This window comes from Nicotiana tabacum, chromosome 9, assembly GCF_000715075.1.
Source record: "Nicotiana tabacum cultivar K326 chromosome 9, ASM71507v2, whole genome shotgun sequence".
Taxonomy (NCBI): domain Eukaryota; kingdom Viridiplantae; phylum Streptophyta; class Magnoliopsida; order Solanales; family Solanaceae; genus Nicotiana; species Nicotiana tabacum.
In genome coordinates this window covers 82,227,962-82,300,050 of record NC_134088.1, presented here as the reverse complement: position 1 = coordinate 82,300,050, position 72,089 = coordinate 82,227,962, and the positions used below count along the sequence as shown (strand labels likewise).

At 38.1% G+C, this 72,089-nt stretch overlaps 1 protein-coding gene across 1 annotated transcript; it reads left to right on the top strand.

Moving 5' to 3' along the window:
- The first annotated feature begins 24,023 nt into the window (after window positions 1-24,023).
- On the top strand, window positions 24,024-28,549 carry LOC107790577 (transcription factor bHLH111-like). Its single transcript, XM_016612522.2, has 7 exons — window positions 24,024-24,475; window positions 25,183-25,684; window positions 26,156-26,314; window positions 26,688-26,759; window positions 27,503-27,568; window positions 28,011-28,049; window positions 28,306-28,549. The coding sequence occupies exons 2-7, from the start codon at window positions 25,265-25,267 to the stop codon at window positions 28,456-28,458; spliced, it is 909 nt and encodes a 302-aa protein (XP_016468008.2). The 5' UTR covers window positions 24,024-24,475; window positions 25,183-25,264; the 3' UTR covers window positions 28,459-28,549.
- Window positions 28,550-72,089: the final 43,540 nt, after the last annotated feature.

Below are 72,089 nucleotides of genomic sequence, written 5' to 3'. Positions count from 1 at the left end.
AAAACTCGAAGGGTGAGGAGGAAGGCAATCGCTCTTTCGATGGACTCGGTCCAACGACTAAGAGAAGAAAAAGATGCTTTGGCTTTGGTGGTCCGATCCGCGAAAGCTACCGAGGTCGCCAGACCTTCTGAGCCGATGACGGCTACACCGGTCGGGGCCGGTTCCGACACCCCGAGTCTCGATCAGAGAATCACGAGCGATTCGCTCGAGACCATGATAGTGGGTCATTTGCCTTCTCTTCCGACCTTTTCTGAGGAGGCATTAAAGGAAGCTTAAGAATTAAAGACCCCCGATATGGGCGGAGGCTCTAGTGTAGGGGATCCTTTTCGGGATTGCTTTACTGGAGTCAGTGATGCCTCCGATATTAGTGACGCTTCTCTTCTCCTAGAAGAGGCCCAACGTTTCATTTCTCGGGTAATGATTTTACTGCGCTTGGTTTCTTCGTTCTTTTCTAGACCTGACTTGTGTTTTTTCCCTTCTGTCTAGGCCATTAGCAAGTTTCTAGCCAACCTCAGCCAGTGTGAGGTCGAGCTTCAGAAGGTCTCGGGGGAGAGAGATGCTCTACGGCTTCTTTGCGTCCAAAAGGACGAGGTTATAAGGGACCTCCAAGCAGATTTGGCTAAGGCTCGTGAAGAAGAGGTTGAACTATATAAGCAGGTGAGCCTCGTTCTGTTAGAGTATGGGTTTGACCCAACTGTGGAAGCTAACCCTTCGTTATCTCAGCTGCAGCAAAAGGTTGAAAAGATCGGGTTGCTTCGGGAAAAAGTCGATCAAATCAAGGCCGAATGTGATCGGTGGAAGGAGACTATCGACCACCTGGCTGCTGAAAAAGAAACTATCTTGGCCAAATTATCATCGGCCGACGTTCAGCTTCGAAGCGTTAAGCAAAAAGATTCGGCTCAGGCAAAGAGGATCGAGGAGCTTGAAACAAGGCTTGCTGAGGCCAAGGCGGAGATTGAGTCAGCAAAAGTCATGGCGGACAAGTCTATTGCTGTGTATCGAACCGATGCCGAGGCTGCTCAAATGGAGGTAAGAGAGGCACCGGATACTGCCGACACTCGAGTACATTGGGATGTCGAACTTGCTAAGTGTCGATCTCGGAGGGAGACCCTCGAGGAGATACACGCTCGAGGTTTCGATCTTGCTGAAGAGATAAAAAGGGCCAAAGAACTAGAAGCTAATGCTGAAGCCTTGGCTTCTGATGGCGACGACGACGATGATGATGATGATGATGATGGTATCAAGAGCGGTTAACGGGGGGGATCCCGGTGAAGAAGAGACCGCTCTCGATGATAACCCAAAAGCTTAGACCTTAGCTTCTATGTTGCATTTATTCATGTAAACAATCTTTGTATATTTATACTAATATCTTTTTCTTTTACTGACTTGCTTCTGCTTTCTTGCCTTATGAAGATTTCATTCATGCCTTGCGAATGTTTTCATAAGGATTTAGGCGATTTCATCGAATTCAGCCTTCGTAGCCTTTATGGCCGAGTGAGTGTTTGCTTGAACTCGAAATAAAAGTAGCCCATAGGCTTAGTAGTCGAGTGAACGTTTCGAACTTGAAGTAAAGCAGCCCGTAGGCGTAATGGTCGAATGGGTGCTTGCTCGAACTCGAAATAAAAGTGGCCCGTAGGCTTAGCAGTCGAGTGAATGATTCGAACTGGAACATAAAGTATTGTAGCCCGTAGGCTTTTTATATCGAGTGAGTGATTGCTCAGACTCGAAGTAAGATAGCCCTTAGGCTTTAATAATTGAGTGAGTGATTGCTTCGAACTCGAACTCGAAGTATCGTAGCCCGTAGGCCTTTTATGATCGAGCGAGTGATTGCTCGAACTCGAAGTAAGATAGCCCTTAGGCTTCAATAATTGAGTGAGTGATTGTTTTGAACTCGAACTCAAAGTATCTCAGACCATAGGCTTTTTATGACCGAGTGAGCGATTGCTCGAACTCGAAGTAAGATAGCCCTTAGGCTTTAATAATTGAGTGAGTGATTGTTTAGAAATCAAACTCAAAGTATCTTAGCCCGTAGGCTTTTTATGATCGAGTGAGTGATTGCTCGAACTCGAAATAAGATAGCCCTTAGGCTTTAATAATTGAGTGAGTGATTGTTTCGAACTCGAATTTAGAGTATCGTAGCCCGTAGGTCTTTTATGATCGAGTGAGTGATTGCTCGAACTCGAAGTAAGATAGCCCTTAGGCTTTAATAATTGAGTGAGTGATTGTTTCGAACTCGAACTCAAAGTATCTTAGCCCGTAGGCTTTTTATGACCGCTTGTATCAAAAATCCTTTTGATGGTGGTTGGCCTTTAAGCCTGTTTGAATCATGAAGCAGGAAGATCTTTTCAAAGTGTGAGATATCTGAAAAAAGAAGTTCTCCTTTATAAGTCATTATACATGTGTTTGTTTCTTGTGCCAGAGTTCGAGCAAAACTACGTGGGCATGGTTCGTTTTGACCATTTGGCCCTTACACTTTTTTCTATCGAGACCCTGTTCGACATGAATTTGATATGAAATAACTATCTTGTGTCGAACTTGATTTATTAGATTGGTAGCCCCCCAGTATTCGAGGTTGATTACAAAGGAGCCTCGGATACTATTAATTTGTCCCCGGGTAGCACATAGTTGTTGCCTCGTTAAAAACCTTGCCGGAAAAACCCATTTGGTATAAAAAGCCGAACTTAAGGGAAAAAGAGTGCAACGCGTGCTTTGAAACCAGAGGTCTTGATGTTTTTTGTCGAATTCCTGCAATGAGTTAGTGTCGAATATGCGTATATTGACGATAGAGAATAAAAAATCATACCTTAATAGTAATATCGTTTGAGAAGCGATATGTTCCAATTATTTGGTAATGGTTTTCCATCCATTGCTCCAAGTTTATAAGACCCTTTCCCGACTATATCGAGGACTTGATAGGGTCCTTCCCTATTTGTGCCGAGCTTTCCTTCATTAGGATCTCGAGTGTTGACGGTGACCTTCTTTAGGTCTTGAAATGACGGAGGTTGGTTCTTTTGTTGTAGTACCTTTCGATTCATTGTTTTTGTGCAGCCATTCGAACCAATGTTGCTTCCCATTTTTCATCTAATAATTCGAGGCTAGTATTCATTGCCTCGTAGTTCGATTTTTCCGATGTATGTCGGAACCTTGCGCTTGGCTCCCCGACTTCGACCGGAATTAAAGCTTTGGAGCCATACACTAAGAAAAATGGAGTCGCTCCTGTACTGGATTTAGATGTTGTCCGATATGCCCAAAGGACTTCGGGAAAAATTTCTCTCCACTTTCCTTTAGCTTCGTTCAATCTTTTCTTTATGTTTTGGATGATAATCTTGTTCGTTGATTCGGCCTATCCGTTCCCACTAGGATGATATAGTGTTGACAGTATCCTTTTTATTTTATGATCTTTGAGAAATTTTGTCACTTTACCACCGATAAATTGCTTACCATTGTCACATGTTATTTCTACTGGTATACCAAATCTACACACGATGTGATCCCAGATGAAATCTATAACCTCTTTCTCTCTTAATTTTTCAAACGCCTGTGTTTCAACCCATTTAGAGAAATAGTCAGTCATAAACAAAATGAATTTAGCTTTACTTGGGGCCGATGGTAGAGGGCCGACGATATCCATTCCTCATTTCATGAATGGCCATGGAGAAATGACTGAATGAAGCTGCTCTCCGGGTTGGCGGATCATTGGTGCAAACCTTTGACATTTATCGCATTTTCGAACGAACTCCTTAGTGTCCTTTTCCATGCTATCCCAGTAGTATCCTGCTCTGATGATTTTGCGAATTAGTGGTTCGGCGTCGGAGTGGTTTCCACAGGTGCCTTCATGGACCTCTTGTAAAACATAATCGGTGTCCCCTGGTCCCAAGCATACTGCCAGTGGTCCGTTGAACGTCCTTCTGTACAATGTTCCATCTTCAACCAACGTGAATCGAGCAGCCTTGGTTCGTAGAACCCTCGATTCTTTAGAGTTCGATGGGAGTTTTCCGTTCTTTAAGTTTTGAATATACTTATTCCTCCAATCCCAGGTTAAGCTTGTGGAATTTATCTCGGCATTCCCTCCCTCGATTATAGATCTCGAATGTTGAACGACAGTCCCCGAGTCGATCTTATCTTCTTCAACCGACGACCCCAGATTTGCGAGTGCGTCGACCTCACTGTTTTGTTCTCGAGACACATGTTGTAGGGTCCATTCTTTGATACAGTGTAGAGTTACCTGTAGTTTGTCCAAATACCTCTGCATCATATCTTCTCGAACTTCGAAAGTTTTGTTCACTTGGTTCACCACTAGCAAAGAGTCACATTTGGCTTCAATGACTTCTGCTCCCAAGCTCTTAGCTAGTTCGAGACCTGCAATCATGGCCTCGTACTCGGCCTCATTGTTAGTTAATCTAGTAGTTTTGATGGATTGCCTAATAATGCCACATGTGGGAGGTTTTAATACGATGCCAAGCCTGGATCTATTCACATTTGAAGCACCATCTGTGTAGAGGGTCCAAACCCCCGACGATGTACCTGATTTTAACAAGAGTTCCTTTTTAACTTCGGGTGCGAGGGTTGGTGTGAAATCATCCACGAAGTCTGCAAAAGTTTGGGACTTGATAGCCGTTCGAGGCTGATATTCAATATTGTACCCACAGAGTTCGACGGCCCATTTGGCCAGTCAGCCCGATAGTTCGGGTTTGTGCAAAATGTTTCGAAGTGGGCAAGTTGTTAAAATGCATACGGGGAGACATTGAAAGTATGGTCTTAACTTTCTAGAGACGCTTATCAATGCAAGCGCCAATTTCTCTAAGTGTGGTATCTAGTCTCTGCCTCTCCTAAGCTCCGACTTACATAATAAACAGGAAACTGCGTGCCTTTATCTTCTCGAACTAGGACACCACTTACTGCGATTTTCGATACCGCTAAGTATAAGTAAAGCTTCTCATCTGTCTTCGGAGTGTGAAGTAATGGTGGGCTCGTTAGGTACCACTTTAGTTGTTTAAGTGCCTGTTGGCATTCTGGGGTCCAGGTGAAATCGTTCTTCTTTTTGAGCAGAGAGAAGAGTTTGTGGCTTCGATATGACGACCTTGAAATGAATCGGCCTAAGGCAGCTATCCGTCCGATTAGCCTTTGCACTGCTTTCATACTATCCGCGACGGTGATGTCTTCGATGGCTTTGATTTTGTCGGGGTTGATCTCGATCCCCTGATCCAACACCATGAACCCGAGGAACTTGCCCGATCCAACCCCGAAAGCACATTTCTCGGGGTTGAGCTTCATGTTATATTTCCTTAAAACTTTGAACGTTTCCTGCAAATGAGTCAAATGGTCCTCTGCGCGCAGGGACTTAACTAGCATGACATCAATGTAAACTTCCATCGAATTACCTATTTGTTCTTCGAACATTTTATTCACTAGGCATTGGTACGTAGCCCCTCCGTTGTTTTAGCCCGAATGACATTACATTATAGCAATAGGTTCCATACTTAGTGACAAATGAAGTTTTTTCTTGGTCCTTCGGGTTCATGCTAATTTGATTGTACCCGGAATAGGCGTCGAGAAAACTGAGGATCTCGTGGCCGGCTGTGGCATCGATCAAACGATCGATGCTAGGCAGTGGAAAAGAATCTTTGGGGCATGCTTTGGTTAGATCTTTATAATCTACACACATTCTAAGTTTGTTCCCTTTTTTGGTGACTACAACCATATTGGCTAACCATTCGGGATATTTTACTTCCCGAATTGACCCTATTTTGAGAAGTTTAGTTACCTCATCTCTTACAAATCCGTGTTTTACCTCGGATTGAGGTCTTCTTTTTTGCCTCACCGGTTTTAACCTAGGGTCCAAACTCAGCTGTGCGTTGCTATCGATGGTGGGATCCCTGTCATGTCTAAATGGGACCAAGCAAAACAATTTATGTTATCAATAAGAAATTGAATAAGTTTTATCCTGAGTTCAGGGGTCAACCCCGTTCTCAGGTATACCTTTCTCCCAGGCAGACGTTCGATTAATATAACCTGCTCCAGTTCTTCGATCGTCGACTTGGTGGCGTCGAAGTCGTCAGGGATGATGAGAGCTCGAGGTTTCGGAAACTCTTCCTCTTCATCTTCTATTTCCTGCTTCACCGATTCGGTCGAGACTGGTTGTTGTGATTGCTATTCGGTTTCTCGCCTATCTTTTGTCCTCGACCTTTCTGAGGTCGATAATGTTGGTATCAGTGTTATCTCATCTACCGCAAACATTTCCTTTGCAGCATGTTGCTCCCCGTATACTGTCTTCACACCGTCCGACGTAGGGAATTTCATCACTTGGTATAGATTCGAAGGCACTTCCCTCATATTGTGGATCCATGGTCTTCCGAGTAGGGCATTGTACCTCATATCGCATTCGATTACGTGGAACTTGGTGTTTTGGATGGTTTCAGACACATTTACGGGCAGAATAATTTCCCATTTAGTTGTTTCACTGGCCATATTGAAGCTGTTTAACACCCGAGCTGCGGGCACGACTTGATTCTGCAAACCGAGCTGCTCCACTACCCAAGATTGGATGATATTCGAGGAGCTACCTGGATCTACTAGAACACGCTTAACTTGAACTTTATTTAATAGGATAGAAATTACCAGAGCGTCGTTGTGAGGCTGAGAAATGACTTCCGCTTCTTCAATTTCGAATGATAAAGTGCCATCGGGTACATAGCTTCGAGTTTGTTTTTCCCCTGTGGCCGGTATCTTGCCGTATTTGAGCATAGGTCCCTGTAGAGTATCGACCCCACCGATGATCATATGAATGATATGCAGAGGTTCCTCTTGCTTATCCTTTTCGTTGGCGTCCCTTTCTCCGAAGTGATTCTTGGCTCAGTCATTGAGGAACACTCGAAGGTGGCCCTCATTGAATAGACGGGCTACCTCTTCTCTTAATTGTCTGCAATCCTCGGTTCTGTGGCCATGCGTACCATGATACTTGCACATCGAATTTGGGTTCCTTTGGGAAGTGTCGGTTTGCATAGGTCTGGGCCACCTAGTATCTTTGATTCCTCCGATCGTCGATATAATGCCCGATGCATCGACGCTGAAATTGTACTCCGATAGCCGAGGTGCCTCTATAGGAAAGGCATATTTATCAAAGCCACTCTTGCTCATAAGCCCCCGAGAATTTTGTCCTCGATCACTCCATCGATTGTTTCGAGCGGCATTGCGCGTTGAACCGTTGTTCATTCGATATGCGACGTACGGTTGATATCGGTCTCTATTCGGCCTTTGCTGTCTGTCGATGTCCCTCTGAGTTTTAATAGCTGTCTTGTTCTTATGCATGGATCCGGAAGGAGCTCCCAACTGGTCGTCTTCGACCCTAATTTTTGACTGATATCGGTTATGTACATCCGCCCAAGTTATTGCTAGATACTCGATCAAATTTTGCTTCAGCCGACGTGATGCTATTGAACTTTGCTCGTTCAACCCTTGGGTGAAAGCTTGGACGGCCCAGTCGTCTGTGACCGGTGGCAATTCCATGCGTTCCATTTGAAATCAGGACAGAACTCCCTCAGCATTTCATTACCCCTTTGTTTTACTTTGAAGAGGTCCGATTTCCTTGTTGCAACCTTTATGGCACCAGCATGTGCCTTTACAAACGAATCCGCTAACATGGAAAAAACATCGATGGAATTTGGTGGCAGATTATGATACCAAATCATCGCTCCCTTCGAGAGGGTCTCTCCGAATTTTTTCAATAACACGGATTCGATCTCATCATCTTCCAAATCGTTACCCTTGATGGCACACGTGTAAGAGGTGACGTGTTCGTTGGGATTGGTCGTACCGTTATATTTGCAAATTTCGGGCATACGGAATGTTTTGGGGATTGGATTTGGGGATGCGCTCGAGGGAAAAGGCTTTTGTATGATTTTTTTTCGAATCCAGCCCTTTTATCATTGGTGGAGCTCCCGGGATCTGATCGACCCTGAAATTATATGTTTCTACTTTTTTATTATTGGCTTTGACTCGTTTTGTGAGTTCCTCGAGCAATTTAGTAATTTCGGGAGTAGTCCCCGATTCGTGCTCGTTTGACTTCACTATGGCTGGCTCCGTTCTGTGGGTGATTTTTCGAAGCGAATTGGGCTCCGACCTGCTTTGTACCTGAGTTTGGCTCTGCAACTGAGCTATCGCTATTTGCTGGGCTTGTAACATCTCGAAGATCATCCGTAAGCTGACTCTGATCTCCTCCACATTATGGGTGTCTCGAGCTACGGATCGAGTACCGCCCTGAATGTTTTTTTTCGGTTCGGAATGTTGGTTCGCCTCAAGAGCCACTTGTGACTTGATATCTAGTGGTACTTCGACTCGGATTTCAGGTACTTCGACTCGAGCTTCAGTGACATCGTTAAGTGGCCTTCCGGCCCTGGGTATCTAGTTGTTGGTTTCATCTTGAAGGCCGGCATCGTGGTCGATAGATAAAGCCATCAATCGAGGGTTTGCCATTGCTGATTCGAAGTTGTAAACTGGTGTGTATTGCAGATTTATATCAAACAACCGCTATTATCCTTAGCCACATGATGGGCGCCAAACTGTTTACCCGAAAAGTCGGATATAGTTAAATTTATAAGTAGTTCTAAGAATATGTGATATAGCTTGATATAAATCGTAAGTAGAAGTGGAAATGTTTAGATTCTTGGCTATAAAACGAGATATAAATTATTGAACAAGAAGAGTGAGTATGCTGAGTAAAACAATCTCAAGAAATTTATTCTTCAATAAGAGAAGTAGTCTTTTCTTACAATGTGTCCACCTCCCTGTGCTTACAAGGATTCCCCCTTTTATAGTAGATGGATCTTACTTTATTTATAATAAAAAATATATAGTGGAAAACCCATGATGAATTGTCTCTTCCTCAATTCCCGCCAAGATTCTCTCCCCTAGTGCGGTTGCAACGGCTCTTGTCTGCGAGCTCGATACTGGCTCGAGCTAGGTATTGGGTCGAGCCCTCGGCCTTGGTTCGAGTTCGACATTCGGGGTGAGTGTCAATTGGTATGTGCGTCTCCGACAATCTTCACGTTGCCTTGCGGTTCGATTTGGTCATGAGCTCGATAATGATACCGAGCCGATTCCTCCATCGGTCTTGGAGCTCGAAGCTTGTTTATACTATCTTCGGAACTCGTCTCGAAGTCTCACTTCGGTCGCTTACCATTCGAACTCGATCAAACGTACGAAAGCCGAAATCTATTTCGACCGTATACAGAAACAAGGAAAATTGGCACTTTGTAGCCAAGTCCTCACCCATCTCATGCCCCATCCTTTCTTCTCTTCTTCTTCTTTGATGAAACCTGTTGTGTTTTACTCGTATGTGCTTAAATTTGCTATTTGGGTTCGAGAATCGAGCTTAGTAATATGAAGTACAGTTCGAAACCCATTGAGTTGCACTCTTAAATCTGAAATTTGAAATCTCCGAAATCTCTTTGAAACATTTAAATCGAGAATCTGGTAGTGTGATATTTTTGTTAATCTTGTGGAAATCCATTGAATTTGACAAATAAGGTGGATCAAAAAGTGAAAACAAATCTGAAAATTGCCATTGTTGCAAGCTTAAAAGAGTGGTTTCAATTTATATTCGAAATTTATTGTCTAAAGCAAGTGGATATTGTGGGAATAACTTGGAAACACCTTTAAGATTTATATTGGAAGTTGGAACAATCTAAAGGTGATTTGAAGTGGCATTAATAAAAGAAATTTGTGCAGAAAGTCGAAGAAGAAAGAGCTGCAGCTCGACTATGCAAACCTAGAAAAAAATCTACGCTGTGTGTATATCCTTGTGTTTTTGTATGTGTATATGTGTATACATAGATATACGGGGGATATATAAAATTTGCCATATAGTTTAGGAAACATTGCATGGTGTAACTAACTTATATGCTATATTTACCATAAATAAATACACATTAAATAATTACAATTTATAGTTTATCTTTGTATTTTGTAGCAAAATACAAAAACACGCGGGATACTACACTTAAACCGTAATATACATTTGTATCCATTTCCCTCAAGCCAACAGTTTCTCCCATTTTCCCTCGATCATTCCCCATTTATTCTCCACATTTTCAAATAGAGAAATTTTCGCAAAGCACGATTTTGTACTTAAACCGTGGTTTCTCGGAAATAGGTAAAGATTTTGGGGTAGTTTTAGGTAAGTTAGGCAGTATAAGTGTAATTTTCTCATTGAATCTTCTATTTCACAATTCTAAGCAAGTCAGATTCAGACATTGTTAGGATTTTGCAAAGAAGCTCCCATTTTTGAAATTATTGGGGGATGAAAGCAATCCGAGGAGGGTTACTCGAAGTATACCGTCTAATGCCCACAATTTTGATGATGAGCCATCTCTTGATATGTGCATCACTCAAGAAGAAGATATAATTGCAAGCTCGGCTGCTGCCCTGGCAGCCAAGAGGCGCACGACGCAATGATCCCATAAGAATGTGTATACGGTCAAATTCGAGTTTGCCCTTCATGTAATTAGTCGAGATTGGAACGTGATGAACAGAGGGTCGTCATTGTAATATCGAGATAAGAAGTAAAGCCAAGTTATCGAGCTCAAGATTCAGGGATCGATCAATATCGAGCTCGAGTCAATATCGAGCTATGATATGAAGTAGTGTTATCGAGCTCAAGATCCAGAGACCAATCAATACCGAGCTCGATTCAATATCGAGCTCGAGATCCGGAGATCGACCAATACTAAGACCGACTAAGATCGAGCTAAGAGACAAAGAGCCGTTGCAGCCGCACTTAGGGAGAGAATCTCGGCAGGAATTAAGAAAAAGCTAATTAACTAATCTATCATGGAATCCCCACTATGTATTTTTTATTATATCCAAAGTAGGATTTTTTTCACTATATTAAGAGTGGTATCATTTTTGTAAGGGAGAATTGAACATCCAGAGAAGCATACATTGATACACTCTCATATTCAGAAATTATTGAGATTTACACACATATAGTAAAGATTATCCTTTTTTGGATTTTGAATATTGATTCATCTTGCTTGTTTATAAATCATTCTCTACTCTTTGGATATTGATTTATCTTGTTCATTTACGAATCTTTCTTTACTCAAATTGGGTTTGTATTCATTCCTTTTTACAGTCAATATTCAATATATCTCTACTTATTTTTCCGATTTGTACCAAGTTATACCACGTGTCCTTAGAACTACGTATAAATTCAAGTCTATCTATTTTTTCGGACAAACAGTTTGGCGCCCGCCGTGGGGCTAAGGATAACCGTGGTTATTTGGTATGAATCTCTGCAAAACACACTATTTTACTCTTGCTCTTGGAAGTATCTTTGATTACAGGTTTAAAATGACGAACTCTCAATTAATGGCCCTACCTATCGACAACGAAGCTGGCCTTTAAGATGAGAACAACAACCTGACGACCGGGGATGAAAGGTCACCAGTCGATCCCATTAGAGCTCGGGCCATAGATCCAATTGACGATAATTCGCATGTGGCCATCGAGGCGAACCAGCGTTCCGACCCCGAAAACTGCATTTATGGTGGAACTCGATCTGCAGTTCGAAATACCCAAAATGTTGGAGAAGACGGGATCAGCCTGCATATGATTTTCGAAATGTTGCAAGCTCAGCAGGTAGCAATAACTCAGTTGCAAAGTCAAACCCAGGCACCGAGCAAGGCCGAGCGCGGTCCACCCCGAGAAGTCACCCACGAAACGCGGCCAATTGTAGTAATATCAAATAAGCAAGAATCGGGGACTAATCCCGAAATTATTAAGGTGTTAGAGGAACTGACAAAACGAATTGAGTCAGGAGACAAGAGGATTGAAACAAACGACAAGAAAGTAGAAACTTATAAATCCAGGGTGGATCAGATCCTGAGGGCACCACCGATATTGAAGGGCTTGGATTGCGAAACATTTGCACAAAAGACTTTTCCCCCGAGCGCGGCTCCTAAACCGATCCCAAATAAGTTTTGCATGCCCGAAATTCCTAAATATAATGGAACGACCGACCCCAACGAACATGTCACCTCTTAAACATGTGCCATAAAAGGGAACGATCTAGAAGACGACGAGATCGAATCCGTACTACTGAAGAAGTTCGGGGAAACCCTATCAAAGGGGGCAATGATATGGTATCATAATTTAACGTCTAACTCTATCGATTCTTTTGCTATGCTTGCATATTCTTTCGTAAAAGCACACTCCGGAGCCATAAAGGTTGAGACTAGGAAGTCTGACCTTTTCAAGGTAAGGCAAAAGGACAACGAGATGCTAAGAGAGTTCGTATCTCGATTCCAAACGGAACGAATGGATCTACCACCGGTCATTGACGATTGGGTTGTACACGCTTTCACTCAAGGATTGAACGAGCGGAGCTCGATGGCTTCACGATAGTTGAAGCAGAATTTGATCGAGTACCCGGCTATTACTTGGGCCGATGTACACAATCGATATTAATCGAAGATTTGAGTTGAAGACGACCAGTTGGGGTCTAGGTCCGTTATTAAAAGGGATATCGACCGAGAACCAAGGTCAAACAAGGATCTATATCGGCCGTATAACGAAGATCGTAGGGGTAGCAAACCTACACGCAACTCCGTACGAGATGAAAGGAGAAGTGGTCGAGGCCAAGCGTCTCGGGGGATGATGAACAGAAATGGTTTTGACAGGCATACCAGACCTAAGGAAGCACAACATTTATCAAAATATAACTTCAACATCGATGCATCTGCCATCGTGTCGGCTATCAGACGCATCAAAGATACTAAGTGGCCTCGACCTCTACAGTCTGATCCATCCCAGAGAAATCCCAATAAAATGTGAAAGTATCATGGCACCTATGGCCACAAAACCGAAGAATGCAAGCAATTGAGAGAGGAGGTAGCCCGGTTATTCAATGAAGGGAACCTTCGAGAATTTTTCAGTGACCGGGCCAAAAACCATTTCAAAAATAGAGATTTCAATAGACAGAACAAACAACAAGAGCCATAACACATCATTCATATGATCATTGGAGGAATCGATGTCCCCCAAGGGCCGATGCTTAAACGCACTAAGATGTCTATTGTAAGTGAGAAGCGATCTCGAACTCAGGATTACACACCTAAAGGAACCATGTCCTTTAGTGACGAAGACGCGGAAGGAATCATGCAACCCCATAATGATGCACTGGTAATATCTTTACTTATGAATAAAACTCAAGTTAAGCGTGTGTTAATTGATCCAGATAGTTTGGACAACATCATTCGATCAAGGGTCGTAGAGCAACTCGGTCTACAGGACCAGGTCGTGCCCGCTACCCTGGTACTGAACGGATTCAATATGGCGTGTGAAACTACTAAGGGCGGGATAACTTCGCCAGTAAATGTGGCTGGGACCATCCAAGAAATAACGTGTGAACGGATTCCATGTGATCGAGGGAGATATGAGATATAACGCCCTGTTCGGGAGGCCATGGATCCACAACATGAGAGCAGTACCCTCGACCCTTCACCAGGTTATGAAATTCCCTACATTAGAGGGAATCAAAACGGTTTACGGGGAGCAACCGACCGCAAAAGAAATGTTTGTCGTCGATGAAGTGATTCTGATATCTTCACTATCATCAACAAAATGATCAGATTCGAAGGGGGAGTGGGATACCAAATAGCAATCACAAACGTCAGCCTCGACCCAACTAGAGAATCAGAAGACTGACAAGGATGATGATTATGGGGTCCCTCGATCCTTCGTGGTCCCTGATGACTCCGGCGCTGCCCAATCGATAGTCGAAGAACTGGAGCAAATCACACTAATCGAATATCTGCCCGAGCGAAAGGTATACCTGGGCACGGGTTTAAATCCCCAGCTCAGGGAAAAGCTTATTCAATTTCTTATAACTAACATGAACTGCTTCGCTTGGTCCCATCTTGACATGACAGGGATCCCACCAGAAATAACTACTCATAGATTGAGCTTGGATCCTAAATTCCATCCGGTAAAGCAAAATAAAAGGCCCCGGTCCGAGGTCAAACATACCTTCATCAAGGACGAGGTAACCAAACTTCTTAAAATAGGATCCATTCGAGAAGTAAAATACCCTGAATTGCTAGCAAATGTAGTGGTAGTCCCTAAGAAGGGAAACAAACTTAGAATGTGTATAGATTATAAAGACCTGAACATAGCATGCCCTAAGGATTCCTTTCCTTTGCCTAGCATCGATCATATAATCGATGCCATGGCCGGCCACGAGACTCTCAATTTTCTCAATGCTTACTCCGGGTACAACCAGATACAGATGAACCCAAAGGATCAGGAAAAGCCCTCGTTTATCACTAAGTACGGTACTTACTATTATAACGTAATGCCATTCGGTCTAAAAAATGCTGGTGCAACTTATTAACACCTAGTAAATCGAATGTTCAAAAAATAAATAGGAAAATCAATGGAAGTTTATATTGATGGCATGTTAGTTAAGTCCCTGCGAGCAGAGGACCATCTAAAGCATTTGCAGGAAACTTTCAACGTACTAAAGAAGTACAATATGAAGCTCAACCTCGAAAAATGTGCATTCAAAGTTGGTTCGGGCAAGTTTCTTGGTTTTATGGTATACAATCGAGGAATCGAGATCAACCCCGATAAAATCAAAGGTATTGATGATATCACGGTAGTAGATAATGTAAAGGTCTTGCAAAGGTTAACGTGGAGAATAGCCGCCCTGGGACGATTCATTTTGAGATCATCAGATAGGAGCCACCAATGTTTCTCACTACTTAAGAAGAAAAACAACTTTGCATGGACTTAGGAATGCCATCAGGCTTTGGAAGAATTGAAGCGGTATTTGTCGAGCCCTCCGCTGCTTCATACCCCGAAAGTGGACGAGCAACTTTACATATACTTAGCCGTCTCGGAGATGGCGGTAAGTGGAGTGCTGGTTCGAGAAGAACGAGGTACGCAATTTCCTGTTAATTATGTCAGTCGGACCTTAGGCGAGGTCGAAACTAGATATCCACACTTAGAAAAGTTAGCGCTTGCTTTAATAAGCGCCTCTTGGAAACTAAAACCATATTTCCAATGTCATCCGATACATATTGTAACAACTTATCCTCTTCGAAACATTTTGTACAAACCGAGCTTTCGGGTCGATTGGCCAAATAGGCCATAGAAATCGGTGGGTACGATATCGAGTATCGGCCCCGAACCGCTATCAAATCTCAAATCTTGGCGGACTTCGTGGCTGACATTTCTCCAGCCCTCGTGACCGAGATTGAAAGAGATCTACTTATAAAATCGGGTACCTCTTCAGGAGTTTGGACCCTTTTCACGGACGGTGCCTCGAACGCGAAGGGGTCCGGATTAGGCATTGTACTAAAATCACACACATGTAATGTAATTAGACAGTCTATCAGAACTACGAAATTGACCAACAATGAGGCCGAGTATGAGGCCATGATTGTAAGTCTCGAACTAGCTAGAAGCTTGGGAGCGATGATCATAGAGGCTAAGTGTGATTCCCTCCTCATGGTAAACCAAGTTAACATGACTTTTGAAGTCCGAGAAAATCGAATGCAAAGGTACTTGGATAAATTACAGGTGACTCTACATCAATTTAAAGAATGGACTTTGCAATATGCACCCCGAGAACAGAACAATGAGGCTGACACTCTTGCAAACTTAGGTTCATCGGTCGAAGATGACGAACTCAACTCGAGGACTGTCGTACATCTCATAAAATCGGTGATCGAAGAAGGTCTCGCCGAGATAAACTCCACAAGTCTAACCTAGGATTGGAGAAAAATAAATATAGAGTACTTCAAGAACGGGAAGCTTCCATCAGATCCAAAGAATCGAGAGCTTTGCGCACAAAGGAAGCACGTTTCACCCTATCCGAAGACGGAACGCTATTTAGAAGGACTTTCGATGGACCATTGGCAATTTGTTTGGGACCAGGAGATACCAATTACATACTACGGGAAATTCACGAGGGCGCTTGTGGAAACCATTCCGGTGTCGATTCGCTGGTCCACAAAGCGATCAGAGCAGGGTATTATTGGACCGATGTGGGCAAAGATGCGAAGGAGTTCGTTCGAAAATGCGACAAATACCAAAGACATGCACCCATGATTCATCAACCCGGGGAGCTACTCCACTCGGTCCTATCTCCATTGCCTTTCATGAAATAAGGGATGGACATCATCGGCCCCCTTCCATCGACCACAAGTAAAGCTCAGTTTATTTTTTTTATGACTGATTATTTCTCTAAATGAGTTGAAGCACATGCTTTCGAGAAAGTCAGAGAAAAAGAAGTGATAAACTTTATTTGGGACCACATCATATGTCGATTCGGGATGCTAGCAGAGATTATATGTGATAATGGAAAACAATTCATTGGCATCAAAGTAACTAAATTTCCCGAGGATCACAAGATCAAAAGGATCCTATCAACACCGTATCACCCTAGCGGGAACGGACAAGCCGAATCGACCAACAAAGCCATCATCTAAAATCTTAAGAAGAGATTGACCGAAGCCAAAGGAAAATAGAGAGAAATACTACCCGAGGTCCTATGGGCATATCGCACAACATCGAAATCCACTACCGGGGAAACACCATTTTCATTAGTCTATGGCGCCGAAGCTCTAATCCCAGTGGAGGTCGGAGAACCTAGCATCATGTTTCGATATGCAACAAAGGAGTCGAATAACTAAATCATGAACACGAGCCTAGAATTATTGGATGAAAAATGAGAGGCCGCACTTATCCGATTGGCCGCCCAAAAACAACGGTTCGAAAGATACTACAATCGAAGAACCAATCTTCGATATTTTAAAGTCAGGGACTTGGTGCTAAGGAAAGTCACCCTCAACACCCGAAATCTGAATGAAGGGAAACTAGGTCCGAACTGGGAAGGACCATATCATGTTCTCAAAATCATTGGAAAAGGTTCCTACAAGCTCGGCGTGATAAACGGCAAACAACTACCGAGGAATTGGAACATGTCACACCTAAAACGATACTACTGCTAAGGTATGACCCTCCCATGTACATTTGTATTTCGAAATTAACCCTTGCCGTTATTTGACCAGAAACAAAGATGGATTATTCAACTTGAAGCTTTTAGGTATGAAAGCACGCGTTGCACTCTTTTTCCCTTAGACCAGTTTTGTCCTAAATGGGTTTTTCGGCGAGGTTTTTAACGAGGCAACCATTGATCGTGCTAACTTAGAACAATTCAACAGTATCCGAGGCCTCTTTACAATCAACCTCGAATACTGGGGGTGTTACCCTCAAATATATCAAGTTTGATTATCAACCATGACCGGAGTTTGAAACATTACCCCATAAATCGGGGACTGCCAACCAAAATATTAACGAGACAAAGCTCCTACATTAGTTCGGGTTCGAGTGAACACTCACTCGACCATTAAGCCTAAGGACTACTCTTATTTGGAGTTCGAGCAAACACTTACTCGACCATAAAAGCATAAGGGCTGTTTTCATTTCGAGTTCGAGCAAACACTCACTCGATCATAAAGCCTAAGAGCTACACTTACTTTGAATTCGCACAAACACTCACTCGACCATAAAAGCCTAATGGTTGTTTTCATTTCGAGTTCGAGCAAACACTCGCTCGATCATAAAGCCTAAGGGATACACTTACTTCGAGTTCGAGCAAACACTCACTCGACCATTAAGCCTAAGGGATACTCTTACTTCGAGCTCGAGCAAACACTCACTCGACCATTAAGCCTAAGGGCTACTCTTACTTCGAGTTCGAGCAAACACTCACTCGACCATTAAGCCTAAGGGCTACTCTTATTTAGAGTTCGAAAAAACACTCACTCGACCATTAAGCCTAAGGGCTACTCTTATTTTGAGTTCGAGCAAACACTCACTCGACCATTAAGCCTAAGGGCTACTCTTACTTCGAGTTCGAGCAAAAGATCACTCGGCCATTAAGTCTAAGGGCTACTCTTATTTTGAGTTCGAGCAAACACTCACTCGACAATTAAGCCTAAGGGCTTCTCTTATTTCGAGTTCGAGAAAACACTCACTCGGCCATTAAGTCTAAGGGCTACTCTTGTTTCGAGTTCGAGCAAACACTCCCTCGACCATTAAGCCTAAGGACTACTCTTACTTTGAGTTCAAGCAAAAACTCACTCGACCATTAAGCCTAAGGGCTACTCTTACTTCGAGTTCGAGAAAACACTCACTCGACCATTAAGACTAAGGGCTACTCTTACTTCGAGTTCGAGCAAACACTCACTCGACCATTAAGCCTAAGGGCTACTCTTATTTCGAGTTCGAGCAAGTACTTACTCGACCATTAAGCCTAAGGACTACTCTTATTTCGAGTTCGAGCAAACACTCACTCGACCATTAAGCCTAAGGGCTACTCTTACTTCGAGTTTGAGCAAACACTCACTTGACCATTAAGCCTAAGGGCTACTCTTATTTCGAGTTCGACTAAATACTCACTCGACCATTAAGCCTAAGGGCTACTCTTACATCGAATTCAAGCAAACACTCACTCGATCATAAAGCCTAAGAGCTACACTTATTTCGAGTTCGAGCAAACACTCACTCGATAATTAAGCCTAAGGGTTGTTCTTTCACTTTGAATCTGAGAAATCATTCTCACCCAACCACAAAGCCCAAGGACCATATTGATTCAAGTTCGAACTATTACCCCGAACCGGGAACTACGCGTCAAGCTTAAACAATGCTACTCTGCCTCAAGTTTGAGCAAACTATTTCATTTGGCATCTATCTATTAAGCCTAAGGGCCAACTCAGTTCGGGTTCGAGCATTCACTCGGGGACTACCTATAAGAAATGTCCGAGTGCAGTATCTACTATCGGTCCTTACTATCTCAATCTTGGACCTTCGAATAAATATTCAATGCTAAGGAACTTTCGAACAAGTTTACAAAGGGCGAAAGATTCAGAAGCTATGACAGGAATAAAATTTTTAGATTCATGTCAAAATCATTTACAAAGGCAAGACGACTCGATCAAAATTTCTTTACGTAAGATCGAAACGGTCTTATAACAAACACAAAAAATACTAAAAGGACATAGTCTTCTCCAGGAGCAGCATCTTCACCTTTGAGGTCTCCTTCACTCTCAGAACCGCTCGTACTCCCGGTATCATCATCATCAGGAAAGGCCAACACTCTGGCTTCAGCTTCGAGCTCTTTTGCATTCTCGATCTCGGCTGAAAGATTGAAGTCACGAGCGTGGATATCCTCTAGAGTCTCCCTCTGAGATTGGCATTTAACATACCCGACAGCTTAATTTGCTCGAACTTGAGCAGCCTCAGCAACCTTTTTTTCTCAAACTTGAGCGGGTTCAACATCGGACCGGTAAACAGCCACCATTGCATCAGCATTAGCCATGGCTATTTCGGCCTCCGATTTGGCCGCTGACAGTTCCAAGGCTAATCTCTCTCGATCAGAAGTCACTGAGCCTAACCGAGATTGGAACTCCTCGATATCCTTGGCTTGCACCAAGGCTCTCTCTTTTGAGCTTTGGAGTTAGGCCTCGACCGAGGCGAGTTGAGCCATGGCAGCCTCCTTTTCAGAAGCAAGGCAGTCCATGTTCTTTTTCTACTCCTCGGCTCTCGCTTTCATTGCATCCACCTCGGCGCGAAGCTGCCCAATCATATCGAGATTTTGTTGAACCTGTAGGACCGAACTATTAGCCTTCACGCCCAAATCAGTGTCATTAACTTCAAAGAATCTTATTACCTGCTCGGACAAATTGGTTTGTTCTTTCCGAGTTGCTTCTAGCTCAGCTTGAAGTCCTCTTGCTTCTCCTTCCCTCTGCTCACTGAGAAGCTTGAAAGTATCTCTCTCCTCAGTAAAACCTCGAATTTCGGCTTCGAACCGGCTTAGCTCCCCTCGGGATCGGAAAAATGCCTTGTGATAGAGCGCAGAAGCCTACAAAAAATAAAAGGGATTTATACAAAAGAAGAAAAATACAAGTATGAAAGTTGACAAAGGAAAGCGAACTTACCCAATTCAAGGCATGCAGAACTTCGTTGAATATACGAGGAATCTCCGCTTTACCCGAGCCCTTCTTCGAAGCCTATAAATCGCTCGGACCGGTAGCATCTTCTACTCCAACAAAATAACCATGGAAAGGATCTTCCTCTCCATGAGCTCCCTCCCCATGATAGACCTCTACAGCTTGGGCGTCATGTATCATAGGCTGAGAAAATTAAGGAAAAGAGGGGGAATCGACGACCTCTATTGACCCGATTATGTCTTTCGAGGCGCCGCCTCCATCTCGGGGAACCTCGAACTCGGATCTTGCACCATCATCAACCGCTTCTTTGACGGATTCGTTTTCCCGAGGTAAAATATCCTCGGTTCCCGTTTGCTCAAGAACTCAGTTCAAAGTCTCCTCGACCTTATCGGACCTAGGTGAAGCAGAATCAGTCCCCACCGATCCCAAAGCTTTGCAAATATCGGTGCCAGCATGTGCACGAGCCACCAGTCTAGAGCTACCTTCTTCTTCTTCTTCAACCCTAAGACGCACGACCGATTCCATAGTCAATGGCATTGTGGTTCCCTTGGGCTTACGGACTGTCCTCTTCTTAGTCTTTAGAACCCTCGGAATCCGAGGTCCTTTTTCTCTTACCTTCCTTCAACGGCGTCGAAACAGGCGGTGAAACTTCTTTACCACCAGACGGGGGCCTCATGACCGCATCTTTTCCGAGACCTGCGAAGGGAGAAGATAAGTAAATGCATGCTTCGAATAAACATGTCACCTCGAATGACAAACGAATCTGTAGACCAAGATGAAATCTTACCATGAGTACGATCTTCCCATCGACCTTTCGACAAATCACGCTATGAAAGCTCGGCAAATGATGACGTCGAGACCAGGTTTTTGACCTAGTTCTCAAGGTGGGGAATCGCACTCGGCATCCAAGCAACGGCTGCATTGAGAAAGATAATAATAAGAAAGGATGAAGAAGTATGACAAATAGAAATTTAAAACGGGATCATACTTACGTTTCATATTCCACTTCTTAGGAAATGGCATGCTCTCGGCCGGGATCAGATCCAAGGTCTTCACTCGAACGAACTGGCCCATCCAGCCCCGATCCTTATCTTCATCTATGCTCGACGTGAACACCTTGGCGGCACGACGTTGAAGCTTTATCGGCCCGCCTCGGTAAAGTCGAGGACTATACAATCTTATAATGTGGTCGAGGGTGAAGGGAAGCCCATCGATTTTGCTCACAAAGAAACGGATCAAGATCACAATCCTACAGAAATAAGGATGAATTTGGCTGAGGGTCAACTGGTATTTCTTGCAAAAATCGATCATGACTAATTGAGGGGACCCAGCCTGAAAGGGTAAGTATAAACACTTAGATACCCTTCCACGTGGGTAGTGATCGATTCCTCCGGTGTCAGTATCACGGCCTCTTTGTTTACCAAATTACAATCTTTCTTCACCACATCAAGGAAACTTACTCCCATCGAGAATATGTATCTCGATACCGGCTCGCATCGACCGGCAATCGAAGAGGGTTTGTCAACTTTAAAATCAGAATCAATAACACATCCCCCGGGAATGAGTTCTTCAAGGCATGGCTCCACCACCGTTTTCTCACCGGCCGACCGAGATGAGGAAGTAGCCTCTTTTTGAGAAACGATTTTAGATATCTTGGCCATCTATATTTTCAAAGAACAAAGAAGACGGGAAATTAAAATATTTCGGTATTTGATGAAGAACAAACAAAGAACTTTTCAGAACCTGGAAATAGATAATTTTGGATAAGACGAAGAACTGTGAAGGATAGAATGAGAAGAGTTGAAAGTAAAAGTTTAAAATAATGAAAGAAGGGGGCTATTTATAGATTTGGCAATGACGGTTCAAAATCTGCAGTGGCCTACCATCGTCTGACGTACATTTAATGCCTTGATAACTGGACCGACGGGACATTTGGCACATACGTCATAATCGGGCTCGATGCAGATGTCAATGTATATCTAGTCATATCGTTGAAAATCATATCGTTTCTTGCCACATTCTTTCCGAGAAACGAGGGGACTATCTGTATACGGTCAAATCCGAATTTGCCCTTTGTATAATTAGTCGAGATTGGAACGTGATGAACCAATAGTCGTCATTATAACATCGAGATAAGAAGTAAAGCCAGGTTATCGAGCTCAAGATTCAGGGACCGATCAATATCGAGCTCGAGTCAATATCGAGCTATGATATAAAGTAGTGTTATCGAGCTCAAGAGCCAGAGACCGATCAATACCGAGCTCGAGTCAATATCGAGCTCGAGATCCGGAGATGGACCAATACCAAGACCGACCAAGATCGAGCTAAGAGACAAAGAGCCGGTGTAGCCGCACTAAGGGAGAGAATCTCGGCGGGAATTAAGGAAAAACTAATTAACTAATTTATCATAGGATCCCCACTATGTATTTTTATTATATCCAGAGTAGGATTTGTTTTCACTATATTAAGCGTGGGCATCATTTCTGTAAGGGGCACATTGAACATCCAAAGAAGCATACATTGATACACTCTCATATTCAGAAATTATTGAGATTTACACAGATATAGTAAAGATTATCCTTTTTTGGGCTTTGTACATTGGTTCATCTTGTTCATATAAATATCATTCTCCACTTAATTCCTGTTGGTATTAATTCCTTTATACAGTCAGTATTCGATATACTTTTACTTACTTTTTCAATTTGTACCAAGTTATACCACGTATCCTTAGAACTACGTATAAATTCAACTATATCCGTTTTTTTTGTAAATAGAATGCAACCATTGGAACAAGACGAAGGTTCAAAATCTACCAAAAGAAAAAAGGTCGTTGAAGCTTCAAAGAGTTCAAAAGTTTCAAGCGTGATACACACTGATTTATTGCGGTTTTTCATTTTTAAAAAGATCTCGTCCTGCGATTTTAGCCTTTTCATTGAAACTATATTCATTAATATAACCATTATGCGCGAACGAATACAGTTGATACAAGTTGATGGCTATGAAACTTTTCCTACGAATAATAATTATTTAAACAATAGCTACGCTTGGTAAAAAAGCTAGTAAACTATACTACCTCGTTCCAGTTTATGTGAATCTATTTCATTTTTGGTCCGTTCCAAAAAGAATTACCCATTTCTAAATTTGGAAATAATTTTGCTTAACCTTACAATTTTACCCTTAACGAAAAGCTTTTATAACCAAACAAATACTCTGAGGTCCTTTTTGAATTGTTTAGGACCACAAATTCCAAAAGTCTTTATTTTTTCTTAAACTCCGTGTCCAGTCAAACATGTTCACATAAATTGGAACAGAGTGTAAAGTCAAACATGTTCACATAAATTGAAACAGAGTATAAAGTCAAACATGTTCACATAAATTGGAACAGAAGATAGCAGTAGTTTTAGTGAAAGTTTTTCTACATTAATGCACAAATGATCTTCCCTTATATGCCTAGCCAGTCGCGTGTCCAGTCGTCCCAACAAACTTACCAGTACCAAAACCTTTTCCTACAAGCTACGACTGAGTCACTCGTACAAGTACCTGGTTCTTTCACATTCAGCCCATTAAACATGTAAGCCCAAATTATAATTTAACATCACGTACAATTGAACTAAACAAATATACAATCGAACGAAATCAGAGATTTGGTTTGCTAATCATCAAAACGCTTCTACATTCAACAGTAACATATCTCTAACAAATAGAAAAGAATCAGACAAATGCAAAGAGTTATGTTACTTCCGCTCTGACACAATATAAGTTCAAATTTTTATACAAAAAATAACCTTATTTTTAACTTTATACAAAAAAAAAAAAAAAAAAATTCTCCGTGCTTGTCCCTCGTACCCCATCCCCCCCCCCCCCCAAAAACCATATTATAATAATTGCGCACAAACTCTAGTGGGAAAAGCTCAAGAGCATTTAATATTGTCCACCCCAAAAATTCTTCCAGACCTACCAAAATACGTCACCCCAAAAACCCCAAAAGCACTCTATTTAAATTCCAATCATCCCACCATTGGCCAAAGAAAGAAAAGTTTTAAAGCATTGTCCGCCATTGTACTTTGTTTAGAAAGAAATTAAGGCAAAGCATATAGAGAGAGAGAGCCATGTCTACAGAATGCACTCTTGAAAACTCGGATTTAACCACCAATAACAACCAACCCCAATTTCTGCTTATTAACACAAAACTGGTGGCCACAGGACAATAATCCAATTTCTTCATGCAATACCACTAGAAGCTCCAACTATTTATGGCAACAACAACAACAACAAGCAAACCATAATCAACAGTCATCAGATTCTTCCTCTTGTGAGGAAGATGTTCAAAATACTGCCACTAATAATCTTCAACAATATCAGTTTCTACTTGGTGTTGATGATAACAGCACTTCTTTCATTTCTGGAGAAACCGCTGCGTCCTCTGATCACAACCACCTCATTTGGAGCCAACTCCTCCTGTGAGTTTCAGTTTTTTTTAGGATGTTAGGATAATATTTCTTTATGACTACGTTATTAAATTTTTAGTTACTAGACATGCATAACCCTAAAACTGAACGTAATTGAGGATATAACGTTAGCAACCAAAAAGAAGAAAATCAAACAGTACTCTATTTTTACTTGCATGCAAGCCTGCTAGCCTCCTTTTGCAAACCATTAATTGTTAGTGTAAAGAAACTTTGTTTATTTTATTATTATCTTGTCGGCGTAGGGGGACGAGACTGTAGGATTCTCTTAATGAGTACTAGTACAAGAAGATTTTTATTCGATCACTTATCCAAAGATCTGTAAAGTATTAGATATGTGATAGTATATGGAAATTAAGTAACAGCATGGTTGAACATGGAGCACTAATAATGTAAAAATAGAGTGAATAAGAAGTTTCCACTAACTATACCTGAAACTAGCATAATTCTTAGCATACCAGTTATCTAGAAACCCAATTTAGCACTTTTCTTATATTATATATTTATATTGAAAACATAATTAGTTCTCTAATAACTTCTCTATTAGATGAGATGGTCATATAGAACACTTATTTTTTTAGCGGCGAAAAAAAAGAAGGTCACACGATCTTTAGAAGAAGTTTGTTCTTATTTTTTTCCTCTTTTTTTGTTTTGTTTTATATTAATATCTCCTTACTTGAATTTATTAACCAAATCTGCAGAAGCAGCTCTGCTAGTGAAACAGCTGGGAATATTAATACTAAAAATCTGTTGGAGAATAACAACCAAGATGCAATTTCAGAGATGAGTTTATTGGATGGAGCATCAACCTTAATCTCCTCTAAATCTCGTTTTGACCATAATCAACTGGCTAATGATGATGATGACTACTTTCATCCCTACAGTAATCTTCTTCTTGGAAGGCAAATTCATATTAATTATACAGATAATATTAATGCTATGGAACCTAGTTCACATCAATACTGGAGACAAGGAGAAAATGGACATCAAGAAGTGAAATTGCCCAGACATCACTGTGGAATACTGCCACAAGTGGATAACTCATGTGCTGATGATATTAATTCAAGAAGCTTTCCTGATTTTAATGTATCTTTTGGTAGCTATTTAAGCAAGCCATTGGTGGATACTTTCAACGACTTTAAGCCAAGTCTGAAAACGTTGAATTTAGCACAACATAAAAAGCAAGGCCTCCAACCATCTCTTGTAAGTTATCTCTCTCCCAAATTACTTGAAAAATGGTAAGAAATACACACAACTTGGATCAGAAGAATGTTACTACAAGTTTGTTGTGGAAATTACGAGTTTGAAAAATCATGGAAAAAATGTAATTTGGAAATGTTAAAAAGTAAAATATTTAAGTTAAAATCAAAAGAATATGTCCTTATTACTAGTTATTATAATAATTAAAGTTGTTAGTGGTTATTTCGAGCCCTAAGAATAAAAAAATATTCTAGTGTGAAGATCTTTTCGTTTAATGGCCTTACTGGGGCACCAATCCGAATTAATTCGATACTATAGCCATTAATTCGATACTAGAGCCCGTATCGACCACCGGGTAAGGATTTTCAAGGTATAACAATCGATGTCGATCAATTTTGTTCACCAACCATATAATCTTCTACCCTTTGAAGTTACTCAAACTAATACTATTTGTTTGTGTTCTTTATTTCGAAGACCAAGTCTCGGGGTACAAAATCAATATGCAGCACGTTGACAAGAAACGGAAGAGCACAAGAAATTCAAAGTGAAGGAAAAAAGAGGAGATCAGAAGATAATTCAGACACAAACTCTAAAAGGCAAAAGATTGAAAGTTCGGCAGTTTCCTCTCCAAAGGTATTTTGTGTGAAATAGGAATATTATTAGTACATACTTTATGTGTCACAAATTGTTGTGTGTTGGACAATAATCTTGTACGTGAACCTATTTTCTTTTTAGTCTGTGCCAAAGAGATTCCTTTTCATGTTTGAAACAATCTATCTTTATACAATGATTTATAGCAATACAAAATATTTGTGTCTCATTTTACTCCACAAGTTCAAAAGTCTTATCTTTTTTCTTAAACTTCATGTTCAATCAAATAGGTTCACATAAATTGAAACGGAGACTTCAATGTATTAAAATAAAATACATTTGGATTTACAGTATTTTCCCATTTGAAATTATAGATATTATTTAGTACTCAAACTTTATGTGGATCAATCTACAGGTACAAGTCCCAAAAGTGAAGCTTGCAGAAAAAATCACAGCTCTCCAACAAATTGTGTCACCATTTGGAAAGGTTAGCCTACACTGTCTTTTTAATTGATATTTACACTTGAAAAATTAATACCAGTGGTTTTTAAAATGGTTTATGAATCGCTCTATATTTCGAAAAATTCAAAAAATGCAATGTCAAAAAGCAATATGATCAAAGTATAGAATAAAGCTTGATATGTCATTAATTGAATCCTAGTTCTAGTGGTAAATGTGATTGTACGTTGTGACCGTTTCCCCATGATTTCATGTTCAGTAATTACTTCTATGACCTTAATTTTCTTTTTAATTTATTCAATAAGAATGATTCCATTTTAAGTTCGGAAATAATCTAAATTAAAATTTTATATTTTACTTTAATAATAATCTTTAATAGTCTGTATAAATATAATGTATGACATATTTCTGATCAGAAATTTTAAAAAATATTAATCACGTACCAATCAAATACGGTTACATAAAATGAAACACATGGTAGTAATTTTTTCGCAAACATAATTTTTTTCTGAAATAAAAGAGAGGAATATAATATTCTGCACGAGGAAAACACTGAGGTCCAATCGTGCTAGCTACGGAATGACCAAGTTGGGTTAATCTCTATTATTAAATTGAAACTGCGATATCAAGTCATCTTATTCCACCCCATTTAACTCCTTTTCATATTTTCCAAGTGTGCTCATTGTCATTTGTATTAGATTAACCAAAGTATTATTGTCATTATTTAAACTCGGATATCATCTCTGATCGAACATTCTCTAACTTGTCTAGACTGATACGGCATCCGTTCTGTGGGAAACAATCAACTATGTTAGATTCTTACAAGAGCAAATACAGGTACGATTTCACAGTGCTAGTAATAGAAATAACCTTTACTTTTATAAAATAACCCCACAATAAGTATACATCGTACAATTTTAGCTGATTTATTTCAGCTAGTAGGTCCAGTATGATTGTCTCTGACCTTTTCAGTTTCAAAATTTTTAATATTCTCTTCATGCTAAATGATTCTACTTTAGTAGACGGTTGATTTTGTAAAACTATATTTTTGATTTTAATAGATATTCCCTTTTAATTTCTTCGTCTTCTATTTGATCTATTAGTTCGAACGTCTTATTTTCTCTAGCTATAGTTGTTACATTGATAGATCCTATATCACACCTGCATGTTGAAGACTTCCCCAATATAATTATCATTACTGTTATGTTTCAATATTGATATTGAATTAAAGTTTTAGGTAACTATAATTAATATAACGTTCTCATTTTCTCCTCTGCAGCTACTGAGCCATGCCTACATGAAGAGCAATACCTGCAAGGTGAGCTAATTCATTACCCAACAACTTTTTACGTCTATTTCTTAGGATGGTAAAACTCTTGTAAATTACTGTATTATTTTGGTTAATTATACGTACCTTGGAAAAACAAATCTTATTTAACACATTTTAAAAACAGAGAAACTGAGCTCTGGAGATGTTATCTACTACTATTAAAGATTGGCTTCATTTAAATATAGCATTAAAATGCTAAAACTATTATTATCAATATTAATAGCGAAGGTTGTTGATAATTCAGGAACGCTGGGGAGGATTTGACAGAAAAGACGTTGATCTGAGGAGTAGAGGTCTTTGTTTAGTACCAATTTCATGTACCCCTCAAATTTATCGTGAGAGTAACAATGGATCTGACTATTTGATCCCATCATATAGAGGATGCTTGTATAGATAAATAATTTTTCCTTTTCCTATACTAATAAATTGTATCCGCAAGTGTAACTATGACTCTTCTTCCAGCATGTATTTAATAATTTGTTGGTATATATACCTCTTTTTTGTTTTCCTTTTTTTAATTTCACTTGGGATTTCTTTTAACGAACAAGCTTTACAAAGAAAAATTGAAAATTATTGATCGGTGTTTGATTTGGGAAGGTTGATTCAATGACTCTCGAGTACAAACTTACCGGTAGCAGAGGCGGATCTAGGATTTGTTGAACATGGGTGCACCATTAAAAAAAGTATTAAGTGGGAATTGATCCATGTTTCTCAAGGTAAATAACTCAGTATTCAACAAAGTGTACCATTCAATCTTTGCCGGGTGGAGTTAATTGACACTCTTTAGCTGAAAATTTACGCTAGATAGATAGATAGATAGATAGATAGATAGATAGATAGATAGATAGATAGATAGATAGATAGATAGATAGATAGATAGACGGATAAAAAGATTATGTATATATACTATATGTTGAATCCCCTTATTCTCTTTTGATGTTTGTTTATCTATATTTTGACTCTTCTTAGTGAAAATTCTGAGTCTGTCATCAGACTCAGATGTCCTATTTTAAGAAGCTATTTGTGGCCAGAATATAGGGGTGTTCATGGTTCGGTTTGGATCGATTTTTCCCTAAAAAGAAACCAAACCAAGTAAGTCGGTTCTTCTAATATTTGAACCAAACCAAACCAATTAAATTATTTTTTTATCGATTTGGTTTTGTTCGATTTTTCGGTTTTTTCGGTTATTTATTTTTTTTTTCCTTAAATATGAGACATACATTACCAAACACATATTCTGGCGACTACATTTTCAATGTAACACTATCAAACCAATTGATCTTTAAGAAATCTATCATTTAATAAGATATATTGATGATAATTGAATCAAACAGTGATGAATAATTTAATTACTCGATTAAAAATTAATTATTTTTAACATGAAATAAATTCTTGTACTTAGCAAAAGAAAAATACCAATCAATAAAAGCAAATAATTAGATTATTATAATAACAAAGAACTAGACTAAAAATATATATGACTAATATGTACTATAAAATTTTAGAAACTTTATATAAAAAGATACATATATATAGGTCTAATAATAAATTTAAATAGCTACTTCAATAGTCGGTTTGGTTCGGTTATTTTGCGATTAAAACCAAAACCAAACCAAACTTGATCGGTTTTTAAAATTCAAAACCAAAACCAAACCAAACCTAAAAGGTATCGATTTTTTTGGTCGATTTGGTTCGGTTTTTCGGGTTTTTATGAACACCCTTAACTGTCATGGTTTAATTTCTGTAACAATTATGTTTAATTTTTGTAACAGTTGTGATTAATTTTTGTAATAGCTTCATCTTTAATTTCTGTAACAGCTACTGATTAATTTTTGTATCTGTATCAGTCCAACAGCTTTGCCTATAAAAGGCAGTCTTCTTTGTGAATTATCCAACACAAAAAAATCTTCATCTTCTCTTCTTTCTAGGTAATTATTTTGTGCAAATTCCAAACTTCCAGCCACGAGTGCACGTGTTTGGAGGTGTTGTGGAACCTTGGGGAACAACCGGTCTTAATGCTTTGCACCCAGTCGGGCGGAAATCGCTTTCAAGGAAGTGGCTTGCTACGATACAATATTTTTCGATAAGTTGTTCTTCTTTCCTTCTTCTACTTGGTCAATATTATCTACTCATTGTTCTTACCATTTGAAAGCGATTCTTACATATTGACTAATGGCTACCAGTTTGAACAAAATACTTCCTGATCTGTCAAAGCTTGAGCCTTTAGATGGAAACAATTATAAGCGTTGGACCCAGAAGCTTTTAATTTTCTTTGAACAGTTAGAAGTTGATTAGGTTTTGTTTAGTGAACAACCTGCTGATGTTGTTGCTGATAGTTCTAATACTACTATTGTTGTTGCTGATGATGTTGCTTAAAAAAATTGAAAAGGATAATAAAAATGTTCGAGGGCATCTGCTTAACTATATGACTAACCCTCTCTTTGATTTATTTATAAATTATAAATCTACTAAAGTCATATGGGACAGTTTGGAGAAGAAATATGGTGCAGATGATGCGGGAAAAAAAAATACGTGGTTGGAAAGTGGATCAAGTTTCAGATGGTTGATGATAAGTCAATCATGGAGTAAGTTCACGAGTATGAGAACATGACTTTTGATGTTTTGAACGAAGGCATGGAGATGTGTGAAATTCTTCAAGCTAATATTCTGCTTGAAAAGTTTTCACCTTCCTGGAGTGATTACAGGAATCAACTGAAACATAAGAAGAAAAACTTAACTCTTGAAGAACTGATCAGTCACATGAGGACTGAGGAAGCAAATCGTCTCAAAGATGAGGAGGCTGAACGGCTTAAGGATAAGATGAAATCTCTCTCTCTTAATTCTTCTTAAGCTAACCTTGTGGAATCTTCTAGTACTTTTGTGAAAGATAGGTTTAAAGAAAAACAGAAGAAAGGCTAGAAGAAATGACAAGTGAAGAAGAAGAATTACTTCAATAAGCCGGAGGACCATATTCAAGAGTCGAAATGACCTTGCTATGTCTACGGAAAAATTGGTCACAAGGCTTTCCAGTGCAACCGGAGATAAGGACAAAGCTCAGCATGAAGGAAAAGCTCCAGTCCAAGATAACCTTACTGCGGGTGGTGATGTCATTGATGTTGTGGTCGTTGAGGTAAACATGGTAGCTAACAAGACTGACTGGATACTGGACACGGGCGCTTCAAGGCACCTTTGCGCCAACAAAGAGCTGTTTCACGACTTTGAAGAATTTGTTGATGGCTTGTTCCTCTACATGGGTAACTCCACTACAGTTGGATTTATGGGTGAAGGAAAAATTCTTCTTAAGTTAACTTCTGAAAAACCTTTAGCCTTGAACAATGTTTTGTACGTATCCTCCCTTCGTAGAAACTTAGTTTCTGGTGCGCTTCTCAACAAAGCAGGCCTTAAACTTATTTTTGAATCTGATAAAGTTATTATTTCTCGTAGGGGAGACTTTGTTGGGAAGGATTACCTCAGTGGATGTTTATTTGTACTGAACAACGCTCAAGAGATTACTAATAATGCTAGTACTTTCAATTGTACTTATATTACTGAGTCCATTGATTTGTGGCATGGTAGACTAGGTCATGTTAATATTGCTTCTATTAAAAGACTTAGAAAAATATAATTAATTCATGCAGTTAATGTCGATAATTTTTTTAAGTATCCTATTTGTGTACATGCAAAACATACCAAAAAACCTTTTAAGAATGTAACTAGTAGAAAGACAGAATTGCTTGAACTAGTGCATTTAGACTTAGCAGATTTCAAGAACATTGTTAAGGATGGAAAGAAATACTACATCACTTTTGTAGATGACTTTTCTACATACACTAAGTTATATCTTCTTAAGTCAAAAGATGAGGCTGAAAGCATGTTTTTGAAATATAAGGCAGAAGTAGAAAATCAATTAGACAGAAAAATCAAGAGGCTAAGGTCTGACATGGGTGGTGAATATAGTACTAGTACTCTAGAAGCCTTTTGTGAGAAAAATGGTGTTATACATGAGGTTACTTCTCCCTATACTCCCCAAAACAATGGTGCAGCCGAACGGAAAAATAGAACCCTTAAGAAAATGATAAATTCTATACTTTTGAGTTCGGGTTTATTTGATAATATGTGGGATAAGTTATTTTATCTGCATACTATGTTCTTAATAAAGTCCCTCATAAGAAGTTAGATAAAACCTCGTATGAGTTATGGAAAGGGTTTGCCCCAAACTTAAAAATTCTGAAAGTGTGGGGGTGTTAGGCTAAGGTTGGTCTACCTGATTTTAAACAAGTAACTATTGGACCCAAGACTTTTGATGCTATTTTCATTGGTTATGCTCAAAATAATGCTGCGTATGGATTTATGTCTTTAAATGATAGTTCTATTTGTGAATCTAGAGATGCAAAATTTTTTGAGCATGTTTTTCCATTGAAAAATAATTTGCCTAGTGATGTGCCTAATAATGCCTCTGCATCTATGTCTGTTAATTCTCATATTGTGCCTTCTTCTAGTGTTACTGCTAATGAGTATGAAAATGAACTTAGAAAGAGTAAGAGACGTAGAATTGAAGCTAGCTTTGGTCCTGACTTTATCACTACTTTCTTGACTGAAAATATTGATCTCGATGTCTTGAGTGATGAATTAGTTTCAATCTATTTAATAGAAGAAGACCCTAAGACTTATAATGAAGCAATGAGGTCAATAGATATTAGTTTTTGAAAAGAGGCCATTAAAAGTGAATTAGACTCTATAGTTTCTAATTACACTTGGGACTTGTCTGATTTGCCTAAAGGTTGTAAACCCATAAATAGCAAGTGGATATTTAAGAAAAAATTGAGACCTGACGGTACAATTGAGAAATATAAGGCTAGACTTGTTATTAGGGGTTTTAATCAAAAGAAATACATTGATTACTTTGACACTTATTCTCCTATGACTAAGATAGCGACTATTAGAACTCTTGTTGCTTTAGCCTCTATTCATAATTTAGTGATACATCAAATGGATGTTAAAACGACTTTCCTAAATGGTGATTTAGAGAAGAGATCTATACGTCTCAACCTAAGGGATTTGTGATCTAAGGATAGGAGAATAAAGTATGCAAATTAAAAAAATCTTTGTATGGTCTAAAGCAGACACCTAAGCAATGGTATGAAAATTTTAATAGCACATTAGTGGGTAATAATTTTGTTGTTAATGCATATGATACTTGTGTTTATTTCAAGACGATAGGATTAGATTGTGTGATTATATGTTTGTATGTGGATAACATATTAATCTTTGGCCCTAATGTGAATGTTGTTAATAAGACTAATGATTATTTATCTTTTAAATTTGAAATGAAAGATCTTGGAGAAGCAGATGTGATTTTAAGTATTAAAATCAAAAGAACTTCTAATGGTTTTTCGCTGTCTCAGTCTCATTATATTGAGAAAATGTTGAAAAAAATTAATTATTTTGAAGTAGCTCCTGTGAGAACTCCTTATTAGCCTAGCATACACTTGAGAAAGAATAAGGAATTCAGTAGTTCTCAAACTGAATATGCTAAGATAATTGGTAGTGTAATATTTCTCATGAATTATACACGACTTGATATTGCTTATGCTGTTAATAGATTGAGTAGATATACTCGCAACCCCTAGTAGTGAACACTATAATGTTCTTCATCGTTTGCTAAGGTATTTTGAAAGGTACTATGGATTGGTGTTTGCATTTTAATAAGTTTTCTATTGTTTTAGAAGGATTTTGTGGTGAAAACTAGGTTACTGACAATGATGAAGTTAGCTCCACTAGTGGCTATGTGTTTACTTTGGGTGTAGGTGCTATTTCATGAAAGTCTTCAAAACAGACTTGTATAGCACGATATACTATGAAGTCTGAATTCATTGCTCTTGAGTTGTCAGGGCAAGAAGCCGAGTGGTTGAGAAACTTATTGGCAGACGTGCCTTTGTGGGGAAGACAAGCTTCACCAGTTTCTCTACATTGTGACTCACAAGCGGCAATTGAAATTGCCAAAAATAGTATGTACAATGGAAAAAGAAGATATATCCGCATTAGACATGGTACGGTAAAATAATTATTAAAATATGGTATTATTTTCTTGGAATATGTAAGATCCGAAAAAATTTAGCGGATCCTTTAACCAAGGGTTTGGCAAGGAGAGTTATCCTTGAAATGCCGAGGGGGGTGGGGCTAAAGCCCATGGATTATTTTCTTGATTTGCTCTTTTGTTGGGCTTGTAAAGAGTTAGTAAAATAGAGTGGCCTCGCGCACATGAGAAATTGGTCCTGAAGGCAAAACGGGTCAATTTTGCCCCCCTCCCCCTGCGCGCGAGATATACGTGAGGCCTATTCCAAATTTGGTTTTGCTAAAATTATTTCTTCATTTTTTCAGCTTACTGGAATATGTCCAATTCGTTCTCTTTGAATTAAATTTTGTAACTTTTCATTTATTTCTTTGTAACTGCCATGGTTTAATTTCGGTAACAGTTGTGTTTAATTTTTATAACAGTTGTGGTTAATTTTTGTAACAGCTTCATCTTTAATTTCTGTAACACCTACAGATTAATTTCTTCATCTGTAACTGTCCAACAGCTTTGCCTATAAAAGGCAGTCTTCTTTGTGAATTATCCAACATAGAAAACACATTCATATTCTCTTCTTTCTAGGCAATTATTTTGTGCAAATTTCAAACTTTCAGTCACGAGTGCACGTGTTTGGAGGTGTTGTGCAATCTTGGGGAACGACCTGTTTTAATAAGTTGTACCGAGTCGGGCTGAAATCGCTCTCAAGGCAGTGGCTTGCCACGACACAATATTTTTCGATAAGTTGTTCTTCTTTCCTATATTATCTACTCATTGTTCTTACGATATATACCTTTTTAGTATCAAGATATTTTTCTTAGTCTATATTATAAATTTACCTAAGTGAACTCTTTTAAAAAAATTTAAAAAGTAAAAAATGATAACCAATCATATATAATATATTTAAATTGAATAATAAAAGAAATACGTGCAATTAAAATATTAGAATAAAAGATCTTATTAATATCAATCAAATAAAAGTTAATTAGCTTAGTAATATAAAAAATTAAAAATAGAAGTAAATTTTATAATAAATTCCTAAAAAATTACATATTTATACCTTAGATGTTTTCTAAATTACATTTCAAAAATATTTTGTTAAGGAAAATAAAAATTCAAAGATATATATACACATAATAAAGAATATAAAAGAGAAAGTAAAACTTAAATATATACTTAATATTAAAGTAATTTTGTTACAAATTCATAAATATACAATTCCAGTTAAATTTTATTTGAGCTTTATTTCAAAATTTATAAAAAGATATTTAAATTGGTAAAATACTTAGCTAAAGATAAAATCTATCTTTTACAATATAATAAAAAAGTTATATGCATAGAGAAGGAATAGAAAATATTAAAGGTAAAATAAATAATACATATAATAGGAGGAGTAGAATATTTATTGTTTAATATTGGATAAAAAATTTGATTTACAAGATAAAATTAAGGGATCAAAATGATTTTCGCCCTGTTTAAAGTTATAAATACATGGCAGTTTTTCTTGGACAGAAGTAATTGACTGGCATACGTACGTAGAATACAAAGGTAACCGTCAAAATGAGACCATGCAATCGTTGACCTGAAGTAATTTAAGTCGTCGCAGAAAACGCCTACTACCAACAAAGGAGGAAATTATCTTTTATAACCACTTATAATTTAATACAAAAAATAATACTAGAATAATCTCCTCTGTTTTTTATTTACAGATCTACGTGGAGAGGAGGGTGTAATTTAAAAATAGCCAGATTTATAAGTGGTAATTAAAAAATAGTCACTGTTTCAGAAGTAATCGAAATTTAGCCACTTTTCATGTAAAGATAATTCTGAACGAAAACACTGTTCAAAATCCGGAAAATATTCCAGCATAATATACTGGAATTCGAATTTTTTACATGTGAACTTCCAGCATAATATAGTGGAGTTTCAGTATATTATGCTGGAATTCCAATGTATTATGATGGAGTTCAAGTATATTATGCTGGAACTCCGTCATAATATACTGGAGTTCCAGCATAGTATACTGATCCAGCATAATATGCTGGAAGTTCATACACATGTGCTCCAACCTCCAGTATATTATGCTGAAACTTTCCGTGTGTCGGAGTTCTAGCATAATATGCTGGAAGTTCATACACAGGTGCACCAATCTTCAGTATATTATGCTGGAACTTTTTGTATTGCAGCAAAATAGTAGCTATTTTCGATGACTTTATAAATGTTGGCTATTTTACAATTATCAGTCCAAAAACTAGCTAGCCCGTACTATTTTCACGAGAGGAGGAAGAAGTAGAATGGCCAGCGTTGGGCTGGGCCGCACACTAGATGCTAATTAATCCATTATCCAAAATTAGCAGCTAGGTTTGGTTAATAGCGAGATATTTGAAGAATTAACACAAATAGTCTTTCATCCATGACCCAACTATTTAAACTAAAAATAGACGGTGGAGGAATAATATGTGCATAATTTATGTATTATCTATATATGATTGTGTATAACCAATGTATAATTTATGTATATGGCTAGAAAAAGTAAATAAAATATAACTGGCTATTTGAGTAAAAATCACTAAATAATATCCATATCCTGATAGAGTTATTAGGTTGTGTGAGTCATCAGAATTCCTAGTAAAAATAGCACATGCTAGCCAGTTTTTGGGCTGGTAATTGAAAAATAGCCAACATTTGCAAAGTCATTGAAAAATAATTATTATTTTGCTGCAATACGGAAAGTTCCAGCATAATACACTAGAGATAGGTGCACCTGTGTATGAACTTCCAACATATTATGCTAGAACTCCAGTACATGGAAATTTTCAGTATAATATACTAGAGATTGGAGCACATGTGTATGAACTTCTAGCATATTATGTTGGAACTCCAGCACACGGAAAGTTCCAGCATAATATACTAGAGATTGGAGCACCTGTGTATGAACTTCCAGCATATTATGCTAGAGCTCCAGTATATTATGCTGGAAGTTCACATGAAAAAAATTCGAACTCCAGTATATTATGCAGGAATATTTTTCGGATTTTGAACAGTGTTTTCGTTCAAATTTATCTTTACATGAAAAGTGGCTAAATTTCGATTACTTTTAAAACTGTGATTATTTTTCAATTACAACTTATAAATCTGACTATTTTTGAATTTCACCCGAATTCCCGCTATCGGTAATTAAAGTCATAATTTGAAATTTCTCGTTTTTGCAAGAAGAAATAATTCTTCTAATCTATGGTTTACATGAAATGTTTTTGCTATAAACAAGGTCGAGCTTGGTAAAACCGTCAACAAGGGATGAATATAATTTAATTTACTGAGTACAACCGAAACTAATAATTTTTATATGAACCATAAATACATATCTGGAAATTCACCAAATTTTTAGCAAATTTGAGCTTTAATCTCATAATTTTACGAACTTTAAATGTCGACTTCATGAACTCTTAGACTCGGATCCACCTCTCTCGTCAACCTGGGGCAGAATTAGTGTCGTTAAGCAGGTTTGACCCCTGCACGGAAAAGAAAAACATTAGTTGGTGTAGTCACTTTTTGGGCCGCCGATTGGAATTTAGTCGGTATTTGAAATGTAATGAGAAGATAGTTATTCTTTAATGCAAAAATAAAATTAGAACAAAAATATCCCTACTTAAAATATGAAAAAGCTCCAGAAACGACCACGGAACTTTATGTTGCTGGAGTTTAATAACATATATAAGTTCAAACACTATGATTTGTTCCTAGAGTTTGTAAAGTGAAGTTCAAAGTCCAGGAACGATTACTGGACTTTGAATTAAGACTATGTTGAAATGTTGACACCACCAGCTCTCCATCTCCATCTCCATCTCAAAATACTCCATCGACGCCGAAATCCACCATTAATTACCAGTCTCCTTCTTCTTCCACCTTGCGGTGCTACAACTAGCCAAGGGTCCTGCGACTTTACAATAGAATGATAAAAAAAAATGGTCTAAAGGGACTTACGAGTATTTTTTTCTCTGCAGGATTCTTCTTCACAAGTTTTGGGAGACTTCGACGATGGAACCAGCAAATTTAAATATGAAACACTTAATTTGCACAGTGGTGAGTACTTAAAAGTATCTCAAATGCTTTAGTGCATTATTAGTTGGAAACTGTAACGATCCGACCGGCCGTTTTAGTTGACCGACACTATTAGAAATTTGCTAAAAATCGACTAAAAGTTTCCGACCAATGTTGGTCGGTCAAAAAAAGCGACCAAAAACCGTCCAACTTGGACGGAAACTGAAAAAACAATATTTTATATTTTTTTTAAATAAATACCGACCAAAGTTGGTCAGTAAATTGGTCAACAAGTTGACCCAGCTAGTCAGACTTGCTTAGTCAAAGAAACTTTTGGATTACCGACCAACTTTGGTCGGTAATGTGGACACAATTTTTTAAATTTTAATAATTATTTTATTTTATAAAATTTAAGAATTTATATTTAAAATTACCGACCAACGTTGGTCAGTTAATGCAGGGGAAGCATTTACCGATTAATTTTGGTCGGTATATTTTATTTTCTGGAAAATAACCTTGGTCGGTTATTAGGTCAACATTGGTCAAATTTTTGAATAAATTTTATATTTACTATCTAAATAATATAAATGTAATCCGTTAATACTTTTGTAATACAAAATATAAATACACTAACATATACTATAACATGCTATATATGTAGTTAAAGTAGTACAACGAAGCATGTATTATATATATATATATATATATACACACACACACACACATACACACACACACACAAACATATACTATAACAAGCTATATATATAGTTAAAGTATTATAATGAAGTGTGTGTGTGTGTGTGTGTGTGTGTGTGTGTGTGTATATATAGGTATAGCCGTATATATATAAGAACACGAATCGCTAGGACCACAGGGTCGGGTTCTTTTAGGGATAGACTTGGGAAGATACTAATTAGTATATATACTTTATCATCAAATATATCTATTTGTAAATTAATTCATCGACTTATAACTTACTTAGATGTATCGATGAATATTAATCGATGATTCATCAAAACGTCTCGACCTATATATCGATTAATATATGTCATGCATTATTAGTGATGAACGAATGAAAAAAAAAGTTATTAGCATCAATTACAATATCGTGTATGTGTGTGTGTGAGAAATTACTCACATACTTAATTATAACTTAGAAAATGAAAGAAGTTATTAGTATTAAGTAAACGAGTTAAATTAATAGGTCAAACATGGTCAAACTTTTAATTTGAATCACATTTATATTTACTATCTAAATAATATAAATGTAATCCGTTAACACTTTTATAATACAAATAATGAATACACTAACATATACTATAACATGCTATATATGTAGTTAAAGTAGACAACGAAGCGTGTGTGTTATATATATAAACACACTAACATATACTATAACAAGCTATATATATAGTTAAAGTATTACAATAAAGTGTGTGTGTGTGTGTATATATATATATAGCCGTATATATATAAGAACATGAAGCACCAGGACCACAGGGTCGGGTTCTTTTAGGGATAGACTTGTGAAGATCCTAATTAGTATATATAATTTATCGTCAAATATATCTATTTGTAAATTGATTCATCGACTTATAACTTACTTAGATGCATCGATGAATATTAAAAATAAAACGTTTGACCTATATCGACTAATAGTAAAAACAAAACGTCTCGACCTATATCGATTAATCTATGTCATGCATTATTAGTGATGAACAAATAAAAAAAGAAGTTATTATCATCAATTACAATATAGTGTATGTTTGTGTGTGTGAGAAATTACTCATATACATAATTATAACTTAGAAAATTTACTTAGATAGATGCTATTATAATTTATTAAAAGTAAATAGTTAATATAATTATTTATAAAGATTATGCTTATAGTTTATAATTATTTATAATAATTGTATAGTTAAATAAAATAAATTCTTATAGTTTATAATATTTTTTTTATAGTTTATAATATTTTAAGGAAAAACACACAAAAAAAAATAATTTAGTTTTTTTTTATAAAAAAAAAAACGATCAAAGTTGGTCGGTTTTTGGTCAAACGGTCAACACTTAATGTACCGACCAAAATTACCGACCAACTTTGTTCGGTAATTCTGAAATCAGAATTGAAATACGGGATTCCCCTCATTTCTCTTACGTTTCTTCTCCAAATTTCTTCTAACTCCTCACTCAATATCTTCCCCTCTCCTTCTCTATTTCCCTCACACAAATCCCATTCCCCACCCCGCGTCGCCACCGCCCAGTTGCCGCCGTCACCGCTGCCACTGCCGTGCTCCCTCCTTCTCCACCTCCTAAAAATTCTAGGTTTGACTTACAACTTATTTCTTTGTTAATTCTAGGTATTGTTAATTAGTTATGAATTAGTTTCAATTGATTAGTGTTTCAATTTATTATTTAATATTGTATTTTATTGAAATCTAGGGTTTAGGTCTTGTTTTAATTAGTTTTGTTAATTAGTTTTATTAACTAATTAGTTTTGTTAATTAGTTAATTAGTTATGAATTAGTTTCAATTGATAAGTTTTTCAATTTTGAGTTTGTATTGTCTTGAATAGTTTATTTAGAATTGAATTATTAACTTTGTATTGTCTTGAATAGTTTAGTTAGAATCTAGGGTTTAGGATTTGTTCTTGTGAATCGAACTTTTAGGGTATGGGTTGAATTTTTAGGATATAAATTTAACATTTAGTTTATGTTTAAACTCGTAGGATATGAATTGAACTTTTAGTTTTTAGGATTTGTTCTTGTGAATTGAACTTTAAGGATATGTATTAAACTTTTTGGATATGAATTGAACTTGTAGGATATAAATTGAACCTTTAGGGTATCGGTTGAATTTTTAGGATATAAATTGAACTTTTAGTTTATGTTTAAACTCGTAGGATATGAATTGTAGTTTTTAGGATTTGTTCTTGTGAATTGAACTTTTTGGATATGAATTGAACTTGTAGGATATAAATTGGACATTTTGGATATGAATTAAACTTTTAGGATATAAATTAAACTTTTAGGATATAAATTGAACCTTTTGGGTATGAATTGAACTTTTTAAGATATAAATTAAACTTTTAGGATATAAATTGAACCTTTTGGATATGAATTGAACTTTTTAGGATATAAATTGAACTCTTAGTTTATAATTAATTATATTTAATATAATTTAATTTTTGGTGTAACTAGAAAAAAATAATTATCTTGAATTAACTAAAAAAAAATTAATTAATTTATAATTGTAGAATAAATTAATTTATTCTTGTTTTATTTGTATAGATGGAACATCGTACTTGGATGTACAATAGAAATTATCCTAATCGGCGGGGATTGCGAGAGGATTTTGTAAAAGGGGTTGATGACTTTATTAGACATGCAATGTCACTTCCACCATACCAAAGTGAAGGAATAATTAAGAAATTGATACTCTTTAGATGCAAGTGGTTTGACCCAAATCCAACAAGAGGTACAAGAGTACACCAGCAATACAACATAATTGAGGTTAATCATATGAGGGAGTATGATCGCTATGATCCTTTCATAATTGCACATAACGTTAGGAAAGTGTATTATGCTCCTTATCCATTACGGCGGAATAAGTCCGATTGGTGAGTTGTAATAAAAACTAAGCCTGTAGGTAGGGTGAAAGTCGAGAATGTGTTTAGATGTTGCATATCAAAACGATATCTCCAGCGTTCACCAAATAGTGGATGATCAGTTAGAAAAGCCTGTAGGTAAACTTTCAATTTTCTTTAAGTATTATAATTTACTTTTGTAAAAATTTTGAAATACTGATTTAATTTAAAATAATATAGGGTCACTACCAATGGTGAATCAGGCGAGCCAACCCAACCTCCGGACGAGGATGTTGAAAGAATATGGTTGGAGTCTGTTGGCGGTCCAAAATGGGGGAAGGTATACGGGCTTCCTACTAAACAATTCCATCGCTATAAGTGTAAAATGCAAGGAATAGGGACTTCCTCGCAAGGCGAGAAACTTAATAGGGAGAGCCTCTCCGCTATACGGGAGACAGTGACAAAGCTCACATCTGAGCTAGAAGCGGCCAAGGAAAGAGAAAGGCTTAGAGATGCTCAATTCCTTGGCATGTAAGCTCAGATCAGAACTCTCTTATCTACTGGAGCTTTTTCGTTGCCCCGGTCTCGTGAGTCATCGCCAGAGGGTCGACCTCCACATGATCGTTCCTCCCGTCCTGCTCGTGATCGTTCCTCCTCTCCTCCATAAGACCGTTCTCTATACCGTCTTGTAAATGAAAGTTCATCAGATGGTGATAATGCTATTGTAGAAAATACCCCTTGACTTTTATATACTTTGAACTAGACAAATAGGACCGATTTTGAACTTGTTGTAATTAGTTTTAACTTGATTTTAGATTATTATGTTCAATTGAACTTTAATTTGTTAGTTTTAAAGTATATATTTAATGTTTGGTTGTTGTTGTTGTTGTTGTTGTTGTTGTTGTTGTTGTTGTTGTTGTTGTTGTTGTTGTTGTAATTCAGTTGTTAGGGGTATTGATATGCTGGCAGGTGGTGTAGCTACCAAAACAGACATTTTATGCCAAAATTAAACCCAGAAAATCGACCAAAGTTGGTCGGTTTTTAATAAATAAAAAAATTAATTGCAAATTACAGACCAAAGTTGGTCGGTTAATGAACATTGAATTCCCAGAATTTAACATTACCGACCAACTTTGGTCGGTATTTTGCCTGCACTATTGAGGTTACCGACCAAAGTTGGTCGGTAATGTTTTATTTTAATTATTTTAAAAATATATATATTTTTTCAATTACCAACCAAAGTTGGTCATTTTTTTAAATTTAATAATTAATAAAAAAACATAAATTAATTACACCGACCAACTTTGGTCGGTAAAATTAAATTAATAAAATATGTTTCTGACCAAAGTTGGTCTGTAAGTAATTTAAATTGTCAGATGGTCATTTAAAGCTACCAACCAACGTTGGTCGGTAATTTCCGACCAACTTTGGCCGGTAAGCCATTCCGACCACCAAAATACCGTCCACACCCAAATGGTCGCGTTTTGGTCGGTAATTGGCCATACCCGACCAACTTTGATCGGTTGTTTTGGTCGGTTTTTAGCGGATTTCTAGCAGTGCGAATCACGTTAAATATTTGTGTCTCTTTTGGTATATTTCTCTTTTGTTGTATGATTTATCGTTGAAGATTTGTTTTACTAGCTTCCGCATAACTCCTGATTATTCGATCCTAACAAGTGGTATACGAGCGAGGTTCAAGACAGGTTCGTCTTGGCGGGTTCAGTTCTAGCCGCAACGTATTTGACGATAATCGTGATTTTTGTCTGAGAAATTTGACCAGTGTGCTACGCACATTGAGACAAACTTTGTGGTGTATATTTGGAGATGCGGCATGTTGATGGACATGTGAAGAAGGTGGATCAAATTTATTTTGTCAGAAAATTTAGGTAAAAAGGGAGAATTGTTGGGTGTTTGTCTAGATTTTATTACCATAATTGGGTTTTCTTTTCCTAGAAGGAAAATATAATTCTTTCATATTTGGATAGTCCCTTTTCTTGGAGAAAAAGGTTTAGAGACTTCTATAAATATAGGATCCTTCCTTCTCATTCAGTAGCATCCACAATGTAGTCAAATGAGGTTTGAGAGTCATCTTTAGGAGGAGTTGGTATAGTTCCATTGTGTAATTTGGGACTTGCATGAAAATTTAAGGTCATTCCGAGTTGATTTGATATGGTTCGGCGTGAGTTTTAGAAGTTGAAAGTTCATTAGTTCATTATGCTTGAATTGAGGTGTCGTTCGTAGTTTTGTTGTTGTTTGGTGTGATTTGAGGCCTCGAGTAGGTCCGCATTATATTTTGGGACTGATTGGTGTAATTGGACGGGGTCCCGGTGGCCTCGGATGTGTTTCTAATAGGCTACATGCCATTTCCTCATGTTTTGAAATATTGGTTCTGATATATGGTTTTCTTCATCGCGATCGCGACTAAGGAGTCGCGTTCGCGCAGTGTATCTAGGTGGCTGGCAGCTTCTATTCTTGGCGTTCGCAGTGGTTTGGTCATGATCGCGGACCTGTGGAATGCTGACCCATCATGTTCGCGTTTAAAGGTCATGAACACGGAGCGGTTGATCATGCTGGAGAGGGCAAGTTCTTTGGTCTTTGCATTTGCGGTAGACCCACGGGTTCGCGTAAGCTTGGCTACCTGATTCATCGCGTTCGCGAAGTTCATTTTTGGGGAAGTGATGTTTCTTCTTCGCGATCGCGATGTAATTTCCGTGATCGCGATGTGTTTCTCTAGGCAGAATGTATAAAGTACTCTATTTTGAGGGTTTTGGTTATTTTATCACTTTTGGAGTTAAAGAGCTCGGTTTTGGGTAATTTCGGAGGGGATTGTCATGATTTGGATTAAGGTAGGTGTTCTTGACCCGAATTTAGTTATATTTCATGATTCTTTCCTTATTTTTAGCATTTAATTGATGATTTGAATTCCAAAAATTGGGGATTTTAGGAAAAACTTTTCTAAAACATAAATTGATGGTTTGAAGGCCGATTTGAGGTCGGAATTGGATGATTTTGGTATGGTTGGACTCGTATCGGAATGAATGTTCGGATTTTGGAAGTTTTGTCGGGTTCCGAGGTGCGGGCTCGGGGTTGACTTTTTGGATTGACTTTTTGATTCTTGTTCAAGATCGAAGCTTTATTAACTAGAATTATTTTCTATGACTTTTAGTTATGATATTAAGTTATTTTGGCTAGATTCGAGTCATCCGCATGCTATTTCACACGCAAAGGGCTTCTTAGAGTATTGATTTAGCTTCTTTGAGGTAAGTATCTTGCCTAACTTTGTGTGGAAAAACTATCCAATAGGATTTGATATAATTGCACTATTTGAATTATATGGAAGACGTGTACATGAGGTGACGAGTGTGTACACGGCCTTATATATCAAAATTGACTGTTTAAGACTCTTAGGATTCATACATGCTTTTATTGGATTATTCATTTACATGTTCTATCTTTCATTTTTGAGTTCACTCTTACATGCATTTAATCGAGGTTGTTATTACATGTCATGTATATCATTATTGAGTTTTTTCTTAAGCAATTAATTGAAGTTGAAGTTATTAGGAGTCATTAACATGTTTTAGTTGAAGTTGTTGTTTAATGTAGTATCTTTTATAGTGGATTTGTCATGACCCGGAATTCCCACCTTCGGGACCGTGATGGCGCCTAACATTTCACTCGCTAGGCAAGCCAACGTTAGAGTAATTCTTTTGCCAATTTTTAAACACTTTGAATCATTTAACCAATTAAACATAAATGAAACTAAAACAAATATGAAATAGCATAATAACCCAATTATCTAAGTACCACCCGGATCTGGAGTCACAAGTACACGAGCTTCTAGAGGTTCTACAAATAAAGTCTAAAATAAATACAACCGTCTCGAATGAAATGAACACTAACTAAGGAAAGAGGAAGGGGACTTGAAGTTCTATGGACGCCAACAGATCTACCTCGAGTCTCCAAATAAGCTAATCCAAGCTCATGCACCTCACAGACAGTTGGGACCAGTACCAAAATGTGCACAAAAAGTGCAGAGTGTAGTATGAGTACTACCGACCTAATATACTCCGTAAGTGTCGAGCCTAACCTCGACGAGGTAGTGACGAGGCTATGACAGGAAACCCACATAATTAAACTTGTACAAATGAAGATATACGTGCAACATGACAACAAATAGAGATTAAACACGTACTAGTGTGAGGGGACATGCGAAGGGGAACATGATATGATAGCTATAACAGGAATGTCAACATAAGACAGTCAAGTAAATCACCAACCAATGAAAATGGATAACATAATGAATAAAGACTGCACGGCATCCCCTATCGTGATTTTACTCTCAACCTCACCATGAAACAATAATAATGAAACGACATCACCCTTCGTGCTTTTAGTCTCAACCTCTCCATGAAATCATAATACGGCACGACATCACCCTTCGTACTTTTACTCTCAATTTCGTTATGAAACGATAAATATGGCACGACATCATCCTTCGCGCTTTAACTCTCTTCCTCACTATGTATTAATCAATAAATGAAACAATAATCGTCACAACATCACTCTTTGTGCTTTAACACTCTCCCTTACCATATAGCAATGAATATATAACATTTGGGAGGTAGAATAAGCAAGAAAAAACCTTATGTTAACAACGGTTCCAAAATACCAAACCTCAACTTCCAAAAGTACTCAATTATCACAAATAGTTCATAAATGCGGAAAGAACGATCAATCAAGAAATAAACTAGTCTAAGCATGGATGTCATAATCAAAGAAGGAAATAAGCTATAAAGAAACAAGTCCCACCCGCATGCTTTAACCCAACAACAACGCATAAGTACTCGTCACCTCAAATATACGTTGTACCCAAACATTTAAACACGTAGAAAATAGGCAAACAAGTCCTAATCCCTCAAGTTAAGGTTAACCACGACACTTACCTCACTCCAAAATAAACTCAAAGTCTAACCACAACCTTGCCTTTCGAACCAGCCTCCGAACCAACCAAATCTAGCAATTTATTAACCAAACGATTCAAAATAAGCCTTAGGAACTAGCCACGAATGAAAGAGGTTCAATTTAGGTCATTATTGAAAAAGTCAACAAAAGTCAACCCATGGCTCACTTGGTCCAAACCCAAATTCGGACCAAAACCCGATTACCCATTCACCCTCGAGCCCGGTTATGTATTTTATTTCAAAATTTGACCTCAATTTAAGGTTGAAATCTTATGAAATGTAATGGGTAATTGAAAGAAAGTAGGTTAGAGTCACTTACCAATGAATTAGAGAAGAAAAACTCTTGGAAAAATCGCCTCTAAGATTTTTAGGGTTGGGAATTTGAAAGAATGATAAAAAATCCCGTTTTCCCTTCTTAAGTCGAGGCGCAGAATTGTGGCCCTTTGATCGCAATTGCGAACCACTCCCCCAGTACTACTTCGAAAATGCGACAAATATGTTCGCAAATGTGAACCTGACAGGAACCTTAATAGTTCACAAATGTGAACATTGACCTCGCAATTGCGAGATCAGAGGATGCACCAGAACCAGACTTCACCAGCAATGCGTCTAAGTCCAAAATAACTCTGTAGCTTATCCGAAACTCACTCGAGCCCTCGGGGATCTAAACCAAACATGCACACAAGTCCAAAATTATTATACGAACTCGCTCGCGCGATTAAAATATCAAAATAACACATAGAACTACGAATCGGATACCAAATCAAATGAAATTTTTAATGAAACTTAAGAATTTCTATTTTGACAACCGGACGGCCAAATCACGTCAATTCAACTCCGTTTTGCGCCAAACTTTGTAGAAAGGTCATAAATATAGTAATGAACCTATACCAAGCTCCGGAACCAAAATTCGGACCCGGTAGCAACAAAGTCAATCTTCGATCAAATTCACAAATTTTTTAAACCTTTAAACTTTAAATTTTCAATAAATTGTGATAACTAGAGCCAGGGACCTCCGAATTCAATTCCGGTCATACTCCCAAGTCCCAAATCAAGACACGGACCCATCGGAACCATCAAAATATGGATCTGAGTTCGTTTAGTCAAAACGTTGACCGAAGTCAACTCAAATAGATTTTTAAGACATGAATTCACATTTTAATCCATTTTTCACATAAGAGTCTTCCAGAAAAAAATCTCGGACTGCGCACACAAATCAAGGAAGGCTAAAAGGATCTATTTGAGGTCTCAAAATAAAGAATTAAGGGTTAAAACTCTAGATGACCTACCGGGTCATCATAATTGAGTTATTTTCCCGTTTTATTATGTTGTTATTAAGATTCTTGTACACATTATGGCTGAGCCGTGGGCTATCTGTGGTGGTGACATTGATATTGTTATTTTGTAAATGTTGTGGCCTATATGTTGTGTTATTGTGATGTTAGCACATGCTGATTTATTGTGTGGATTGATTGTTGCTATGTGGAGCATAAGTGTGGCATTTCAGTGTCGATTAATTGGGCGGAGCGATATAGGTGGCTATTGATATATTGTCTGGGTGAAGTGATATGGGTAGCTATTGATATATTGTTTGGGCGGAGTGATACATGTGGCTATGGATATATTATCTCGGCAGAGCGATATGGGTGGCTATTGTATTTATTGTCAGATGGAGCCATGGAATTGTCATCATGGTAAGATAAGGGTGGCTATGCCATGGATGATATGTGATGGCCTGGGGGTATATTATTGATAATATTTGTGTGATGATGTGATTTTTCCTTGTGTGTGTCATGCACATTACATGACTTGTTGTTTTTAATGAGTTGCTTGATGTCTTTGATGTTACTTGATGACTTGTGTTGAATACTACACTTGTACATACATACACCGTAACATGTCATTTATACCAATTCAGGAATATGAATTTGGTATAAATCGCCTCTAAGATTTTTAGGGTTGGGAATTTGAAAGAATGAGCAAAAATCCCGTTTTTCCTTCTTAAGTCGAGGCGCAGAATTGCGGCCCTCTGATCGCAATTGCGAACCACTCCCCCCAATACTACTTCGAAAATGCAAACAATATGTTCGCAAATATGAACTTGACAGGAACCTTAATAGTTCGCAAATGCGAACATTGACCTCGCAATTGCGAGATCAGAGGATGCACCAGAACCAGACTTCACCATCAATGCTTCTAAATCCAAAATCACTCTGTAGCCTATCTGAAACTCACTCGAGCCCTCGGGGCTCCAAACCAAACATGCACAGAAGTTAAAAAAATATTATGCGAACTCTCTCGCGCGATCAAAATACCAAAATAACACATAGAACTATGAATCGGATAACAAATCAAATGAAATTTAAAATTTTCTATTTTGACAACCGGACGTCCAAATCACGTCAATTCAACTCCGTTTTGCGCAAAACTTTGTAGACAAGTCATAAATATAGTAATGAACCTATACCAAGCTCCGGAACCAAAATTCGGACCCGGTAGCGACAAAGTCAATCTTCGATCATATTCATAAATTCTTTAAACCTTTAAACTTCAAATTTTCAATAAATTGTGATAACTCGAGCTAGGGACCTCCGAATTCAATTCCAGGCATACTCTCAAGTCCCAAATCATGACACGGACCCATCGCAACCGTCAAAATATGGATCTGGGTCTGTTTGCTCAAAACGTTGACCGAAGTCAACTCAAATAGACTTTAAGGCATGAATTCACATTTTAATCTATTTTTCACATAAGAGTCTTCCAGAAAAAGACTCGGAATGCGCACATAAATCGAGGAAGCCTAAAAGGATATATTTGAGGTCTTAGAATACTGAATTAATATTTAAAACTCTAGATGACCTATCGGGTCATCATAATTGAGTTATTTTCCCATTTTATTATGTTGTTATTGAGATTCTTGTACACATTATGGCTGAGCCGTGAGCTATCTCTGGTGGTGACATTGATATTGTGATTTTGTAAATTTGTGGCCTATATGTTGTGTTATTGTAATGTTGGCACATGCTGATTTATTGTGCGGATTGATTATTGCTATGTGGAGCATAAGTATGGCATTTCAGTGTTGATTGATTGGGCGGAGCGATATAGGTGGCTATTGATATATTGTCTGGGTGAAGTGATATGGGTAGCTATTGATATATTGTTCGGGCAGAGTGATACATGTGACTATTGATATATTGTCTCGGCGGAGCGATATAGGTGGTCATTGTATTTATTGTCAGACGGAGCCATGGAATTGTCATCATGGTAAGATAAGGGTGGCTATACCATGGATGATATGTGATGGCCTAGGGGTATATTATTGATAATATTTGTGTGATGATGTGATTTTTCCTTGTGTGTGTCATGCACATTACATCACTTACTGTGTTGTTTCTAATGAGTTACTCGATGTCTTTGATGCTACTTGATGACTTGGGTTGTAATAGTACACTTGCACATGCATACACCGTAACATGTCATTTGTACTAGTTCAGGAATATGAAACTGGTATAAATCGCCTTTAAGATTTTTAGGGTTGGGAATTTGAAAGAATGAGCAAAAATCCCGTTTTCCCTTCTTAAGTCGAGGCGCAGAATTGCGACCCTTTGATCGCAATTGCGAACCACTACCCCCATACTACTTCGAAAATGCGAACAATATGTTCGCAAATGTGAACCTGACAGGAACCTTAATAGTTCGCAAATGCGAATATTGACCTCGCAATTGCGAGATCAGAGGATGCACCAGAACCAGACTTCACCAGCAATGCTTCTAAATCCAAAATCACTCAATAGCCTATCTGAAACTTACCCGAGCCCTCAGGACTCCAAACCAAACATGTACACAAGTCCAAAAATATTATACTAACTCGCTCGCGCGATCAAAATACCAAAATAACACATAGAACTATGAATCGGATGCCAAATCAAATGAATTTTTAAATGAAATTTAAGAATTTCTATTTTGACAACCGGACGTCCAAATTACGTCAATTCAACTCCGTTTTGCGCCAAACTTTGTAGACAAGTCAAAAATATAGTAATGAACCTATACCAAGCTCCGAAACCAAAATTCGGACCCGGTAGCAATAAAGTCAAAATTCGATCAAATTCATAAATTCTTTAAACTTTTTAACTTTAAATTTTCAATAAATTGTAATAACTCGAGCTAGGGGACTCCGAATTTAATTCCGGGCATACTCTCAAGTTCCAAATCATGACACAGACCCATCGAAACCGTCAAAATATGGATCTGGGTCCATTTGCTCAAAACGTTGACCGAAGTCAACTCAAATAGAATTTTAAGGCATGAATTCACATTTTAATCCATTTTTCACATAAGAGTCTTCCAGAAAAAGACTCGGACTGTGCACACAAATCGAAAAAGGCTAAAAGGATCTATTTGAGGTCTCAAAATACAGAATTAAGGGTTAAACCTTTAGATGACCAATCAGGTCATCATAATTGAGTTATTTTCCTGTTTTATTATGTTATTATTGAGATTCTTGTACACGTTATGGCTGAGCCGTAGGCTATCTGTGGTGGTGACATTGATATTGTTATTTTGTAAATGTTGTGGCCTATATGTTGTGTTATTGTGATGTTGGCACATATTGATTTATTGTGTGGGTTGATTATTGCTATGTGGAGCATAAGTGTGGTATTTCAGTGTTGATTGATTGGGCGAAGAGATATAGGTGGCTATTGATATATTGTCTGGGTAAAGTGATATGGGTAGCTATTGATATATTGTTCGGGTGGAGTGATACACGTGACTATTGATATATTGTCTCGGCGGAGCAATATGGGTGGCTATTGTATTTATTGTCAAACGGAGCCATGGAATTGTCATCATGGTAAGATAAGGGTGGCTATACCATGGATGATATGTGATGGCCTAGGGGTATATTATTGATAATATTTGTGTGGTGATGTGATTTTTCCTTGTGTGTGTCATGCACATTACATGACTTACTGTGTCGTTTCTAATGAGTTACTCGATGTCTTTGATGTTACTTGATGACTTGGGTTGTAATAGTGCACTTGCACATGCATACACCGTAACATGTCATTTATACCAGTTCAGGAATATGAAACTGGTATAAATCGCCTTTAAGATTTTTAGGGTTGGAAATTTGAAAGAATGAGCAAAAATCCTGTTTTCCCTTCTTAAGTCGAGGCGCAGAATTGCGACCCTTTGATCGCAATTGCGAACCCCTCCCCCCATACTACTTCGAAATGCGAACAATATGTTCGCAAATGTGAACCTGATAGGAACCTTAATAGTTCACAAATGCGAACATTGACCTCGCAATTGCGAGATCAGAGGATGCACCAGAACCAGACTTCACCAGCAGTGCTTCTAAATCCAAAATCACTCTTTAGCCTATTTGATACTCACCCGAGCTCTCGGGGCTCCAAACTAAACATGCACACAAGTCCAAAAATATTATACTAACTCGTTCGCGAGATCAAAATATCAAAATAACACATAGAGCTACGAATCGGATACCAAATCAAATGAAATTTTTAATAAAATTTAAGAATTTCTATTTTGACAACCGGAGGTCCAAATCACGTCAATTCAACTCTGTTTTGCGCCAAACTTTGTAGACAAGTCATAAATATAGTAATGAACCTATACCAAGCTCCGGAACCAAAATTCGGACCAGGTAGCATTAAAGTCAAAATTCGATCAAATTCATAAATTCTTTAAACTTTTTAACTTTAAATTTTCAATAAATTGTGATAACTCGAGCTAGGGAACTCCGAATTCAATTCCGGGCATACTCCCAAGTCCCAAATCACAACACGGACCCATCGGAATCGTCAAAATACGGATCTGGGTCCGTTTGCTCAAAACGTTGACCGAAGTCAACTCAAATAGATTTTTAAGGCATGAATTCACCTTTTAATCCATTTTTCACATAAGAGTCTTCCAGAAAAAGACTTGGACTATGCACACAAATAGAGAAAGGCTAAAAGGATCTATTTGAGGTCTCAAAATACAGAATTAAGGATTAAACCTCTAGATGACCAATCAGGTCATCATAATTGAGCTATTTTCCCGTTTTATTGTGTTATTATTGAGATTCTTGTACACATTATGGCTGAGCCGTGGGCTATATGTAGTGGTGACATTGATATTGTTATTTTGTAAATGTTGTGGCCTATATGTTGTGTTATTGTGATGTTGGCACATGTTGATTTATTGTGTGGGTTGATTATTGCTATGTGGAGCATAAGTGTAGCATTTCAGTGTTGATTGATTGAGCGGAGAGATATAGGTGGCTATTGATATATTATCTGGGTGAAGTGATATGGGTAGCTATTGATATATTGTCCGGGTGGAGTGATACATGTGGCTATTGATATATTGTCTCGGCGGAGCGATATAGGTGGTCATTGTATTTATTCTCAGATAGAGCCATGGAATTGTCATCATGGTATGATAAGGGTGGCTATCCAACGGATGATATGTGATGGCCTGGGGGTATATTATTGATAATATTTGTGTGATGATGTGATTTTTCCTTGTGTGTGTCATGCACATTACATGACTTACTATGCTGTTTCTAATGAGTTACTCGATATCTTTGATGTTAGTTGATGACATGGATTGTAATAGTATACTTGCACATACATACACCGTAACATGTCATTTATACCAGTTCAGGAATATGAAACTTGAATATTAATTGATCATGCACATATTTTCTTGTATATTTGTTTTCATTGTGATAGTTAGCCTATGATCATGCTAGACGGATAGTGATAGTGAGCCTGTGACTATGTCGGGTAGATTAAGATATTGGCACATGAGTCATCTGTAGAGCACGTGAGTTATCCGTGTGCTTGCGATTGATAATATGGGTACAAGTTTCCATATGTATATAATTAGTAATTTGGGACTCGTGGCTCGTGGTTATGAGGTGAGTTACCTCGGGGTGATTATGTTGTATACCTTGTGTTAGAACGGCTTGATTATTTGGTTGTCACTTATCTCCTTATTTTGTTTCACTATATCTTAACGGTGTTCTGATCACTTTACATCTTTTATCACATGTTTATTCCCTGATTCCATTCGCTGATTCTTAATTTCATTATTAGTTTTATACTGATATACCGCACAAGTTATTATGTCCATTATTAGTTTCTTTGATCACGAGGATTCAAGGTAGAGCTACTCGATCTCTGCAATCCCTTGGAGTCCTTTTCCTTTTATTTGTACTGTTAATTCGCTATCCGAATAGTATTGCCTTTTGTTTTGAGATATTTCTATGTATTCAACTAAAGTTCATGATTCTATACTACGTAGTATTGGGAAGATCATTGTGATTATTGTCGCGTAGGCTTGTATCACCTTTATTTTGGTATTTATGTCAAACTCTGCTTTAATTGGTTTAACTATTGCAGGTAATCGACTTACCTAGTTTTAGAGACTAGGTGCCATCATGATCCTTAAGGTGGGATTTTGGATAGTGACAAGTTGGCATCAGAGCTCTAGGTTCATAGGTTCTACGAGTCACGAGCAAGTTTAGTATTGTCTTGTGGATCGGTACGAAGACGTCTGTACTTATCTTAGAGAGGCTACAGAATTATAAGGAAAATTCTACTTCCTTCATTCTTATCCTACGGATTTATTGATTTTTGAGTTTGAGCCTTTGTATTTCTATTCTCTCACAAATGGTGAGGACGCACACTACCGGATTAGCTGAGCAGACACCCACTCCCGCTGCTAGAGTCACGTGAGGCTGGGGCTAGGGTAGAGGCAGAAAAGGGGCACGTGCTACATCCAGAGCAGCAATTGAGGGTTGACCAGTAGCTCCAATTAGGGGTAAGGCACCTGAGGCGCCTGTTGCTACACCTGGACTTTAGGAGACCCTAGCACATTTCCTGAGCATGTTAGGAACTTTGGCTTATGCGAGATTATTTCCAGTTGCACCAACTAGATCTCACACTGAGGTAGCATCTCACACTCCCGTGGTCCGTACTCCAGAGCAGCGGGTCCATGTTGATCAGGTTCCGGGAGTTATGACCACATAGCCCGCATAGCCTGTTATCCCGGTTCAGTCTAAGGTCAGGCCTGAGGCATCAGAGGAGGAGCAGGGGAAAGTTGAGAGGTTCAAGAAGTAAGATCCTCCTACTTTCTGTGGGTCAGTTAATGATGATGCGTAGAGTGTTTTAGACATGTGCCACAGTATTCTCTACACCAAGGTCATTATGGAGGAGAGACGAGTCACCTTTACTATATTTCAGCTATCAGGGGCAGCATATAGATGGTGGCAGGCTTATGAGGAGGGTAGGCCAGCTAAAGCAACGCCACTCACTTGGGTGCAGTTTTCAGATATATTTTTTAGGGAGTTTGTTCCCTAGACCCTCCGGGATGCATGACACACAGAGTTCGAGCAACTACTTTAGGGGACTATAACAGTGTTAGAGTATGCCATTAGGTTCATTGAGTTGTCCCGTCATGCACTTGCTTTGATTTCCATAGTTAGAGAGAGATTCCGCAGATTTATCAAGGGGATCAGTTATGGTCTTAGATTCAACAAGGTTCGGGAGTTGGAGACCGATACTCCATTTCAGCAGGTTATGGAGATTTCCAGAAGGTTAGAGTGTATTCAGGGTCAGGAGATGGAGGATAAGGAGGCCAAGAGGCCTTGAGGTCCTGGAGGATTTAGTGGATTCTACTCTTCAGCTCTAACCCATCACGGCGGAGCCTCCATTAGTCAGCCAGTCCAATCCGCACTTCATACTACTCGTGGTGCTCCAGATAGTCTGGGACCTCAGGGTACTAATATAGGATAGTCATCTTTTAGTGCACCTCCTGTACGGGGTTCCTACAGAGGTAATTCCAGTCATCCAACACAGACTCAGTACTAGCAGCCATGCCCATAGATGAGTTGTTATGAGTGTGGTGATACTAGGCAAATCATGAGAGATTTTCCCAGGCTCTAGAGAGGTGGAATTCATTAGAGAACTCAGGCTGTGGGCTCTACTCCAGTTGCTACTCCACCTGCACAACCAGCTAAAGGTGGAGGACAGGCACGTAGAGGGTGTCCTAGAGGGGGAGGCTCAGCCCGTTGTTATGGTTTTCCTAGTAGGGTTGAGTTCGCTGCACCAGAAAATGTCACTATGGTTTTGTTTTGTCATATATGAGCATAAATCTTATTTTGATCTGGTCTTATTTATCAATATGGGTCCTCCTATTTTGCTTCATATGTGGATGTGTTTCGTGATTCCTGTACTATATTTATGTGTTTATACCTGTTGAGAGATTCTATGGTGGTAGTCCGTGTCTATCATTTTGGATTGTTCACAATTAAGTGCTATGAGACTAGGATAAACTTTTTGCTACTTAATACGATAGATTTTGATGTGGTTTTCTGGATGGTTTGGCTACGACTTGTGATTTAGGTGCTCTACATGTATGAAAAATCCGTTATGTGTTGTGATTTTATTCCACAGAATAGAGTAAGTGAAAGGTTTTTTGTTGGTGTAATGTGTATTAAACTTGTGGTTTAGAGCTGAGGATGGGATCCTCGTGTTTTTGTGTGGGTTGGTATGTTAAGACCGAGTTGTGTGTCACACGGTGTAGTTATGTTAGGATGAGATCCTTTGTGATTAGTTCCTATGTTTTGTTTCTCCCTTGTGGAATGGATTCATAGTATGGTACTGATAGGGAGTTGTGCATGTTGAATTTGTTTGGTAGCTCTCTCATGTTTCTCTCTTTCCATCTTCAGTTGTATTCGAGTTGTGTTGGTTTGGTACGAATTACGTCGTATGTGTATAGGTGGTGTGGGGTGTGACTTGTTAATTAGGTGGTTAGTTATGAGATTTACATGTTTCTTACATCATTGGCAGTGTTGAGAAAATTGAAACAAGGTTCTAGTTGATATAAGGTTATTTACCCGTACCGAGTTGTATTATAGGCAACTATTGTTAGGGCTGTTCAAAACCGAACCGAAACCGTTAACCAAACCGAACTGATGTCTTATTGGCTTATTGGTATCAGATTATCGGGGTAATGGATGGTGAACGGATTGAGATTTTATAATTAACGGCTTAACAGTTTAGGGGTGGATTACTCAATTTTCTTATCGGGTAAACTGTTAATTCGTTAAGAATTTTTATATTTATACTTTTACCTTTATTAGTAATTCTTGTATGTACTAGATTGGAAGACGACTCTTCAAAAATACTGTTAGATTAATAAGACAGTCTTTTGAATTTGAATCCCACATTAGTCTGAAAGCATCGACATGTCATCTTACTATGCTTAGAATTTAGACATGGGATGATATTATTCCCAGCATACCACCCGTTGAATTTGAACATTCTTTAAAACAAAACAGTCGCAAATGCGTGCAAAATTGTAACATAGAATGATAGAACTGTCTGATGTCTGTAGCTAATTCCTAATGGCAGTCGTCTCTGGCTTCTCATGAATTATAAGTGGATATGAATTGAATTCCTCTCTGGGCCATAGTATTACCTTTGTAGATAGCAATACTAATGGTATTGATTGTTCAACAACTAACAGAGACAGTTTAAACTATGCATTTGGTCGTTTAAATTACTACACAAAAATAATTATCTTATTACCATCACATCTGCACCATAAAATCTCCATTAGTAATTTTCCTAATTACAATAAAGTAAGAAGAAACATCTTTTAAAATCTTATATAATCATATCAAAATGTGCTAATATGAAGTAAACTAAAAGTGACAAGTCCCATGTAACATTTTAATTGGAAGTGTTGGGTGAATTAAAATGCATGCTTATGTTAAAAGGATATATAATTTTTCAAAATTTTCTATTTCGTTTAGCCGATAAACCGCCCGATAATCATTAATACGATACCAATCCACCCATTGTCTTTTTGGATGGCTAATGGATTACTATATTTATAATCCGATAACCGATAAGCTGAACTGTTAATAGTAATTATCCGTCCGATAAGCACCCCTAGCTATTGTGGTCGAAGATGCTGCTATGGGATGATGAGAGATGTGTTACGTCGTGTGGTTATACCTTGTGGATGTATGCATGAGTTGTTGGAGCTGGTTGAGGTTGATAAAATGTATTTATGTGGAAATCGGGTCATTTAGGGATGATCTGATGTTGAAATTTGGTTATAAGGCTTATCGATATGGGTGGAAGGAATAATCTTCAGTTGAGATGGTTTAGTCATGCCTATGTTTATTGGGGTGATGTGGGATCATATATGTGTACATGTATGGTAAGTTTATACAGTGATTTGATGGCTTCAGAGTAACTATTGGTACGTTCGAGGACAAACGTTTGTTTGAGAGGGGGAGAATGTAACCACCCGACTGGTCGTTTTGAGATTTAGTGTTCTATTTGATAGTTTAAGGTCTCGAGTAGCTTCGTATTATGTATTAGGACTTGTGTGTATGGTTGATTTTGGTTTTCGAACGATTCAAGATTTATTTAGAAGAATAATTTTTATTTTAGAAGTTTAAGTAGTAAGAGTTGACCAGAAATTGACTTTTATGTAGACAACTCCGAAAAGGTATTTTAATGATTCCAATAGCTTTGTATGGTAATTTTGGACTTAGGCATATGTCCGAATTTGGATTTGGAAGTCCGTAGGTTGATTTGATACTTTTTGGCGAAAGTTGGAAAGTTGAAGGTTTGAAAGGTTGAGAGGTTTGATCGAGAGTTGACTTTGTTGATATCTGGTTCGAATTTGGTTTCGGGAGTTGGTATAGTTCCTTTGTGTCATTTGGGACTTGCTTGCAAAATTTGAGGTCATTCCGAGTTAATTTAATATGATTCGGCGTGAGTTTTAGAAGTTGAAACTTCATTAGTTCATTAGGCTTGAATTGGGGTGTGATTCATAAATTAGTTGTTGTTTAGTATGATTTTCGGCCTCAAACAGGTCCGTGTTATATTTTGTAGTGATTGGTGTGATTGGACGGGGTTCCGGGGGCCTCGGGTGTGTTTCGGATGGGTTACGAGCCATTTCCTTATGTTTTGAACTGTTGGTTCTGATATCTGGTTTTCTTTATCGGGATCGCGACTAAGGAGTCGCGTTCGCGTAGTGTATCTAGGTGGCTGACAACTTCTCTTCTTTGCGTTCGCAGACCTATGGAATGTTGACTCATCGCGTTCGCGTTTAGAGGTTATGATTGCGGAGCGGTTGGTCATACTGGATAGGCCAGGTTCTTTGGTCTTCGCGATCGCGGTAGAGCCATACGTTCACATAAGCATGGCTGCCTTATTCATCGCGTTCACACCTGACGCCTATGCTATCGTGCTCGCGAAGTTCATTTTTTAGGGCAGTTTGTTTCTCCTTCGCGATCACGATATAATTTCCGCGATGTGTTTCATTGGGCAGAATGTATAAAGTACTCTATTTCGAGGGTTTTGGTTATGTTATCACTTTTTGAGTTAGAGAGCTCAGTTTTGGGCGATTTTGGAGGGAAGTTTTACGATTTGGATTGGGGTAAATATTCCTGACCTGGATTTGGTTATATTTCATGATTCCATCCTTGTTTTTAGCATTTAATTGATAATTTGAGTTGGAGAATTTGGGGATTTTAGTAAAAACTTTTCTAGAACATAAATTGATAATTTGAAGGTCGATTTGAGGTCGGAATTGGATGATTTTGGTATGATTGGACTCATATCGCAATGAGAGTTCAGATTTTATGATTTTTGTCAGGTTTCGAGGTGCGGGCCTAGAGTTGACTTTTTGGGTTGACTTTTTGATTCTTGTTCAAGATCGAAGCTTTTTTATCCGGAATTATTTTCTATGACTTTTAGTTATGATATTAAGTTATTTTTGGCTAGATTCGAGTCATCCAGAGGTTCTTTCACTCGGGAAGGATTTCTTAGAGTATTGATTTAGCTTCTTTGAGGTAAGTATCTTGCCTAATTTTGTGTGGGGAAAACTACGCCGTAGGATTTGGTTTAATTACACTATTTGGATTATGTGAACGATATGTATATGAGGTGATGAGTGTGTACACGGAATTATATGTGGAAATTGACCGTTTTAGACTCTTAGGATTCTTACATGCTTTAATTGAATTTGTCATTTACATATTTTGCCTTTCATTGTCGAGTTCACTCTTATATGCATGTAATCGAGGTTGTTATTACATTTCATGTATTTCATTATTGAGTTTATTCTTAAGCAATTAATTTAAGTTGAAGTTATTGAGAGCCATTAACCTGTTTTAGTTGAAGTTGTTTAATGTAGTATCTTTCATTGTTGAGTTATTTTCCATTTAATTATGTTGTTATCGCAATTCTTGCATACATTATGGTTGAATCATAGGCTATGTGTGGTGGTGATATTGGTATTGTTATTTTGAAAATGTAGTGGCCTATGGGCACGTATGATACAAATTAATATGCCGTGTTGTTGTGATGTTGGCATATACGGATTTGTTGTGTGGATTGATTGTTGTTATGCGGAGCATAGGGTGGCATTTCACTGTTAATTGATTTGGCGAAACAATACAGGTGGCCATTGATATATTGTCTGGGCGGAGTGATGCGGGTGGCTATTGATTGTCTGGGGCGGAGTGATACAGATGGCTATTGATATATTGTTTGTGTGGAGTGATACATATGGCTATTGATATGTTGTCGGGCGAATCGATATGCGTGGCTTTGTGTTTATTGTGGGGGCGGAGTGATATGGGTGGATTTTGTATTTATTATGGGGGCAGAGTGATACGGGTGGCTATTATGATATTATCATCATGGTAGGATAAGGGTGGCTATGTCAGGGATGATATGTGATGTCCTGGGGGTATATTATTGATGATATTCGTGTGATGGCGTGATTTTTCCTTGTGTGTGTCATGCACCTTATGTGACTTGTTGTATTATTTTTAATGGGCTACTCGATGTCTTTGATGTTACTTGATAACTTGGGATGTAATAGTACACTTTCACGTGCATACACTGTAACATGTCATTTATTCCAATTCAAGAGTATGAAACTTGAATATTCATTAATCATGCACATGTTTTCTTGTATATCTGCTTTCATTGTGATAGTGAGCTTGTGATCATGCCAGGAGGATAGTGATAGTGATCCTGTGAACATGCCGGGCAGATTAAGATATTGGCACCTGAGTTATCTGCGCAACATGTTAGTTGTCCGTGCAGTTGTGATTGATAATGTGGGCACGAGGTGCCATGTGTATATGATATGTGATTTGGGACTCGCGGCTTGTGGTTTTGAGGTGAGGTACCTCGGGGTGATTCTGTTGTAAACCTTGTGTTAGAACGGCTTGATTATTTAGTTGTCCCTTATTTTCCTTATTTGGTTTCACTGGTACCTTAACGGTATTCTGATTACTTTACTGCTTCTATCATATGTTTATTCCTTGTTTCCATTTTCTAATTCTTGATTCCATTATTAGCTTTATACTGATATACTGCACAGTATATTATGTCTAGTAGGTGTCTTTACTTGTACCTCATCACTACTCCACCGAGGTTAGTCTTGATACTTACTTGGTACCGATTGTGGGGTACTCATACTTTTGCTTATTGTTCGTGTAGATCCAAGTGTTGAAGGTTGTGGACCAAGGCAGTATTAGTTTCTTTGATCGCAAGGATTCAAGGTAGAGTTGCTCGATCGCAGCAGTCCCTTGGAGTCATTTTCCTTTAATTGTACTATTAATTCGCTATCCGAACAATATTGCATTTTATTTTGAGATATTTTTATGTATTCAACTAGAGTTTGTGACTCTGTACAAACTAGTTTTGGTAAAATCATTATGATTATTGTCGCGTATGCTTGTATCACCTTTATTTCGGTATTTATGTCAATTGGTTTAACTGTTCTAGGTAATCGGCTTACCTAGTTTTAGAGACTAGGTGCCATCACGATCCTTAAAGTAAGATTTTGGGTCATGACATAAACTTACGCGATAAGTCAAACATATACATTGTATTTATTATTCATAGCTATATTTTTAGCAAATTTACTATTCGTGACTATATTTGAATTTTATAGCAAATCCATGAAATAAGAGATTAATTATTTTGAACTGAAATAATAGAGCAACAAGCTTTCGTAGCTCAGATGGTTAAAGCATCTGCTTAGCTAGCGGAGGTCTTGAGTTCGACTCTCAGCAAGAGCATTTTATTTTTATGTATTTCTGTATTTTTCCTTGGTTGTATTCGTTGCGCGTTTGAATACAATCGATACAATTTGTATCCTTTGTTCACACCCATGTATATTGTAGATATATGTTGTATCCCTTGTATACACCCTTGTAAGTTGCCTTGGTTACAGTTGATACATGTTGCATTTGTTGCGCGAATAAATACAATTGTGCGAACAAATATAGTTAGTACATGTTGTATTCTTTGCGCGAACAAAAATAATTGACACAAATTGTATTTGTTGCGCGAACAAAAATAATTGATACAAATTGTATTCGTTGCGCGTTTGAATACAAGTGATACAAGCGGGTAGACATTGAACAGTAGCTGCGAATGGTAATTATGCAAACTATAGTTACTAGGCTCTAAACTATAGTAGTTTATTAAAATTCCTCTTATTTTTCTATATTTCGCTTGGTTGTATTCGTTGCGTGATTGAATAGATTCGATACAAGTTGTATCATTTGTACACATCCCTATATACAGTAGATACAGGTTATATCCTTTGTATACAACCTTGTATTTTGCCTTGGTTACAGTTGACACTTGTTGTATTTGTTGCAAGAATGAATACAATTGCATGAACAAATACAATTGACATGTTGTATTCGTTGCGTGAACGAATAAAATTGACACATACTGTATTCATTGCACGTTTGAATACAAGTGATACAAGCTGATAGTAATTGAACACTGTCTACGAATGGTAATTAAGCAAATTATAGTTACTAGACTACAATCTATAGTGGTTTATAAAAATTCCTCTTATTAGTTCATCAGAATCGATGTGCAACCATAGACCAAAGTGAAATAATTGGTAACTGAATGAAAAAAAGCATCCAACAAATTTGAGAATTGGGTTTGGACTCGAGCATAATGTGATGGAGTTTTACTTTTAATGTATGCTATAGTTTCATTTGTAAGAAAATTTTTAATAGAAATGTATATTTATATCTGCTCCCAAAAATAATAGATGATAATATTTTTTTTGTAAATAAAAAACATACATATTTTATACACTTTTTGGCAAGCTAATGCAACTAGTTTTGGTCGACCGACTAATTTTATGTTTCTCCTATTTTTAAAGTACGGGGCCAAATATGATACTGAGGTTTCACATAGGAGAAATTAAAAGTACAAGAAAAATATGTGAAGTTTGAACTTATAAATGTTCAAAGTCTAGTAGATAGTAGTCGTTCCTGGAGTTTTTCGTGTTTTAGCTTAAAGCATTTTTGTCCAAATATTTTTCTATATCAAAAGAGTGCCTAAATACAAATAAATTTTTAAATACTAGCTAAAATCGCATAGTAGGAATTAGAAGTGATTATTAACCATTTTCTAATAGAAGAAAGGGTATGAAATTAAGAAAAAGGCATTTTTCAATCCGGTAATTAAAAATTAGCCATAGATTAAAAGCTAATTAAAATTTTGCCACTTCTATGAGAAAATAATATTTGGATAAAAATACCCTCAGTTTAAAACAGCAGTAGAGACCCACATCTTTAACTTTTCCTTCTTTTTATTCCAAACTCCACGACAATATATTTGAGTTCAACCTTCTAGAAATTGAACTCCAGCATAGTATTCAGGAGTTCAAGCTTCTTCAGTTTGAACTCCAGTATTTAGTGATGGAATTCAAGTCTTTCAAGTCTTTTTTTAACTTAAACTCTAGCATAATATGCTAGAGTTTCGGAAAATGGTATCAATATTGCAACACTTGCAATACATAACTTACTTCATTCCAAGCGTTTGGCAGTCACAAGAAGCAAGATTAATGAGAGAATTAAACCACCACGAATTATCAGACTATCCTCCTAAACCAAAAACCCATGAGTGTATGTTCATATGTAAACATTTATTGCAATCTCATTTTGCATCACGCAGTAATAATTTGTTATATCATTACTTGCAAGTTAGCGTGACAACCTTTTCTAATATCGATGGCTTCTCCTTTAGACTAGTACTTAATAAAGAATATGAGTTGCTTGATTGGCTTTCACTAAAACCTGGTCCTACCCAAATGTCGTGCTATTTTTATCTCTCGAAAAAACTGAGAGAAAATTTTCAGTGGCAGGAAATAAAAACAAAACGAAAGAAGCACCAAAAAAATACCGACGGTGTGGCAGTTCACGACAATAAAGGAGAAGACATTAAAGTTTGAACTATGGCCTCCTCAAGAATCAGCTCCCGTAACCCATCCACATTGGGCATATAAATCCGGCCCTGAAGTCTCAATATCCCATCATCACCAATAGCCACCTCCTTGACATCACAGTGTTGTACTTTGTGCTTAAGGGCAAGCAAGTGGGCATCACCATACTGACATGCCTTGATGCGCTCAAACAAGAATGACGGTGACATAACACAAGCAAGAATCCGACTAGGCTCTGCAACATCCAACCTCACGAACCAAAGCCTAAACATCCAAAACTAACGGTCTCTCCCCAGCTGGGATAAAAGCAAGATTCTGCATGCTCCCAGCCTTCCTACTCAATGTGTGGGTCACCACATTAGCCTTCCCGGGATGATAAAGAATGGTGATATCATAGTCCTTTAGTAGCTCTAACCATCTCCATTACCTCAAGTTCAGATTCTTTTGTTTGAATAAGTGTTGAAGACTCCTGTGATCCGTGAACACCTCACAAGACACACTGTAAAGATAGTGCCTCCAAATCTTGAGCGCATGAACAATGGCTGCTAACTCCAAATTGTGCACTATGTAGTTCTTCTCATGGGGCTTTAACTGACGCAAACCATAAGCAATCACTCTACCCTTTTACATCAACATACATCCATTACAAATCTGTAAAGCATCACAGTAGATTGTATAGGAACCTGATATTGAAGCCAAAACCAGAATAGAGATATAGTCAAGGCAGTCTTGAACTTATGAAAGCTTTCCCCACACTCGTCAAACCACTTGAACGGGGCACCCTTCTGAGTCAATCTAGTCGAAGGAGCTGTAATAGATAAAAAAAACCCCTCTACGAAAAAATGATAATACCTATCCAAACCTAGAAAACTCCGGATCTCCGTAGCGATAGAAGGCCTTCGCCAACTCTGAACTTCCTCAATCTTCTTCAGATCCACATTAATCATCTCACTGGATACTACGTGGCCCAAGAATGCCACCGAGTCTAACCAAAACTCACACTTGGAGAGTTTAGCATATAGCTTCTTCTCCTTCAAGGTCTGGAGCATGATCCTCAAGTGATGCCCATGCTCCTTTCGGCTGCTAAAATGCACCAGTATGTCATCAATAAACACAATGATGAAGTAATCCAGATACAACTGAAACACATTGTTCATCAAGTGCATGAAAGTTGATGGGGCATTGTCCAGCCCATAAGACATCACTAAGAACTCATAATGACCATAGAGGGTTCGAAAAGCAGTCTTCGAACTATCTGAAGCCCAGATCTTCAACTGATGGTACCCCGATCTCAAGTTAATCTTCGAGAATAGGGTATCACTCTGAAGTTGATCAAATAAATTATCAATATGCGATAGTGGGTACTTATTCTTAATAGTAACCTTGTTCAACTGCCTGAAGTAAATGCACATCCTCATAGAGCCGTCTTTCTTCTTCATAAATAAAACTGGAGCACCCCACAGTGAAACACTCGGTCAGATGAAACTCTTATCAAGCAACTCGTGAAGTTGTTCCTTCAATTCTTTCAACTTTACTGCGATATGGTGGAATATATATGGGTTGAGTGCCCAGCACCAAATCAATACCAAAATCAATATCCCTATCGGGTGGTATGCCCGGTAAGTCTGCTAGAAACACATCTGGAAACTCACTCGCTACCGAAACAGACTCAACGGTATGAGTATCAACACTAACATCCCTCACAAAGGCTAAGTATGCCAAGAACCCCTTCTCAACCATCGGTTGTGCCTTCAGAAAAGACGCTACCCTGCCAGGAACATGACCCAATGAATCTCTCCATTCCAACCTCAGAAACCCCGGCATTGCCAACATTACGGTCTTAGCATGATAATCAAGAATAGCGTGATATGATGACAGCCAATCCATGCCAAAAATCACATCAAAATTCACTAGATTGAGTAACGGAAGGTCAACCCTAGTCTCATAGCCCCCAATAGTGACCAAACAAGAACGATAGACATGGTTTACTACAATAAAATTCCCAATGGGTGTAAACACATAAACATGAGTACCCAAAGAATCATAAGACATATCTAAATATGAGGCAAAATAGGATAACACATACGAATAAGTGAAAGCCAAATCAAATAAAATTGATGTATCTCTATGACAGACCGGAACAACACTTGTAATGGCAACATTTGATGAAACAACCTCGGTCTTACCAGGGAAAGAATAACAATTGGCTTGGCCTCCCCCTCTAGGACGTCCTCGACCCGTCTGTCCTCCACCCCTAGCTAGCTGTGTAGGCGAGGTAGCAACTGGTGCAGAAACCATAGCCTGAGTACCTGCAGAGGTCCACTCCTCCAAAGTCTCGGACAATCTCTCACCATGTGCCGAGTATCAACACACTCGAAACAACCTCTCTATAAGCGTGGCTGCTGATATTGAGTCTAACCCAAACAACTAGAATAACCGCTATAGGAACCCCGTGCAGAAGGTGCACTGAAAGATGGCTTTCCAAAATGAGTACCCTAAGGTCCTTGACTAGCTGGAAGCACTACGAGTAACCTGAAGTGGAGACAAAGCAGGTCGACTGATATAGAATCTGCCATAATGAGATATAGCTGAAGAGTAGGAACTTCTAAATCCTCCCGAACCTCGAGGCCTCTTGGCCTCCTTATCCCCTCTCTCCTGCCCGTGAATACGCTTCAACCTCCTAGCAATCTCCACAACCTGATGGAATGGAGTCTCAGTCTCCAACTCCCATTCCATACCAAATCTGAGGCTATAACCAAGTACCTCAATAAACCTGTGGACTCTCTCTATAACAATGGAAACCAAAGCAGGTGCATGACGAGATAACTCAATAAACCTCACATCATACTTGGACACAATCACACTCCCCTGGTGCAACTGCTCGAACTCAGCGCAATGCATCCCTGAGGGTCTGTGGAATAACTCCCTCAAGAAGAGATCAGTAAACCGGGACCAAGTGAGTGGTGCTACCCGAGATGGCCTACTCATCTCATAAGTCTAGCACCATCTATATGCCAACCCCGTTAGCTGGAAAGTAGTAAGGTCGACCCCCCTCAACCACATTATGCCCATAACACTCAGAATGTGGATGACACTGTTCTAAAAACCCTATGCATCCTCAGAAGGCCCACCACTAAAATGAGGAAAGTGATACTACTGGAACCACTCTAACCTCTTCTTCTCCTCAACCGACGCAATTGGCCCGACCTCGGGCTGAACCGCAATCATAGGCTTCACCGATATAACACCCGGTGCCTAATTAACATAAGCATGTTGCTCTGAAGTGTGGGTGGTGGGAGTTTGAGCTCTTCCCCCAGTCTGTAAAATAGCTGGTGCAACTGGGATCAACCTCGCTTGAACAGAGGTCCCAAACATGATCAAAAAGTGCACTAAAGTCTCTTGAAGTTCAGGGGTAGCAACAGGTGCCTCAAGTCCCTGCTCCCCAACCGGATCTACTGGTGGATCCTCAGTTGCGGCCCTAGAATGGCCTCTCACTGCGGCACGTACCCCACCTCTACCTCTACCTCTCCCTTCGCCTCTGGAAATACCGGTACCGGGGACAACGTCATCAGTAACTGAAGCTCGTGTCCTCACCATCTATGAAAAAATAGAATGACAAAGGCTAAACCTTCGAAATCAATAAATCTGCACAATAAAGAATGAAAAAAGTGGAATTTCCTAATAGTTCTGTAACCTCCTGAAGATAAGTACAGACGTCTCCGTACAGATCCACAATAATCTACTAAACTTGCTTATGACTTGCAAAACCTATGAACCTAGAGTTGTGATACCAACTTGTCATAATCCAAAATCCCACCTTAAGGGTCGTGATGGCACCTAGTTTATAAGAATATATAAGCCTATCACATAGCAATATTAAACAGAACATGGCAACTTTAAATTCAACAAGAACTGCATAATATGATAAAAAAATCTGCCAAAACATGGATACAATTAATAACTTCCCAAATCTTGGTAATATTGAGTCATAATCACTACAAGAAATACATAAGAAGTCTCAAGAATACATCACTGCTTGGAGTACATAAACAATAAGGAGTGAAATAAGACGGTGACCCCGAGGCCTGTGAGCGGAACAACGGGTATATATTGAAGTCTCTAACAGCTCTGACTCAACTCTCTAATGACCAGCATGATCCGAGGTACCTGGATCTGCACAAAAAATATGCAAAAATAGAGTATGAGTACACCACAGTCGGTACCCAGTAAGTATGAAGGCTAATCTTGGTGGAGTAGTGATAAGTTTCAAGTCACAACACTCACTAGTCAAATAACCTGTGTAATATATCAACATAAAATAGATAACAAAAAGCATACAAAAAAAAATATTAACAACCTCGAACCTCGAAGCATGTGTACCAGCAAATCAATGTAAAATACTTCAATTTTGCCAACAAAATATCAAAAGGACAGGGTCATGTGATGACATATCAAATTCCACTAATAACTCATAAAGCACAAGGCAGAAACATTTAACAAAAACACGTTTGTGATCAAAACATCAACGCTCTATTCCAACACATGAACAACAACAAGGAAACACCCAGATATATCTCATAACATTCCCCAACAAGACACCCTTATGTCGCCACATGCATATTAACTATAGAATGCCTCCCTTATGTAACGATCCGGCTGGTCATTTTAAGCAATAGCATATCCGCATTTTGAGATCATGAGTAATTTCACATAGTGTATTATGACTTGTGTGAATCACCATCTCTAGCTTTTGAGCGATTCAGAAATGATTTTAAAGGGTGACTCTCATTTAAGAAGCTCGAAGTTGAAAGAATTGACCAAGCTTGACTTCTTAAGTATTTAACCTTGGATCGTAGATTTGATGGTTTTAGTAGGTCCGGAGGGTGATTTTGGTCTTGGACGTATGCCCGATTTGTATTTGGATGTTTCTAGAAGGTATCGACACCATTTGGCAGAAGTTGAAAATTTAAAGGTTTGGAATTTTCCTAAGTTTGACCATAGTTTGACTTTAAGGCAATCAGGTTTGGATTTTGGTTTTGGGACTTGGAATAGTTCTGTTTCATCACTTTGAACTTGCCTACAAAATTTGGTATCATTTGAAGTTAATTTGATGTGGTTCGGACGCTCGGTTGCAATTCTATAAGTTCTTGAAGTTCATTAGGATTTTCAGGTATTTTGCCATCCGATTCGTGATTCTAGATATTATTTTGGTATTTTGATCACACAAGCGAGTTTGTATGATATTTTTACACTTGTGTGCATGTTTGGTTTGGAGTCCAAGGGGCTCGGGTGAGTTTCGGATAGGCTACGAACCATTTTAAACTAAGAATTTCTGGTTTTTTTGGAAGTCTACTGTCACCTGATGCTTTGTGCTTCGTGATCGCAAAGGGAAAACTGGGGATGGGGTGGTTTTCTTTATCGCGAACTCAATAGCTGGGTAGCGAACGCGGAGTGTTGGGATTGGGTTGCACGCTACGACGGGTGAAATAAGGGAGGATTTGATATTGATACGGTGGAATCGGACTGCACGCCACAACGAGTAAAATAAGGGAGTATTTGCTATTGATATGGCGGGATCGGGTTGCACGCCGCAATGGTTAAAATAGGGGAGGATTTGATATTGATACGGTGGGATCGGGTTGCGCACCGCAACGAATTGTGTGTGTTGTATTGTGTTAGCTTTTAGTATTTCTCATATGAGATTCTGAGGACGGATATTTTTGGATTTACTGATTTCGAGGATTGAATTGTTTTCATTAGTTTACTGCTTTGCCCTCATTTCCTGTTCTCCTTTCCTATTACTATTATTTTGGTGAATTAATTTTCAAGATGAACTTACTATGATGAGTCATTATCTCATACCTTGTTGAGTTGTTAGTAACATAAAGGTTTTAAGTAAAAGAATTTTTAACATGCTTATCTTACGTGACTCTTAAGCTAAAACTCGTTGTTTCATTCGGTGCTTTAGTATTATTAATCGTTGTCGTATTTCATTTTAATTGATTTCTCAACTTAAACTCCTAACCCTATCTTATGTTTTTACTTTGCTTAAAAACTATTATTATGTTTTAATTTAACAAATTCTATATTTAACTCGGTAGCTTATCCGATGCTTTATTTTATTAAAAAAAAATTATTTTTTTCACCCAAATGATTTCTAAAATAAACTCATTTTCTCATATGATTTCCACTTTATTCAAATTTGTTAGTATGCCTTATCCTATATTAATAAGTCTCTTGAACATTTTAATTAGCATTTGACACGGGTACTATATACCTGGTGTCACGACCCAAACCGATGGGCCGCGACGGGCACCCGGTACCTTACTCAACCGAGTACCAACATAACGTATCTTTTCGTATCATACTATCATAGATAACAGAGCCGGAGAGGCTGCCGTGAGATAAGTAGAATACAACATGAAATACCAACTTATACATAAGACATACGGGCCTATAAGAAAAATGTGATCTATTATATACTTAAATCATAGGCCGACAAGACCATACAAGTATCCGTATACATGACATCTGTCTACAAGCCTCTAAGAGTACATAAATACCATAAAGGTTGGGACAGAGCCCCGCCATACCAATTAACACATGTCCTAATCATACTGACCAAATAGCAACTCCGAAGCAAATGGAACGCACCAACACCTTCCGCTCAGCTGATAGCCTACTTGGAGGACTCTCGACCTGTCTATCGGGACCTGCAGACATGAAAGGCAGCATCCCCAGGCAAAAGGGACGTCAGTACAAATAATGTACCGAGTATTTAAGGAATGAAAATCAATAAATAATAGACATGAGAGAAACATGGATTAAAAGACTCAACATGTAAGTTTGAACAACTCTATGAATCATTAATATTTACAAGGCCATGCATATGCGTATAAATATCATACCATGCATAGGTATATACGTACATAACTTCATCAAGTCTCTGAGGGCGAATCCATCATATCATGTCGCCCACTGTGGGCAAATCATCAACGTATACCAACTGATCAGGTGGTGGTGCGTATATAATGCCGAAACTTTTTCCCATATCCCATATACATATAATATACATATATACGTGTATATAATGTCATCTGGCTATGGGTCAATGTAAATGAATGCAATGCATGTGAAGTACATCAATAAAATCTCTTGGAATGTCATAAGACCATTATGCCTTTGATTAATATCATGAAATAAACTTTATCAACTTATGTATTTTCTGATACCCCTGAACAGATGATAGAATAATACGACATATGGGGAATCAATAACATAGGAACCTCTAGTATTTCTATGAATAGAGTCATTTATGGAAGTTGTGCATTTGCTCGTTTCGTTTGTATCGTTTTGATCATGCCAAAAGAAAGAAGGGATAGCCTTAACATACCTAAGCCAATTCTCTTGACAATCCCTCTAATACACGTCAATTGCGACAAAACGTTTGACGGCAAGATTAGAGTAGGAAAAATATTCGTATGATATTCTTGAGAAAGATTACACCGTAGTCCCTTATAATTGCAAAATCTCACGTTGCTTAAGATGCTATGAAATCTCACGTGTTTGAATTCCTGAAGATCCATGAAAGCTCACGGTATTGAATTCTTGAAGATCTATGGAAGCACACGTTATTGAATTCTTAAAGATCTATGGAAGCTCACATTATTGAATTCTTGAAGATCTATGGAAACTCATGCTATTAAATTCTTGAAGATCCATGAAAGCTCACGTTCTTGAATTCTTGAAGATCATACTTTAGCATTTGATATAGCTAAAGTAGAGAAGCCTTAAATTGAATGGGTGTGGGCTCCACTTCATGTGGTGGCTTAGCCACACGTCCCTTAATCTTTCCATCTTATCAAAATGGTTTTAAGAGTCATAAATGGGGATGAGGGGTGCTGCCACATTAGGGAGTTAATTTTTATCCCATAATTATCCACTTTAATGCCTTAATTAATTTGTTAATCTCTAATTAACCAATAATTACCATATTATTCACATAATTAGGAATTATCTCAAATTACTTAAAATACTACTCCCGTTTA

What these genes read in the sequence shown, in the direction of transcription:
- LOC107790577 (XM_016612522.2), top strand. Translation starts at nt 25,265, where the DNA reads ATGAGTTTATTGGATGGAGCATCAACCTTAATCTCCTCTAAATCTCGT. An exon ending in TTGTGTCACCATTTGGAAAG is followed by an intron (nt 26,760 to 27,502) that starts GTTAGCCTACAC and finishes TAACTTGTCTAG; the next exon opens with ACTGATACGGCATCCGTTCT. An exon ending in TGAAGAGCAATACCTGCAAG is followed by an intron (nt 28,050 to 28,305) that starts GTGAGCTAATTC and finishes TTGATAATTCAG; the next exon opens with GAACGCTGGGGAGGATTTGA.